The sequence below is a fragment of the Thermobia domestica genome, chromosome 11 (genome assembly GCF_964235325.1).
Source record: "Thermobia domestica chromosome 11, izTheDome1.hap1.1, whole genome shotgun sequence".
NCBI lineage: Eukaryota > Metazoa > Arthropoda > Insecta > Zygentoma > Lepismatidae > Thermobia > Thermobia domestica.
This window is the reverse complement of record NC_137464.1, coordinates 233,359,735-233,423,317: the sequence shown is the minus strand read 5'-3', so window position 1 is coordinate 233,423,317 and position 63,583 is coordinate 233,359,735. Positions and strand designations below refer to the sequence as shown.

The 63,583-nt window shown below is 36.0% G+C and overlaps 1 long non-coding RNA gene across 1 annotated transcript; it reads left to right on the top strand.

Moving 5' to 3' along the window:
• Positions 1-3,065: 3,065 nt before the first annotated feature.
• On the top strand, positions 3,066-62,909 carry LOC145663773 (uncharacterized). Its single transcript, XR_014127266.1, has 3 exons — positions 3,066-3,178; positions 39,098-39,429; positions 62,560-62,909. It is a non-coding gene; the product is annotated as an uncharacterized LOC145663773 (long non-coding RNA).
• Positions 62,910-63,583: the final 674 nt, after the last annotated feature.

The window sequence follows — 63,583 nt, the reverse complement described above, 5'->3', positions numbered from 1 at the left end:
TAATTACAATGTTTCTGCGGCAACAATATAAAAAAGAAGCCACAAATATTAACAGTTATAAATTGCAATAAAAGGTTTAGCTATAGAAAGCTCCCCAGAATTAAAATTTTATCAATTAAATTAAAAATTGAAGAGAAGTTCTAAAAAAACTTGTGAACAATAAAGTTGAGCATATACAACTCTTAACATTATGTTATATAATAAGCCAAAATATAGAAACTACTTAAAATTACAATTAATAACTTTATATCCTAACCTAACCTATATAAAATATATCAATTGTTTTAACTACTTACATTGTGTAGCTTTAAACAGTATCATTTGTCGTTCAAAGGTACACTATGCATTAATGTTCATAGGTACAAGAGGGTCACCATTACGAAAAAAAAGTTCTCCACTAGCTTAAATATTAAACAGAAGTTAAAACTAAAAATATTACTGTATTCACCAATGATTGTACCCCAGGTTTGGACAAATAAATATCACAAGTTGCGAAAACCGAAGAGCACAAAACTCAAAAGGTAACTAAAAAAAATCTTCGTTTTGTGGGTGAAAAAATTAAAAGGAAAATTACTCGACACAACACTCAGTAAACAACAGCGAAACGCATTTGTAGTGCTTTTTTCATTTAATCTTTCAAACGAATTTCAATCACTGGACCTAGATAGCTCTGAATTCGAGAAAAGTACAGGTGTTCAAAGGTACATTGTTTCAAAGGTACAACACCTTCCCCTATAATTTTAATACGGCAGACGTAGACGGATAAAGAAAAACATTCTAGAACCGTTGAATACAGAGGCCGAAACCACAGATATGGATGAACATTTTGCATGTTTCAAGTTTGGTGTACAAAAAAAAAATAAAAATAAAAAAATAAAATAAAATAAAAAATAAAAAAATAAAATAATATAAAATAAAACATTTTGTACAAATTTTGAAATTCTCATCTCAAAGACTTAGCAGGAAATATATACTTCTTAGATATTTCAAATAGAAAATAGTGTTTAAGGTAATCTTATAACGCATTCTAAGGAGAATTTGAAGCTTTAATGCTTAATATCGGTAAGAAGTGAAATATATCAGTAAAATGTAGTTACGCAAAACAGTTTTTATTCAAACAACAACAATTTCGCAGAAAGACGCAGTAAAGTGCATCACTGAACATATCTCAGGTACACGTTACTGTATTTATGCAATAAAATGTGTTAATTGAAATATTTCTCACTGCATAATTTTCTCAATTTGAAGGAGAGAAACGTGTCGTGGAAGCTCTCGAGAATTATGGTCTATTTCGTAGCCTTTATCGCTGATGACCTTATATCTAGAGAGTGAAAATGAATAAGAAAGTGAGAGTACAGGTCTCCATCAATAAAAGTGAAAACAAGAAGGAAGAAAATATATTAGAATTACATTAAATTGTGGACATACAAAGAACTTTTCACTTAATCTTTGTTTCGTTCTCTGTTAATATATAAGTACACAAATTCCCAATAAAGTGGTTAAGATCACAGAACAACCTAAATTAGGTGAAGGTGGTTTTCGAATACTCTTAAAAACGCTGGGTTTCCTCTAATTAAAATTTTTGTTCTTGACGTAAGCACACGGTACCTTATATTTTTACTCTAGATGTGTGCATGTGTGTCTTCGTGTGGGCGGGTGGTACTTTATTCTTAACAGCCAAATCTGAACTAAATTTGGTGGCTAAGTAGCCCATTGTTTAAGAAATAAAGATCGCTGTATTTGGTGGTCGAGCTCGTCCAGGTAGCCACGGCTCAACAACAGAAACTGTGTTCCACAGTTCTGCATGGCTGGGGTTTCTGAGTTTGGTTTCTCTTAGCTTGTTAAAGCTATGACCTTGCTAATCCTCTATATCATAGATCAATTCTTTTTTGCAGGTCTACATTGTAAATAATCCACACAGGTAACTGCTACAGAACACGTAAAGCCAAAATGAATCTCGCGGGACGGATACAAAGAGTCAACGAGACATATTTGATCCATGAGACGTAATTTGGTGACTCCTGCTATAGATCTCCATGTCAAGTACCGAAATACGATAGTTGTCGCCCGGTTCAAGAATTCGCCTTAGCACCCCGTGACCAACCAAAACCAAAAACCCTCTCCCAAATGTTTGCCAAATTTTGCGTCCTCCCAATCCGGCAACCGGGACACAAAAGCCCAGTTTGCCCCAACTAGTTACATCACTGCTTCATATACAGAACTTACGTTATTAAAGAATATAACATATCTTATACTATTATATAATAGTAGAATATGACATAAAATTAAAGAATATGTATTTATATTAAAGAATATTTCAGATGCTGTACGTTGGCGCATTAGTCGATCGTCCACGAAAGTCTTCTTGCACCTGCGTTATTTTGGATTCGTGTTCTGGTAACGTAGCCTACATTAGACTGTATCTATGAATAACCATTCTCTGCGTATAAAAGTAATCCTGTAGTGACACAAGATTCCACTTATTTGTCACAAGATTCAAAATGGGAATGGAAACATATATTTTTTTTTTTTTCATTTAAAATGTCAGCTCTTTGTGTTGTGTTCATACATTATTATCTATGATTTATTTATTTTTATTTTTATTTTTATTTTTATTTTTATTTTATTTTATTTTTTTTTTTTTTTTGCGTCTGACAAACACTGATCAGGGGCGACTTTAGGATTTACATTTTGGATAGACCACCTCTCTCGCTTATGGATACATATAGACATTTGACTGATTAATGACAGTAGGAGATTACTTTTACAGTAATGGTTGATGCTATTTGTTAAAAAATTATCTACCACTAATATAAAAAGTGGAAAATGTATTTGCTTTCTATTGTATCTTTTAGCGTTTATGCATTTTTCAAAATTTTTGGGTAGGCCCGTACCTACCCAGCCTATCCGCTAAAGCCGCCACTGGGCTTGATCTGAAAAGAACGGTAAACAGCAGCGAGAAAACAACATGTATACGCCCATCACATACGCCTCAATGATTCACACTTCCCGTTCGTGTTTATCCGTTCAACTTTCGCGGGTTTTTTGTTGTCCTGATGAGCATAGTGGCTCTAGCGTCGTCTTTTCTTAGTTGAGTTAGAAGTCTTCTTGGAGATAGCGGACTGAGGACGTGGAATCATATTGCAGTCATTTGGTTTTGACGGTGCGAAAGGAGCCGGTAAGTAGAACTATGTTTAATTTTTCATGTTCAGTATATTCTTAGATATTTAGAAAATTTAGTCCATTTCTATATTACTTAAGAGAGTATTCTATTCAATCAGTTAGTTTTATATATGCAAGCCGCTCTGAGAGAGAATAAATAACCTTCAGCATTGGAAAAACAAAACTTCATAGGACTTCTTAAGTGCCGAATTGTTAATTTACTTAATTGCTTAATTGCTTTGTGACGTGGAAAATACTCTGGAAATTACCAGCTATCTTTCAATAGCAAACTATTGGACTTGTACGGTTATGAGCAAAAGCGCCGCGTTTTTATTCGATATATATGTTATATTAATAATTTCGATTCAATATTTTTTAGAATGTTTTTGATGACAAGAGATTTTACTTTGTTTTCATTTACGTAAAATACATTCAACTTGTCTCAGTTATTGATTAAAAATAAACTATTATATAGAAAAGAAGTATTAACTATCTGTGGAGAGTAAATACGACAGATTTCAGATTTATTCAGGCCGCCTGTAAAGATTCAAGATTCAACAGCGATCCTTCCTAGTTAAATTGCATTTCTTTTCTTTTAAATTTTACGTCTCTGTCAACAGAAAGACTGACTGAAGTGAGACAATCTACAGCTCAGCGTTAGATCATACCACACGTAGTCCCTCACACAATCATATCCAATTCTCCCTTACCACAAAAGCTAGTTGAATATAATACAGTTAATACCTCCTACACACACACAACACACACACACACACACACACACACACACACATATATATATATATATATATATATATATATATATATATATATATATATATATATATATATATATATATATATAGTAGCTTGTTATTTTGAACAAAGAGGATTAAGTTAGTTATCGAAATTGAGCGTGTCTTTTGGAAAGGCTATATGAGATATGGATTTACAGTTCAGCCTAGAATTCGAACCACTGTAATGCATTCAATGGTCTCTCACCATCGATTGAGTTGAGTTGATTTTGAGTTTAACGTCCCGTTCAGCAGCGAGGCTATATGAGACGTGGACCTACTGATTAACGTGGAATCCGAACCACATGAGCTCCCGCCGGGAATCAAACCCGGGTCTCCCTCACCATCGATTGAACCGGGGACTCAGGAACCAACGGCACGTGTTCTATTACAACCAATGGAAGACATACGAGGAATAGAATTCCTTATTATTAGAAATTCTGTATCAATAATTTTTACTTTCGCTAGGTCACTAAAACATTTGCCAATCAATATATAAAGTCAATTCTAGCAAATAAAGTTAATGTGTTCAATTAGTTGAGAAATTATTAATCATTATTTATCATGGAGTTAGTGTATGTCTGTAAAGACTTAATATAATTTTATATTTGGTTAACCGAATCAGATTTTATTGATTCGTGTAAATTCGAAAGAAATTATTTACAGGAATACCTTAGTAAATAAAGAAAACGCCAATCGCTTTTTACATCATACTAGTTTGTTTCACTATAACCAGACTTGGTCTCTCTCTACGTATAGGTTTAGCAGCAAATAGAATTGATTGGATTATTAGCATATCTATCAACTTCGAGACTATATGAGACATGCATTTATAGTTTACCACCGTAATGCCCTCCCACTGCGAATAGAACATGGGGTCCCATGAACCAAAGGCGGTGTGAGCCATTAGACTAGCGGGAAGGCATGACAGCAAATAGGAATGTCAGTAGTGATGTAAATAATTAGTCCGGACTTAATGAGGTAAAAAGATTCCATTTTTAAGTTTTCAATTTTTCTAATTCTTAAACAACATCCATCACTGTGATTATAACATTGTTTCTTTCTGAGCACTTACGCATATCATTATTGTAATACGTTAAAATATCTTCCCTTCCGGAAATGATTTATGTGTCGATTTCCGGTGGGTAGGTAGATAGTAACATGTATTAGATCTGTAGTCATAGACGGTTTGTTGGCTTCTTAGGAACAGGCTAGTACACTCCCGTATTATAAAATGCAACATTTTCTTCCAAGAAATCAGCTGATTATATGGTATTTTTATTCTCCTGAATAACTTGCTTATATCATGAAAGACAGAAATTATTTTATGTAGTCAAAACGTAAATGACAAAATGGTATTTACAGAATTTTAAGAAACCTTTTTAGTCTCAAAGTTCACTGGCTTATTTATCACAATATTTTCGACACGATTAGAACTAAAAATCTTAAAATTTTGTATTAGTATTGTCTTAGCACACTAGCGTAGATTAGACGTTATTTTGCGTAATTCGGCCGCTAATGAGTGACAGGACTAATTTTTTATATGGTTTTCCTTTTAGATCTCCAAAACTGTTACGAATGGAAATTTATATATATATAGGGTGTTAATAAACTATACCGACAAACTGTAAGAGGTGATTTCTCACATCAAAATAAGAAAAAAAAATATTCATATGGACCTATGGGTAAAAGTGCATAGTTTCAGAGCTACGACTGTCCAAAATCGCGAAAAAGCTAAATTTCAACAGGCTCTATTTCGAATTCCAGAAACCGTGTATGGTGGCCCTTATCAGCGTAAAATAAGTCACGCTTACACAATCCAAAAATGTATATTTCATCAATTTTCAATGGGTGTGCAGGGTATTCTGTAGAGGGTATCATTCTCCATTTTGTTTTCAATAGAGTTTTCAGATATACCCTGATTTCAAGGAGGGTCCAAAGTAGGCAGGAGGGAAGACCTTGGCAACAACCGACATCCAGTGGTTCGGAGGGAAGTCAAAAGTGTTAGTAACTGGTAGCTCCATGTTCTTTTATGTTCGGTATAACATGTGACGCGATGTATTTCGTCACGGTATATTCACATTTTTCCACTTGTAAGCGTGAAAGAAAACTTCGCAGTATGCTTTTCCCCTCTGGTTGCGCATAGAGAATTGCACGGGCCGGGCTCGGCCCGATGCCCGAAACCCGGCCCGGCCCGCGGGCCGACTCTGTTATCTGTTTAGGCCGGGCCGGGCTTGGGCGAGCCGACACTGATTTCTCTTCAGGTCGGGCCGGGCTGGGGCCGATTAATTGCAATAATTATTGACTTACATTAAACGATAATTAGAATAAAGGCAAACGTTGAAGAAGTGTGCCCGTGAAAAATGTTACAAAATGAAACTTTTAAAATTTATGGGGCCCGGGCCGGGCTTGGGCCAAGAATATTACAAAACCTATCGGGCCGGGCCGGGCTCGGGCCGAAATTCTCCAAAACACTTCGGGCCCGGGCTGGGTCGGACCTAGGCACATTCGGGCTGGATTGGGCTTGGGCCGAAACATTCGGCCCGTACAGGTCTCTAGGTTGCGGGCCTGGTTACTTTCAATGTAGATTGTGCTATTGTTATCAGACATGCACATGTGCTCCTGATCCGTCAACAACACTCTCACCATTGTGACTGTGCGGTAATACCACGTATCCTATTTCCTATTACTATGCACAACGTGACTCACATGGCCAAGAAACCTTTCATATTGGTCATAGCAATGAGCAGGTGTCTTTCCAGAAGTATCCACGGCTTTAATCACGGTTCTCCCATTGTCTAGTATATTTTCACTTCGTCAACTCTTTTCATATTTCTTTAAATTATCGCCTCTTTTAACCTAGAAGGCAACACTATGAAATGTTAATTTGTTTCAAACAAATCAAGGAGGGTAAGTTACCAACACTTCTTGAGAGATTTACCTTTTGAACAAGATTTTTTCCTCTCTTTGCTACATAACCAGTATTGTTGCTTTTATGTGTCATCAGCTCCCATAAGATGTAAACGATCAGTGGCAGAAGGGAACATGGTAACTCGTGGTAGTGTGCACCTCATGGCAAAGGGAACCCACTTCAGATCACCGACAAAGTGAGTGTGTAATGAAGAACATTATATTTATTGCTCTTATCCTCGTTTTCTTTCTTTCTTTCTTTCCTTTTTTGCGAGAATGCTCGCATTTTCTCGCAAATCCTAATTTAATCAATTCTTCCAAAATCATTACATATTATTAATTTATGTCTCCTTTAGCATACAGGTCAAGATTGTGGGTCATGGAAGAAACGGTTTTGTTTAATTTTCTTTTATGCACTACATTCATTCCCTACTATAGTTATGCAACCATGTACAACACACCAAAAATCCTTCGCCATCTTGATTGTGTTCAAAATATTGGTAGTCTGTCAACTACTTTTTGTTACTTGATGGGACGTTGTTTCACTTGTCATGAATCGGACCCATCTATTCTAACAGAATATCCGGGATAACCCACTTCCTGTTGGGAACTCTCTTGTGCCGACACCGAAAGATTCAGAATGATATATTTTTGGATAGAGCTGATCACAAATATAAGATAAATACATGCCTCTGCAGCCTCAGCTTAATAGCTAATAGTTTTGAAAATATTCGCCCCCAAAGTTCATTTTGCCATAGTTTTTGCAGTCCTAGCTCTGAAAGTATACACTTTTGACCACGGGTCCATTTAAACTTTTTTTTTGCCTTATTTTGATGCAAGGAATGAGCTATTTTAGTTTGTCGGTCAATTTCATTATATCATGTACCGAAGGCTGAAGGTAACGTGGAGTTTAACGAAAAGTGACTCCTCAAAGAGGAAATAAGGAAATTGATTTTTTTTTCTTCAGATCTCTGAAACTATTAGATGTGCAACTTTGAAATTTTGTATAAATATTCCCCATGTACCCTAAACTAACGGAAACATTAAGAATATGAGATTTCTAATGGTAAATAAGTGTGAACACCTACATAACTCCAGTGAAATCAATCTTACATCAAAAATATTTTGATGCCAGTAAAAAAAATGTGTAAAGTTTCCGACATAACTTTTATGTTTCCCCCATAACTTTATCTTCCCTTGCGAAAAACGAACATTGTGCTAATATTGAATAAAAGTTTATTTGCTATTTGCATATAGCAAATCTTTAAATAACTTCCCTGCAATAGTACAAGAATTACTCTTTAGGTTCAAATAGAAATTTATAAAGGAATAATAGTTGGAATCCTTGGTCCAATTCCAGGTCATATAAGTTTGTGGTGGACAACACCGCGCCCATGGGTTTTCTAATTATTATTCAGTGTCCTTCCACATTCCCATTCGACCAATTCTTTCAGGATCATTGGCTTTCATTAATTATCCATCTCATTTAGAATAAAGGTTATAAGAGTGGGTCGTAAAATTAGAAATTGCATTTCATTGTTAACCCTTTCCAGCCCGATTTTTTTTTTTTGTGTGTGTGTGTGTGTGTGATGGAAAAACATATGTTCTCAGTATTTCCTGTTGCAATGATGCCACCTCCTAAATCCTCTGTTTCGCTTCACCGCGAGTAAGTAGAGGTACAAACTTATGAGATTGACCCGAATGAAGAGTGTAATGATTACATGGGGAAACTTCATGAATTATTATTAGATTTATGATTATAAAAATTAGTGATTCCAAAATTTATCAACGGGCTGGAAAGGGTTACAGAATTGGGGGAGGAATACTTAATTCACGTAAGATAATATTCATTTAATCTGACATGTGGTTTCGTTGATATTTGAGTTGTCTGAAGCAAGAGTAAACTACTTCCTTTTATTTTTCCTTTCTTTTATTCGTGCTGCGGGAAAGAAGAGCTTATGGAAACGGAGCTGCTTTAACGAACTGCTGTTCTTGGGAAATGGATTCCACATGACCATTGAGTCAATTTCTGCACTTAGCTTCGTTTGGCGTAACGTTGAGTGTAAAACACGCGAAACTCGAATGGTTTCATGCTTAAACTATGAAATCGTTAAATCTAGTTAGTGCACTTTGGCAGCAGACAGTTCAAATAATAATAGTTATCATTGGCTGTAATTATTATTATTATTATGTATTTTGCTGTTTTATGTGTATCTGAAATAACAAAAGCAAACCATTTTTATATACGTTTTCCTTTACACTTTACCATTTTTATTTTTTTCTTGTTTTAATGGGGGGGGGAGAAGTTTTGTCAAGTTGCCACTGTTTCAATAAGGGCTAATTTCCCTCAGCATGGAAATGTAGTTAGTTCGTTCTGGCTTCAGACGGCTCAATGAAGACTATTTTTGTAGTTTAAGTTTATCAAGGAAAAGGGGTTCACTCTACCTCTTTATGTACGAAGAATATTCCGCAGTAAGTATCGTAGAAGGATTTGATTTTCCGTGAAATATTAGTTTTATTTTGTTTAAGCTTACGAATTATATTTATTATTGGTGTTGCCATCGTTCCAAAGGCGGCTCTTGAAGGAAGTCCCACTTGTAAAATTATTTTTTTTTACGGCTTGAAACTAAGGGAATAAAGATTATCTAATATATTAGAGTAGTTGTTGAAGGCAACGATTAGTGCACTAAAAAGTTTTCTTCTTTTAGTTTCACCTTAGAAAAATATTTTTTTACTGTTGTGACATAGCTCACGAGCCGCCTCTGCATTGATCAAAGATAAAGGAATAAATATATTTAGAGCAACTTACGAAATACATATTCGATGGTTTAGTTTTAAAAATGTTTTTGATTTTTAATGAAACTGTGGATTCTTCAAGGCAATTTGCCTCATATGAATTTGTGATCAAGACGATAGTGTTACCTGGTTTGTTGACATTCTCCATCTCTTTAATTTATCTGACTACAATCGTTTTAAATCAGTTTGGTTTACCAAAAACTCCCTTAAATATTTACACTGGTTGTCCATGTTGCCGGGCCAAAAAACCTCAACAAACATTTGATGGATAACCATCAATTTTGGTACGATTAAAAGTTAAGAATCAAATGTGGAGGTAACCCATTCATCGGAAATGGCAGACATCAATCAGTTCCTGTTGAGTTGAGTTGATTTTGAGTTTAACGTCCTTTTCAGGAGCGATGCTATATGAGACGGGACCTACTGATTAACGTGAAATCCGAACCACATAAGCTCCTGCCGGGAATCGAACCCGAGTCTCCCGCGCCAAAGGGGCGTACGCTAACCGCTTAGCCACGAAGGAGCTCTCTATCACTTCTTGCTTTAACATTCATCATTGGAGAGGAAAAAGCGGTAACAGGTAAGGAGAAAGCAGAAAATGAAATCTTTCAGTTTAACGTCCCACGATTATACCCTTTAGGCTAAGGAATACTATGATTAAGGCAAATGAATGATGATATAAGAATTGGTAGAGCGAGAAAGTGGGAGGAAACAGGAGTGTTCCGAGAAAAACCACGGACACTATATTGTTAATCATAAACTTACTTGCACGGGGATCGAGCCAGGGACCTCAGGTACTAGAGATAAACTACTTCACATCATCTAAACATGACACTGCTATTTTTTTGTAATATCCTTCCTAGGCACCTAACATAAGTCTCTTTCGGGGAAATAAACGAAGCACGTTGATAGTTGTAGCGGTTAATTGTTAATAATGGTTATTACTTGGTGCTACTACTATCAAAAAGACCTATTTATACAAAGTTATTCGAGTTATCTCACGATCTGGTTGATGCCAAACACGTTTTAAATAAGTGTAAAATTACACTCCCTCTTGATTCACAGATTTGCATGAACACCTTGGTGGGGAAACAGTGTTCGATTTCCGATGGAAGCTCATTTGGTTCGGATCCTACTTTAAGACGCTGTATCACTGCGAAATTAAAATACCGCTAATTTTACAGTAATTACGTGATATCTTCAAATAGATAAAAGATAATTGAAAAGTGAAACAAGACCTCCCTAGACAATGTCATTTTGCATGAGTTACCGTTATCACGAGTCACCTAATAGCTTTCCGTTTGCAGTTATTTCGAAACGCAAAAATAAATGCCGATTTCTAAATGGTTGGAAATCGAAAGTAGATAAGTGAGTCGTAATAACGGTATCTCACGTAACATAATATTGTCTAGGGACGTCTTGTTCCACTTTTTGATTATCTTTAATCTATTGGAAGATATCACACAATTACTGTAAAATTAGCGGTATTTTAATTTCGCAGTGATAGGGCCTCTTAAGCTACAGATCCACGTCTCATATATCCTCTCTGGTGAAAAACACATTAAACTCGAATCAAATCAAAAACCATTGTAACATATTAGCTATATTTCTAAAGGTTCAACATTGTCTGATGATAACTGTTGAGTTGTGTAATTTTGAGGTATTACAAATTTCACACGTACTGCACTTCTCTCGTAAAATTTAGATGCACTTTTGGCTTCAAGCAAATCCAAACGAAAATGTCTAACAAGTATTAGTACTTCAACGATATTGACTAAATGTATAATCTAGAATATTAATTATTTTCTTACATACTTTTCATGCACGTACCTGAAACTAGGATTCCAAAAAGATGCCCTCAAATTGAAAGATCTTTTCATTAACATTTCTCGAATTTCTCCCTAATTTTGGGAATACATGTTTATTGTATCACTCCAAGGTTTACTTTATTCGAAAAGAATAACTTAACAAACAGTAAATCAAAATAATTACAGCACGAGACTAAGCTTCGTAAATTGTTTCATTTTCAACGTTTTTGATTTTCTTCAAATATCGCAATATGGTTCGGAAATCTTTTTTTTTTAAATTTAGTTTCATACCTATTTACCGCACTTCAATGAAACTTAGCAAATATATAGCCTACTGTACGTATTTTTTAGATATATATCATGAAGGTAGTGATGTGAGGTGGAAACTTTTCCGCTGAAAATTTTCCATTTCGGAAAATTTTTAGCTATATTTTTCCGGAAAATTTTCCGTTCTAAAAAATATCAGTAATCTTAAAATTGATTGAGTTCATGTATAGAGATGTTAAAAAGTGAAAGATCGTTTAAAGAATCTGAAAATTTTCATGGCTCAGACAATTTTCAGTACTATGTAGGAACAAGTGAAACAAGTTTTCTTGAATCGAAAAATTGTCTGTCCTGTATGGAAAAATTGAAAAACTTTTTATGAGTCGGAAAATTTTCATCATTTTGAAGGAAAAAAGTAAAACAACTTTTTGTGAATCGGAAAGTTTTTCCTATGTATTTAACTACAAATTGAGCAACAAAATTGAATTCCTGTAGAGGAAAGTTAGTCAGCAACAAATTATAATTTTCCAATTAACTTTCGGGAACCGGAAATTATTTTAATATTTCAAGTTGGGAAGTAAAAATTTACATAGTCTCTCTCTCTCTCTCTCTCTCTCTCTGCGAGCTCCTTCGTTGCTAAGCGGTTAGCATACGTACCTTTGGCATGGGAGACCTGGCTTCGATTCCCGGCGGGAGCTATCTGGTTCGGATTCCACGTTAATCAGTAGGTCCCGTCTCATAGCTTCGCTGCTGAAAGGGAAGTTAAACTCAAAATTAACTCAATTCAACTCTCTTTCTCTCTTTCTGTCTCTCTTTCTGTCTCTCTTTCTCCGTGTGTGTATGTGTACGTGTGGTTGTATGTGTGTAAAGTCTAGGGAACATATATACAGTTCGTAGAATAGAAATATCCCATTCTATTATTTAAAATTTATATTTATTAAAAGTGATGAATATTTTTCGATTCATAAAAACATTCTCTACTTATTCCTACATCGTTGTTTAGCCGTAAAATTTATTGGTAATAAATATTTTTTAAAAAATTTTCATGAAGTGAAAATCTAACGATTCTTTATTTTTTCAAAAAGGTTTCAAAAACTTCAAAGCGTCAATTTGAATAAAATGTTTTGTGTCTCTTTTAGTAGTGAGGGTATATGAGACTTGAACCTACAGCTCAACGTGGGATCCAAATCATATGAGCTTCTACCGAGACTATAACCTGAATCTCCCGTGCCTAACAATTACGTCCTACGGTTATGCCATTTTGATTTAAATAGAATAATGGTAGAATAAAGAAAACGAGAGGAAACGAAAGAAAACTGAGAAAACCCAGACACACGGTGTTTGTCCACCAAAATTCACTTTGCGCGAGGTAAGGATCGAACCAGGGACCCAGTGAATCAGAGGCAAATGCTCTATGATTGAGCCATCGTGGCCCTTATCTTGTTTAAAATATAGATCTTTCACAGAGGTATTTTACTAACAAGTAAGGTCAATAAGTTCAGCTCTCCTAATTATATATTATTTTTGTCTTGGTCTCAAGTACAAGCTGTTCACGTCTAGCTAGAAAGTTGTAAGAATGGATACATTGACTCTGGGAACAAGGACTTAAAATCTGAAAGTTGAATATTTAAGAGTCTGACACAGATGCAATTTTAACTCTAAATTATTTGATCACACACTTAAGTTCACAAGATTGTCCTGGAAAATTATAGATTACGTTGTTTGTCTAGTGCGATGTTTCACAGCATCTTATGGCAGTGCTTCCCAACCTTAAAGGTCTAAGACCCAGCTTGAGGGATATTAAACTTCACAGGACTCAACAATAAATAGGAAAATCCTCCAAAAACTAAACTCCTTTCATTTTAAGCTTTTTACACCGAAAGAATTGCCCACGATATGACGCGAGACAGAATTGTCACGAAAAGACAACTTTTCCAATAAAAACAGATAGATTTTTCGAGACGAAACATCCATTTTATTATGCACTTTCGACACAAGATAATGTGAACTCTTGTCTTGTAGGCAACTGAAGTGAAAACAAATTAAATCATTTCTTAATAGGGAGAGTGCAACTTGTGAATCTGGCTCCTGGGCTGAATTCGCAGTACATTTCAGTATGAGCCTCTATGGATGGACAGGGAGCCAGAATACATGGTAACGCCATACAGAATGATGTTTGTTAGCACAAGCATGTACGAGTGCCTGATCTAATTAAGACAGTGAGACGAAGCCCTTAGTGAGCTCGAGTCCAATGAAGTTGGTCAGAGTAAGATCGAGGATCAAGGTAGGGTAAGATTCATTGATGACATCATGCCTGGAGTCGAGGGACTGCGAGACTGAGGTAAGGTAAGCCTTACTCACAAGTAACACTTCCCAAATACAACACTCCTATTTTGATAAAATTTGACAGGTAGATACTACGCATAAAATAGACGGATACACGTTTTCTATTTTCTGCGGGAAAAAAAAAGGTATTAAGGGGGACAAAAGCCTCCACCCAAAATTTTGGAAGTTGACGCCCGAAAGGCAAAAACAAATGAACCGAAGTGAACAAAATGGTGCACAGATATTGTAGACGTAAAATGGGGGAATACGTGTTTCGTATTTCTGTGGAAAAAAAAAAAAAAGATTAGATAGGTCACGGATCCCTCCAAACTTTTGATCACGAAACATCAAAAGTGCTAATAACAGTATGTCAAATGTGCGTAAAGAACATGAAGAATTGTAACGAAACTTTGTGTAAGGACAATACTAAAAAATTAACGAACATGTTTTTTTTTTTTATTTTCTACGGAAAAGCCGTGTTAGAGGGCAAAAATTCCCATTCCAAAATTTTGAAAGCTGACGCCTGAAAATCAAGAAGTGCACCGAAGTGAATGAAATCGTGCACAAATATTGTAAACGTAAAATGAGGGAATACGGGTTTTCATTTTTCTGAAAAGAAAGGTTGGGTGGGCACGAACCCCTCCAAAAATTTGTTCATGAAATATCAGAAGTGCTAATAACAGTATAACTGATGTACCTAAAAGACGTGCAAAATTGCAATAAAACTTTGTGTAGTGACAGTACACAAAAAAGTAAATGAATACGGGTTTTATTTTCTGCGGAAAAAACTGTTTTAGGGGCAAAGGTCCCCACCAAACATTTTGAAATTTGACCCCCTTAAGGCCAGAAGAAGTTAACCAAGGTGAATGAAACTGTGTACAAATATTGTGTACGTTATATGAGGGAATATGAATTTCGTATTTTCCTTTTAAAAAAAGATTGGGTGGGTCACAAATCTTCTAAACCGTTGATTACGAAATATCAAATGTGTAAATAACTATACGTCAGAAATTCCTAAAGGGTATGGAGAATTGCAACGAAACTTCGTGTAGGGACAATTTGCAATAAAGTAAACAAAATGTGCTTTACTTTGTGCAGAAAACAGTGGTGGGGCGAAAGCCTTCTCCGAAAAAAAAAAGTAAATATTGCTGTAATAGTGCAGGAAGGAGTTGACCGAAGCAAATGAAATTGTATGTAGATATTGTATATGTAAAATAAGGCATTTCATGTTTCTCGAGTGTCCGTATCCGATTTGCTATAAATTTGACACATCAACAGCAAATAGGAAATAAATCGACACGTGCTTTTCTTTATGCGGGAGGATTAAAGGTGCCTCCTGAGATACTATAAAATACGCTATACTGTTCATGCTTACTGTTGATTTGGCAAATTTGAAGAAATCGGATGGGGACACTTGTGAAACACGGAAGGCCTTATTTTAATACACAATATCTGCACACAATTTCGTTCGCTTCGGTCCACTCCTTTCGCCACCCAACGCCTCGGTCCACCGAACAGTTTTTTTTTTCTCTTTTCAGAAAAATATGGGACACGTATTCCCTTATCATACTTTTACAATATCTGTGCACAATTTCATTCACTTCGTCCACTTCTTCTTGCCATTACATCTGGTGAAGATATATGTGTACAAGATTTGGTGGCTCAAGGTGACTCGTTAATATGCATAGTCTGATGACACACAGACACAGAATATTTTATTATATGAGTATAGATAACTAACTAAATGCTGAAATTTATAAAGTCAAACATTCCGGTACTCATTGAGCACCGAACTTCCTTCTGAAGCCGGCTGTTTTATGCTCAATGACGATTAAGTCATAAATTTGAAAGTGCATCAAATCTGGATTTTCACTTGAATCCAAGAATTTTAACTTGTTTCACCTAAGCTATAGTTAAGAATGATATGGCTTCTGTAATGAATATTCTTAACATATTTAGAACGGTCGTATTTTTAACTGGAGAAGGAGTCTATGCTCGATATATCTAGCCTTTTGTGCTGCAACGAATCAATATTGAAACAGGAAGTATGATGTGAAAACTTTACGATCCAACAACATTCCTAAAAGTTGATAATTGCTTCCTTAGAACCTTCTGATCCCAATAATATACGTATTAGAAGGGAAATAATAAAAATAGTAATGTATCTCTTGTCCAATGTAATTGTAGTGCTTGTGTAAACGACACGATGTCAACACATTAATTAGAAGAAGTTATTGAAAAGGAACAATAGTGAGACAATATGAAGCAATACCTTTAATTATTCATGACATCCGATGCAGGAAATTCATTTCACTCACAATCAATAATAAATGATATTATATAACATACGGTTTGTATTAACACATTCACAATTATATTGTTCTATATTATTGTTTTACTGAGTAACATTATTTTTCTTTTTATCAAGTCAGATATTTAAACTTATTGCATTACATACCCATAGTTTTGTGTAAACATGCAACAAATTATTGTCAAGTGAAGTATCAGATGACATCAAATGTGCAGTTATAGATTAAAGGTCAAAAGTTTTAGAGTACCCCGGATTTGAGTGAGAATCTAGTATGTACTAGGAATGGCTAAAACTTCTCGCATCCTGACCTGAACCTGGATTTGGAATCTAAATCTCGATCCAAACTTTGATCCGAGATCCAGACTTCGGACCTCGATTCTTATCTTGGATCCAGATTTGTACCTATAATTGAATCTTGGAATCAGATTTTTTTAAATATATATATATATATATATATATATATATATATATATATATACATATATATATATATATATATATATATATATATATATATATATATATATGTTTTGGTTTCGAAGTGTGAAATTACGGTAAACTTCCAAACTTTGCGAATTAAACATAAAGTAGTACATCAGTAACTACTAGTTGTAATAGAGCAATACGATCAAAGATAGAATTTATTCTTCAACACTGACTCCATGTAGAAAACACATTACTCGCTAACTGTTACAGTTCCTTCTCTATGCTGATATAGGTTGAAACCGAAAATCGTTAGTATCAACCATTTCCGCTTGGAATGGAGGCTTAAGGAGGGAGACAGTACATATTTGTGAGAAGCTGAATATATTGTAAAACCGCTTCTAGATATATCTTACTATTTTTGTATAGATAGGTGTTAGGAGACGGACGGATGGACAAAGCCTCTGTATAAGACATTCGACACTTATGCATAGCATAGTTTGTAAGTGTGAAAAGCGATTTGTATTCTCTGCTTTAACTATCGTGCTGAAAACTTCTGACCCAAGGTATTTTCTAATTGAGATTTTTTTTTTTTTACTTTCTTCGTGAAAAGATGTGAATATACAGAGGATTGAGAATGAGCGAGGAAAAGATTGACTGGAGTTCTATCGGTAATGAAAGTGACGAAAGTCATGAAAAAATCTCTAAATCAGAAAACGGCCATGAAAGTTAAGAAAAAAGTCACGAAATTTAGCTATTGGGTCATGATTGTTTTTATCTGTACAAATATAATTTCAGAGTGGAAACTTTTGTTCTGTAAAACGTCAAAATTCAACACCAACAACGTACATGTTCGGCTTTAAACGCTACCAAATTGCAACCAAAGCGAATCGCAATCTATCGTACTCTTGAGAATGATACGAAAAGTATGGTTTGGTAAAGAAATGGTCACGAAATTTCATTCTAGAATTTCAGTAGACACCCTGGTTTACAAATTTATCTATATTTATCATTATTTTGTTCTAATTTTCTCGTCGAGTCATTCAAATAGCCGAATGCATGTATGTTATTAACATGTTTTAAAGATACTTTCCTTGAATACAGAAACGCTGGATGTTTTCTAAGCCATTGATCGTACTTTATCTTTACTCACTTTTGCTCTCATAGAAACAATTTAATTTTACTATTACTTACCAAGAAACAGTTGTGACAGTCAGTGGCGGAGCCAAGGGGAGCCAGGCTCCCTTGCTCAAATTCTTGGCGCCCCTAGTGCCCCCCCACATACACACAGAGATGATGCTATTATAGGTCGACAAACGATGATTTGCAAGTGGCTACAAGTGAAACTACTTCCAAAACATCTCTCGACAACAAAGTTACGAACTGCAGAATACCGTTGCGTTCCGAATAAAATAGCTCCACTCGTTTTAGTTTGTAGTACGGGAAGATCTAATTCACGGAAATCTGTGGGATGCTTGCATTGACCTCACCACCTAGACATTCATTTTAACCTCTGTCCATTATCTAGTTATCTCCTTTGTTTTTGACAAACAACCAGAAAAATAGAAAATCAGTTGGCGTTCTCATTCGCTTCAATGTTGAAAGTCATACTAAAATATGATATGCATACTTACAAAATAACATGCACGGCAGTAAAACATTACACTTGTGTTGGACGAAAAAAGTCTTCGTACAGTAAGTAATTGATTTCCATTGATTATGTCGACATAGAACAAAGCATCCATTAAATAATTTGGTGTTATTATTATTGTTATTATTATTATTATTATCATTATTATTATTATAATTATTATTATTATTATGAGTTTATCTACCAAACAACTACTTATTGATTAATAAAAATGATTAATCAATTATATTTAGTTACGTATGGTAGATGACTTCAGATTATATTATTTACTTACCGACAGTATCCCACGCTGTCGTATCTGTGCATAAGAGGTAAGTTCTAATCTTTTCTTTGTAGAAGTTAAGTAAACGAACCTGTTTTACCTCGAAACGCTTAACTACAATTTTATTTACACAAAGACAATTCTAACATACAAGATGATATTAATGATGCTATTTGCATATACGAGTTACTTGTCACAAAAACTAATTACGCTAGGGAACTAAAACTATGCTCAAACTGTCTTTCTTAGCTAACTTTTACAAGTGGTAGCAATTGCAACTCACATGAGTATATGGTAACCTCTCACCCGAAGTCCAAGATTAATCTCTTTGCACATGGCTAAAAAAAAAAGAACAAAAAAAAAACGTCTCTGTTGCCTCCGTTTTCACTCTCCCCCTCTGCCAGCCTGAATCACCATTATATTACCAAATGTTATCAATCTTTAATTTCAAATTAAGTGGTTTATGATTTTTTTGCAATTATAAAGTCTCATTAGTTTCTATCACCGTTGTCCCTTAGCACAAGTTATTATAACAAAGGAAAAACATATTAATGGTTCCTCTACTTTTCAAGGCTTTTTCTTATAATTCACTTAAGCACTATCACTTTTTTTTTCACAAATTATCATATCCATTTATTTCTTTTTTTTTCATAAAATCTGTTTTCAACATATTATATTATCATGTGGTATTAAAACAAATCTGGAACTTCTGATATTTATCTACCTCCATCATTCCATTCGGAAAATTTCCCAGCCCCCGCCAAGTGAACTTTGTGGTGGACAAACACCGTGCTCGTGGGTTTTCTCGGGGTACTCCCGTTTCCTCCCACTTTCTTCATTCCACCATTTCACTCATCTCTCATTATCACCGTCTCCTTTAGCCTAACCGGCATAACCGTGGGACGTAAAACTCAAAGATTTCATTTCATTTTTTCCATTCGGAAAATTAGTGTGATCTGTACACGAGGGAATGTTTTCGGGCTGCTAAAATTAAGATTACTGGTGCCATGCTATAACTTTGAGTTTCGCCTTATCTCAAGTAGATGCAGACATGTCAGAAGGTTTGATACTTGTAGATACACTAGTTCAAACGCTGTCCAAGATGAGGTCTGGTAAATATGAATCTCAACGAACAATATTCCAACAAATTTATCAAGAATGTTTGAAGATGTGCAAAGAAAATGGTCTCGAATTCCAGAGCCGGAAACAAATAGAATATAGGGGTTCCTCGTGGGAACGAACTAGACATCCGCCATCGAAATATCACAAATTCATTTTGGATGAATCTTTTCCTTCATTAGATGCAGAAAACGAATTTTCTAAAGATAATATATATATCAAGAGACATTTTTCTCCCTACTATTGATAGACAATCTCTGATATGGAAAACCGCTGTTGCAAAATCATCAGATCAATCACCACTCTACATCCAAAAAGTAAAAACTTTTTTAAATTACAACATTGTCGAGCCTATAACCCAGCATTATGGAGTGATCTGCAAACATTAAAGTGAGAACTCAAAATCCTCCCAAACACAATTAATAGAGCAACGCAAAAGCATCAAAAGCATATAAAGCATAACAGCAATTTACACATATGGTTGGTACCTTGAACATGATTGTGATTGTCTAAGGGTCCAGAAGAAAATAGTTTTAAATGCATAATTTTAGAAAATAAAGCATAATTTAAAATATATAGCACAATTCTTGGAAAATTTTCTTTAACTGAAAGTTTAACATACTGTGTTAATATTTTTTAAAACCAATATTTACAATGCAAAATCATTGAGAACATAACAATGCATCAATGAACAGCTTATTTTCATTTCTGTAAACTTTTCGGTGTAATCTTTTGGTGTGGAGAAAAGGAAAAAAAGAAATGGAGGAAGGAGTAAAAGAAGAAATTTTTCCGCCAACAATGAATAGTATGCAAGAACTCCATACAATATAATTATGTTGACTTTTTGAACTTAAGCACTTTCTGTACTTTTTGGTGGCATCTTTTACTTTCCCTTTCTGTATATATGTACCTGTAAGGTGCACACAAATGATAGAAAAAATTTATTCGAGCAAAGCACATCTCTTTACAATTAATTAAGTAGAAAGTTCATTAAATATGAGAGAAACTAGTTGCAAAAAATATCAATAAATAGATCAAGATATTTAGAATATTCAATGTATAATAAATATTATACATTATACACAATTAATGTAAAATAATCATTGAAATTAACAATAAAGCATAATTTGAAAAAAAAAGCATAAATAAACAAGAAATAAAGCATAATGGGGGTTGCTCTAACAATTAAGTTGTATGAAGACGAGAAGAAAACCAAAGCTGATTCCTTAACGAATTTCGTTGATCTTCTTTCTGTCTACAAAAACGCATTCCTAGAAACCTACAAGCTAGGTATCATCTCTGTGATTATATCAGTTTCTAATGCTACATGTGAAAGGTCATTCTCTTCTTTGAAAAGATTAAAGACTTGTATATGCAGTTCAATGACTCATGATGGGTTGAAAAATTTAGTGTTACTTTATATTGAAAAGAAAATTGCTAAATCGTTAAATCTTTAACAAGTTGTGGATATGTTTGCTGTTGCCCACACGAATAGAAAGACCCTCTTCAAGTAGAGGCATGAAGCTATAAGTTATTATCTTTACCTGTAAAATTGTGTTTGCTTCCACTTAAGTCAACCAGCTACACATATTTTAAACGCCATGATTAAATAACTATTTACTTATATTAGAAATCAATTCCATTCATGAATCGTAGTTGTTTGAGGTACTAAATTCTTATATTTTCACTGTTTTCCAAAGAGTAAAATCCTGAACAATAAAGATGGAAACATTCACCTTGAATACACACACACATACACACACACACACACACACATATATATATATATATATATATATATATATATATATATATATATATATATATATATATATATATATATATATATATATATATATATATATATATATATTGGAGATGGTAACCTCAAAATCCTCTTGGGACCTTCATTGGCCCCCCCTGAAAAAAACTGTAGCTACGCTACTGGTGACAGTACTTAACGACTGATGTATCGTCAAATTTTTCGGAGACAATTTGACTTCACTGTGAAAGCAACATCAGATAAAATCTTTCTTCCCAGAAAACTATGTCCCATGGGCAAAATATGAGTGGGATATGCATAGGACATTATATACGACACGACTTACCTTACACAAGAGGTACATATAATCGTAACTAAACCTCCTTTAGCTCCGGGAGAACAGTATGCCAATCCAGACGCTTCCATGGAAGTTGTCTGGAAGAAACACTGAAAAGATCTAGTTTATATACACAGGGTGTTTCAAAACAACACCGACAACGTTTGGGAGGTGATTCCTGACACCAAGATAAGAAAAAAGGTATAGTCCAACTTGGGTGCACAAACGCTTCCTTTCGGAGTTATAGACTGCCGGAATCATGAAAAATTGAACTTTAAAGGTAGTTCAAGTTGGTGTCAGGAATCAACCTATAACTCCAAAACTATGGGACCTACCGTAGTCGGGTCAAGACTTCACTTAGGAATTAGTATGTGCCCTATCCAAATATGCATGTTTCAGAGTCCTTCGGTACTTCCGCAACAATTTTTATAGAGGTAGTTGGTGAGTACTTCAAATTATGTGCCCGTAGCCAAACTCCCTCCATAAAAAACTGTTGCGAAAGTACCGCAGGATTTTCAAACATAGATTTTTAGATAGCGCACATATTACTTCGTAAGGGAATTCTTGGCCCAACTTCGGTAGGTCCCATAGTTTTGAAGCTATGGACCTTTAAAGTTCAATTTTTCATATTTTAGGCAGCATATAACTCCGAAAGGAAGCATTTGTGCACCCAAGTTGGTCTGTACATTTTGCCTTATTTTGGTGTCAGCAATCACCTCCCAAACGTTGTCTGCAGGATATTTTCCAAGGGTTGTAAGACATACACACACACAAACCCGCACACACACACACACACAATTGCTAGAATGAAACCCAACAAAACAATACTTCATTGCTATCAGCATCACATCAGCAAAAGAAACAACAAAGAGCAAAATTATCTTTTCAACTCAACTGACTTATACCATCATTCAAAATACTTAGCATTGCATGCAACATCAGGCTAAATATAATTATTACTGAAAAAATATGAAAAATCAGATAGGGAGGACAAGTAGGTTAAAATATTGGGAATGTATTTGACTAAATTTTGTTACTCTAAATCATTAAGTGAATGTTGATTTTAAAAGTATACTATTGTCACCAGAAGAGTCGTTAAATGTTATCCTTTTTCGAAAATACAGGGAGGGCAATTGCCCCCTCTTGCCCCCTCTGCGGGCGCCCATGATATCCTCGGCTGCTTTCAGAAAAGTGGCCTCATAGTTGCCAAATTATCAGTGTTTGGTGGTTATGCCTATTAAGACTTTTTCTCAGGATCACAATATCTACTACATATCACAGATTCAGTCATTTTTACCGAAATACAGAACATCACTATCTTCAGTTGCTTTCAAAAACCTGGCCTCGTAGCGGCCAAACTTCACGGATTTGTAGTTGTGCCAATGAGAATTTTTCTTATTAACACCATATCTACGACATATCATGGTTTGAAAAAATTCTATTGATATCTAATTTCTTGGGGGCGCGGCGGCTGAATGGTAGAGCGTTCACCTCCGGTGCTTGGGGTCCCTGGTTCGATCCCACCTCGCGCCGTGTGGACTTTGTGGTGGACAAACACCGTGCTCGTGGGTTTTCCTGGGGTTATCTCGTTCCCTCCCACTTTCTTCATTCCACCATTTCATTCATCTTTCATTATCACCGTCTGCTTTAGCCTAACCGGCATAATCGTGGGACGTAAAATTTAAAGATTTCATTTCCAATTTCCGTAAGGATTGTGCGGAGTAATTTGTCATTTCGAAGGAGGTCATTGCCCCGTGCAACCCTTTTCTCGTAAAAGCGACAGAACTCCTATTTCCTACTTTGAAATCATATTTGCATCAGCACAGTTTCGTTTCTTTAAAGTGGCCCTTTTAATCACGAGGACCTTTTTTTGAAAAGAGGCATTTTGACCCCTTAACCTATTTTTCGAAAGAAACAAAAAATACGTGTCGATTTATTTTCGGTCTAGTATATATGTGCCAAGTTTGAAGAAAATCAAACGAGAAATCCTTGTGAAGCTATCTCCTTTGCATTTTCACTTTGTGGACTTGACGGGTCCTCCCCCCCCCCCCCCAAGTCTTCAGTTTGACCTTTTAACCTTGAGAGTGACCCTAGATGGCTGGTTCGGTTGTTGGATATCGCTATTGACCTAAAGTACCTATATTCTAAATTTGATTATCCTAACTGTTATAGAAAAAAGTTATCTTGTTTACGGAGAAACGCATTTCACCCCGTTTGCGAATTTGTATAGCTCGTACCTCGCCATATTAGATTCCAGGATAGCATTAACAGTTGAAATCTAAGAAGAAAAGAAATAATAGCCATTAGCATTAACAGATCAACAATGATACGCTTTGCCACTAAGATACCATAGAAGGATGGCCTACTTGATAATTATTACCATACATGATTATCCTTTCTTAGAATTGATCCAACTACTCTGAAACGGATTGTTATTTATGTTAGAGCAGGGCCGCCCACAGGGGGGATGTATGGCGAAAGCTGCGCCATTGAGAAAAATTTGGGGGGGGGGATTTTACTCTACTTTCGAACTAGCAATTTTACTGTCGGAATAGCATTAAAACACGATTTTGAGAAGCTAATTTTCAAACATTTTCCGGGGTAAACCCCCTGCTTCGAAACTCGATGAATGAAGTACCGCGCAAGTAGCCGTATGAAAGGAAAGGTTGGTTCGTTTTAAGAGAGAAGGGCCGCTCACAGGAGGGATGAATGGCTCAAGTTGTGTCATCGAGAAAAAATTGGGGGGAATAAAAAAATTGGGGAAGAATTTTACTCTAATGTCGAATAAGTAATTTTGCTGTCGTCAAAATAACATTGGAACACGATGCGATTTTTTTTCTTTTTTTAATCTCGAGAATGAATCCCAATACCCTCTGCTTAGAAACTCTATGAATGAAGTACCACGCAAGTTGCTATATGAAAGGATGGCGCCAAGTTCTGGTGAACAACAGTTACAAACACTCAAGGAATCACTTTCAAATTTAGCTTTGAAACTTTCCTATGTTGTCTGTTGAAAATTATAAAGTAGTTTGACATAATTGTGAGCTAGTGGTAACCATACAGACAACAGCCAAGTTTCAAATCTAAATTTGAAGTGAGCCAGTGAGTGTTTGTAACTGTTGTCCACCAGAACTTGGCGCCTATTTTTGTGATTTCAATTCTTTTTACGGCCACTCGTACTTGGCTCTTTTACAGGAATGTTTTTTGTTGGATATCACTTCTTTTTGTAGGCTAATTTCGAGAATAACATTTCCTTTTGGTATCAAACTCAATAACTTGTAAGTTGCGTCTTACTTTTCATGTACAAGGGAATTATATCAATATTTTGTAAAGAAAAAATAATACTACTAATTGTAAAAAAAGAATACCTGTGCCATACACAGTGTGTAGAAGTTTTTATTCCCTTCAATATCCTTATAGAACATATTTAGTATTGTACACTACCAAGACTACTAATAAAAGTAATGCCATTTTTATAATTACTACTGCCCCTACTACTACTACAAGCATTCTATAATACTACTACAGGAAATAAAAACAACAAAAATAACAATTACTATGAATGAATTAATATGAATTACTATGACATAAAAACTACTGCTACACTGGGTAATTGTTTTTAGAGGACTTGAGTTTTGAGGAGGGAAGAGATTATTAGTTTTGGGGGGAGTGCGCCATCAGCTTTGGGGGGATGGGCACCTCTGTCTTAGAGATATTACTTATTTTGCAAAATGTAAGGTTTTAATATTTTACTTGCAATATATTTTATTTTATATTAATGATTTTAATTATTGTAAATGAACATCAAAAACCCAGCTCTATATGATTACGGCTCTACACAAAAAATGAAATAAAATCTTTGAGTTTTACGTCCCATGGTTATGCCGGTTAGGCTAAAGGAGAGGGTGATGATGAGTAATGAATGAAATGGGGGAATGAAGAAAGTGGGGGGAAACGGGATAACCCCGAGAAAACCCACGCACACGGTGTTTGTCCACCACAAAATTCACTTGGCGGGGCTGGGATCGAATCCGGGACCCCAAGCACCAGAGGTGAACTCTCTACCACTGAGCCACCGCGGCCCCGGCCCTACACGATGTGGAGATTCTTAAATGTCTATAAAGTAAGCTTTAAAAAATCATATTGCGTACTAGAGGTCCAAAGTAGCTTCTAAATTACAAAGGCAATTGGAATTGAAGCTACAATCAAGAACAAAGAACTGCACCGAAGAAAAGAAAGAGAAAAAGGCATTTTCCAGCAGTCATTAATTTGTGCTTTTTCAAAATTACAGAGAGTTAGAAACGTACCATTGTGCCGGCTAATAATTTTTAATTTTTCTTAAAGAAAACATGGTACTGCGGAGAAAAGGTGACAACTGCATTATTCAAAGTGTGTGCTATCCATAGCTGTATACTTATTACCAATTTTTTTCTTAAAGTGTGGGTTCCCTCCAGGCCCGTAGCCAGCCCAAAAATGTAGGGGGGGCGGTAGAAGATAGTGGGGGCCCGACCCAACCATATAGTTTATCACCATATTATAGTTCATTTGGAAGCCTACCGTGAAAATTTTAGGGAGGCCAGTGAAAATTGAGGGGGCCCGGTCCCTAGCCCCCAATGAATACGTTCCTGGTTCCCTCCCAGAAAATCGTTTACATTTTGAGGTGATCCAGTCAGCAAGCCATATTTAGACGTTTTCATAACTGTTGAAGTGTTGTTTGGAAGTTGCGTGAGACATCGACGAAAACAAGTTGAAGTCCGAAGGATCCGCGTCTGGTAAGTACGTCGGGAGGGAAACGTTCCACACAAACGCAGAATTAATTGTGTATGATGAAGCGTTATCTTGCTGCAAATCCACTTTTCCGTTTCTTGTAGCCCAATCCGAACACTTTTTGTGCAATTCATGGTACAAATTGATCAGTTGTTGACGGTAGTGAACGGTATTCAATGTTTCTCCTGGTTTCAGAAGTAAATGGTACACCATACCCTTCTGTTCTCACGAAATGTACAGCATTCCCGCCCTAAGCGATTCGGTTTTGCAGTCGGTGTGATTAGTTGTTCTGGGTCAACCCATGATTTCTTGCATTGAAATAGTAGTAGTACCACGGTATATATAATTGTTTCTACATGACCGAAAGTCTTTATCATCTAGGCGAAATATTTTAGAGATTGTGTAAGGAAAATATTATGCTGACCACACATTAGTAGGGGTCAATTTCTGAAGAGAACTTGAAAAGGAATGAAGAAATTTTCTCTTTCACTAACTGTTGTAGGATTCCGGATTGCACTCTTAGTTGCTACTCAACCATTTTTCTTTAGTGGTATGAGAATGTCGAAGAACACTATAAAAGGTTCTGCAGGTTTTTCTTCTGTAAATAAACGGTTTTGTTGCCTTTTAACAATTTTGGAAACCAGATAAACACAATTTAATTATGTTTCCATTCGGTAATACAGATGAAGATTTAAGAGGGAAAATTTCCTAACACTACCTTCTCACAAAATACTAGCTGGGGTTTCACTTTGTTCAATTTGGGACTTCTTATAGATTAACCGTTTGCTAAAGGAAAAAAGTTAACATAAGGAATTTGACATAAGGGCTTTCCTGTCAATTCACACATTTACGGAGGTAGGTGAGCTAGTTTCGTTTTAAAGCACTAGAATGGTAAAAAATATTATATATTTCTTTGATTTTAAAAAATTGATCCCTTGTGTGTATTATATTCTTTTCAGGTGGAGAAAAGAAGCTCAGAGAAGGAATTATCACTAATTGATTTCCTTAATTTCTGAAGCAGAGGGCCAAGTACAGTGAATAAAATTATAGGGTTACACTTTTGTGGGGCAAGCTCTCTAATTTTAGTAATCGGTGTAATTTGTGTTGTTTTATTCTCATCGCGGTATCGGTATAAGTGTGTCGTAATTTGATTATTATTGGTCAGTGTTACAATAGCTTATTTAAATCCACGATTTTAAAACGTAAGTTTCATGAATTGATGAATGAACTGCTTCTAGAGATATATCTAATTGTGGAGGATTCGAACTTTGAACCACCAGTAAATGGGTTGCAAGCTTCCAATATTGTAGCGATGCATCGAAGAACAACAATTCTTGTGTGAGGGACTTTTTGAAGACTCAAACTTATGTCATTATGATATAATACCAGTGAGAAGAAAACGTTGTTGGACTTCATATTATTACGAATTCCATGGTGAAAACTCCATCATGAAACTTTTTACAAACTTTAAGCGAATACTCAACATAAGCCTTATACAGTGTCGTTAATCCTAATGTTGCGTTTATGCTCCTAACTTTTAATCATTGCAACATGTAAGGAATATATACCTTTTTCTTTGTTTATGATTTTATTCCTTCTTTTAAAGCATTCGGTAGATGCATCTTTCCACATAACGTGAGAGCTAAGGAAACTTTTTCACCAGTGAAAATCGGATGTTGGATACCACAGCAGTAGGTGCCGCTGGCATTTCTTGTATCTACATGGAAGGTTTGAGGCTCAAAGTTCGGACCTGAGGGACTAAAATCGATGTTGAACATAATGACCAGTTTCAGTCATTTTTCGATGTACCTATATTAGCATATGGTTACGGAGCGTAGTTGGGTCTAGATGGCTCGCGTAGCCACTATACTACTAATTCAAAAAACCTAGATTGGGGTTCGAACCCACTCTGTTCGAATATGTATTTTTCCTTTTTTCGGTTGTTTCATAATTTCGACACCACAAGTCATTTCATGTTGGGGTGTTTTCATAAAACCACTATAAAATAAATAACTTATCGAATATTATTTAAACTAGTACTCTGTTTATGACTAGCATTAATCTTAATCTTTTAGTATTAAGATAACACAGATGTGACAAGCTTCTTGTTTACAATTTGTGGTCAAGAAACTCGATAGTAGTTAAAGAGTCATTGACATTCGTGTAGCAATTCAGATTTAAGAAAGGGCTTTAAGTTTTATTGTTATTGTGTTAATTTTATTTTGTGATATATTTGAGTAGGGGACTTCAACTTGGGCCTATAATTAAAAACGTTCCCATTTTTTGGGTTTTTGCATTTTAAATGAGTAATGTATTATATTTCATGAATATCAGTGGAATATGATATCCGTTCTATATTCCCATACAGAATGTTAATAAGTTAATAAATATTATCGCCGAAGTTCTATTGAAGCCATATTCTAAGGGGTCTAACTTATCAAATTTTAACTAGGGCTGTGCGATATGTCGATATATCGATATCGTTGATATCGATATCATCTTATATCGATAATCGATATCGAAAAATATCGATGTCGATATATCGATATCGTCGATATTCGATATCGATATCCGATATCGTCGATATTCGATATCGATATCCGATATCGTCGATATTCGATATCGATATCCGATATTGTCGATATTCGATATCGATATCCGATATCGTCGATATTCGATATCGATATCCGATATCATCGATATTCGATATCGATATCCGATATCGTCAATATCGATATTCGATATTGGTGTTTCACATTTCCTCGAAAAAATTGCGGCGGGTTTTGCTTTATATATATATATATATAATATATATATATATATATATATATATATATATATATATATATATATATATGTAACGCTTTTTGTCTCGCGATAGTAGCTGCATTTGCATTTCTTAACCGAATGAAACCAAACTGCACGATATGAGGCAGAAAAACACCCCGTTTCATGAGTCAAATTAATGTAGGACTTGGGGACTATGCTTCCCAACATTCCATGTTAATATTTAATTTTCTCTTTTGACTTCATTTCTTAACAGAATGAAGCCAAATTTACAGAGGATTAGTATGGGTTAAAAATTTGGTTCCTTTTGAAGATAGTCCAAATCGGCGGCTGCTGTGGGGTAGGGATGTTTCTACGTCTACTTAATCCACCTAAATATTGTATATTTAACTTATGTTATCGGCTACACTTCTTCACCGAATCAAACCAAATTTTGTGCAAAAATTGTATTGGGCAGAAATGATGTTCCTTTCGAAGATAAATCCAAAACCAGTGCAGAGCCGGGGAGCTATGCCCTCCAAAATATTTCTCATCATTAACATGGCTGCATTCCTTAACCGAGTCAACTTGATATCCTCACTACAATTAATGTTTGTGCTGTATTGCCATTGCGAGTGAAAAATCAAATGCCTGTGCTAAAATTTGCTTAAATCTAACCAGACAGGGAAACAAGAATTTACTAGTTTTTTGTGCAAAGTAGTAATTTTCCGTTTATTTGTATGTGGTTACTAGATGTAAGTTGAGCCACGTAACTCAGCCCACTAAAACAAACAAAAGCCTCCATTCTGTCATTTCACTACACAGACCTACATATTCTGTTTAGTAGTATTAACACTTCCCTATTTCTTTGGATTTGTTTAAGTATTAAAATATGCATTATTAGATGCACTGTTATTAGGAATGACTTAGAACCTTTCTAAATTGATTTCATAAGCAGAACTGAATGATGATATAAGACGTAAGGCTTAGCAGATGTGAGTTTGCACAAACCCAATAACAAGAAACCTCTTAAGTTCATGTGGGAGATGTCACGTCTTTGCGTAAAGCTCTTTAATACAAAAAGATTATCAATTTAATAATAACATGAAAGAGATCTCGATTGATCGCGTGCTTTTTTTTTAATTGGATATTAAAATAGAGTTCAAGTGTTAAATTTGTAAAGCCAACGGATTAACTTAGAAGAACACAAACACACACATCACACATACAGAGAAAAATGAACAATAACTGTCTTGTTTAGAAATATGCCTATTAACACTGAGTATTCAACTAGAAATGTATGATGCATTGAAGTTCATGACACTGTTATTTAGGAACGAGCTCTTTTGTTCATGGAAAGAAAATCAGTTGTTTCGCATGTTTTGCACTAACTATAAGTGAAGTATGATCATCAGTTATGATATTGCATCCACAACTAAATACTCTTTCCGATAGAACTCTGGTACCTACACAAATACTTACAGCAATGGATCAACAAATATTGATAATGGTATGTATGCGTTTCAAATGTAAATAACCCTCACCACTGCACTCATGTGATCCCAGTTTTCATTCCTGATATCTAACCAGCCCATTTGAAATTAAGAAAAAATCGCTTATACCTTATTCTGAGAGATCATATATCTAACCCTGTAGCTGTAAGAATTTCTAAGAACAAAGCTAAACAAACTGAAACTCGTTCTTGGGTATAACTGAATAAAATTTACTGTTATGCCTGGGTATAACAAACGGTTTAGCAAACTCCAAATATATTAACAACCGGTTCTAGCGAACCGGTGTGAACAGCACCACTGTTTATAGATGACACTGAAAGATATGCATCGATTTCCTGTTGCAGTGAGGCATCAAATGATTAGCACAAAAGAGAATCGGGGATTCCCCAATTTCGCTTTTGTTGATCGGGTACGTCATTCGTTCATAACTGAAATGAAATGAAATTTTTGAGTTTTACGTTCAATGATTATGCCGGTTAGGCTAAAGGAGACAGTGATAATGAGAAATGAATGAAAATGGTGAAATGAAAAAAGTGGGAGGAAACGGGAGAACCCCGAAGAAACCCACGCAACGGTGTTTGTCCACCACAAAGTTCACTTGGCAAGAGCAGGGTTTGAACCCGGGACCTGATGCACCAGAGGTGAACGCTCTACCACTGAGCCACCACGGCCTCTATCGTTCATATCTGGATCAAGTATTGTTTGTGCGTCAGCTTAAAATACAACACACGCACGTGTTATGATATAGAAAGAACTCTCTCTCTCTCAAACGCATACCGCCGCACGTGCACATTCACAAATGCATATACATGAAATAATCACCTACACACAAATAAAACACGCATATTCTATGTCACTCTCATTATTCCCGCAATGATGACCAATATGATAACTGAGAAAGACAATTCAATGAATATTTTTATTAACTTTTTCGGAGAAAAGAGTGATGGATTAGAAGAAACACAAGTCTGTTTTCTGTGACTAACAAGTATTCTGAGATATCCCCCATTGAAACGTTTTGAGACCAGATTGTTTGTATCAACATGAATGAAATGAAATGAAATCTTTAAATTTTACGTCCCACGGTTATGCCGGTTAGGCTAAAGGAGACGGTGATTATGAGAAATGAATGAAATGAAGAAAGTGGGGGAAATCGGGAGAACCCCGAGAAAACCCACGCACACGGTGTTTGTCCACCACAAAGTTCACTTGGCCGGGGCTGGGATCGAACCCGGAACCCCAAGCACCAGATGCAAACGCTCTACCACCGAGCCACCGCAGCCCCCATCAACATGAATATTCAAGACCAATCAATATGTTGAATATCCATATTGGATGTTGTCGTTATCGATATTCGATATTGTCGATATCCGATATTGATATCCGATATTGTCGATATTGATATTCGATATCGATATCCGATATTGTCGATATCGATATATCTATTCGATATCGATATCAGAAATATATCGAATGTCGATATCGAAATTTCGATATCGCACAGCCCTAATTTTAACACACTCGAATGAACTATATTTCTTAGCAATTCTTTTTATAGAAGCATTCGTGTCTAATGATGAAGTTCACGGTTACATGTTGTGTTTATTCTTTGCAGATACTCGAAAACTTATTTTAACAAGAAGTTTAGAAATGATCCAAAAAATGGATCAAAAGATTGCGTTCTAATACTGTATATTGGATAATTTTACGTTTATTGCTTAAAACAAAATCTCTTTAGGATGGAGTTTCTTTAAATTTATAAAATCTAGGGAATGAGGGTATTTCCTTAACCAAACAGATAACTGCTAAGTAGTATTTTAACTCCTTAAGTGGGCACCAGAATTTGAATCATATAATACCTATTTTGTACCATATTATTTATTTCATGCATTTCGAGCTCCTTATTGAGCTTCTTGAGTTTTCACTATAACCTTCTCTACTTAGCACAAGAGTAGATTAAGCCTAAATCGTAACTCATTTAGATCTATTGCACTATTTATAAGTCATTTTACCACAAGTCTGTGCAATATTCAACTTTTATTGTTCAGTATTGTAAACTAAGGATGTCATATTATCACAAAGATCCAAAGTTTGGGAGCCTCTAACGCGCACATAGCAGAACAAAAAGGCACAGGAAAATACACATCAGAAGTGCTTTAGCATTGGATACCACGCTCATCGTATGACTTGTTTCGAATGAATTGAAACGAAGTTATCAGGGCTTGAAAATGTTAGTTTGTTTCTGAGGCTTTATTTCGAAAAAAATGCTTAGATAATTATCACATTTAGTTACTTGCATAAAGTATTGGATGCGTAAAGTATTTTTTTTTTTTTTTTTTTTTAGTTTACAGCATTTCGGTATCTCAAACCATTCCGATGATAAACATTGCTAACGTTTGCAACACTGTTTAAGTCATGTAATTGCGAGAACTTGTTGTAATTAGAGATACTAAAAGCTATTGCTTTCATGATATAAAAGAGAAGGAAAACAATAATCATTTGAAATATTTTCCACAAATGCACCATTTTCACTAGTGTTGCGAACTTCATCAAGGTTTATCCTCCGAAACAGTAGTTATCTGTAGACTGAACAGGTTGAACATTCTTGCACTCAGTAGCGTTATCATCATCCGTGACTGCAATTTTTGTTACCTCTGATGGGGCCAAGTCTTCATCGGAAAATATATCAGTATTAAAAGGTAGATGCCAGTTGCTGAGAAGGTATTTTCTGCTTTCTGAACATTCGCCACTCTTGTATACGCAGCGTTGAAAAACCTGGCAACTTGCATTACTGTAGCCACTTTTCCACGATTAGATGTTAGCCACTTGTTAACTTCTTTCTCATAAGCATTCTTGAGTGAGCTGAAAAATCCTTTGTCCAGTGGCTGCTTTTTATGACTCGCGTGAGGTGGAATCGATAAAAGAGTAATATAATGAGCTCGACAAAACAGTACTGCACGAAGAGAACAATAAGATACATGATTATCTAAAATTAGGAGAACTGGGTCGTCTGGCGATGGCTTAATGTAGTTAGTAAAATGTTCGAGCCACGTTATAAACAACTCACTTGTCATTTGCCCTTTATCAGACACCATTTGTAAAGTTCCAGTTGGGGCACCAAAGAATAATTCCGGCTTCATCCTTTTACGGGGAAATATTAACCCAGGAGGGATATATATACCCGAAGCACTAACACAACATACGGATGTCACTAGTTCACCACGCTCTGCAGATGTAACTTTGCTCACATGGTGTCTACCCTTCCCCAAATACACTTTAGGTAATTTGTTAGGAACAGTCGAAATACTCGTCTCATCTACATTAAAAATTCTGTTTGGTGGAAACTTTGAGTCTTTGTAGCATCTCTCTAGATTGACAAAGAACCTTTTGCATTGGACTTCGTTGAATCCGACAGCTTTGGCAGTACTACATTGTTCCGGTGTCCGTAGGGATAGATTTTGCCTCTTACAGAAACTCAGCAGCCAGTCTTTTCCTGCTCTTTTCTTAGTTTGCATTGAATCTGGAATGAATATCATTTCTTTCCGCGAATTCATAAGCTAAATCCATGAGTTGCCTGCAAGTTAAGATATAAAACCTTTCATCCATTTATCGAATATACGTCGCAAATTCTTTCTCCATTTCCATATCAAAAACATTGCGGAATCTTCCCAAGAAATAGTACCCTGAAACGACACAGGACAGAAAATGAATTACGTTTAATGTAAACCTAAACAGAGGAAGAACAACGATGGAAACACAAAATATAAGCCATTAATCTTAATTAACTTCTCTTATACTTTTATCTTATGAAAACCGTACTTCTATAGAAACTGAACATAATTATAATTGGTTCTAAATATTACAATAGTTGAATGATGCCTGATATTCAAAGCTTATTATTCAATTTACCTTTAGTAATTATAACTATTTTTTACAAGATTTATACAACGTATAGGCATGTAACATTGTGAGTGTGCTATTTGAAATTATTAATACTCAGAAGCTTTGAAAGCGTTATTTTGTATCATCTAATATACTTTAAGGTATATTATCCTTACGATTCTTCTCTGTAATATATCACTCGTGTAATAAACTTAAAATACATTCGTGGGCATTTAAAAACTATTGTCAAGGGACGAGTGTTTATGGCGTTTCCGAGACATCTGACTCCGTCTCCAGCGAAACCCTTGTAGCCAACAATTTGGTCACGATTCGCTGTAATGCTTGGATCACAAGAATTACCTTCAGACAGAATCAAATTACTCTTCAAAACATCATAAATACTTGATCAATCATAGCAGTGGTTTGAACATCAATAAATGCGTTACAAGGTACCTTTAGGATATAATTATACACATGCCTAATTATGCACATTTAAAAAACTTGTCAGAGGAACTTTCTTCCCGTTTCGATATGAGATCTGGAATTTCAAACGTTTTTCTCCGAGGTTTGTTGTATGTCTTACCAACGTTTAGTTGAAATACATATTACTGATCATAGAATGTTTAAAATAAGGTCGAGAGTTCGTATTTTATACTATACTTATATAGGTAGATAATAAGGAATTTTAACATTGACATTTACAAGCGTAAAACTAAAAATATCCGAACTTTCGTCATAATTTTCTTTACGTTGGCGACACTGGCTTCTGTGCTCTCATGCTGCAATGTGGTACCCTTGTAGTTATGCTATACGCGTGTAGGAAGTATTGCACCCGCGGATGTGCAACCAATGAGATATGAAAAATTGAGGACCGATGGGAAAAGTGCTATTTTATATTACGTTAAAGAAACGAATGTACGGATAACTTTAGATTTACCCCTGTATATAAGTTACTCTTCAGAGATTTTATCAAGTATTTTCAGGTTCAACTTACAGCTTTCAATCTTTTCCTTAAAGTGCTTTCCTTAGTGCCAATATCTCTCGCGGCTTTTCTCTTCGATTCTCCTTGTTCTATTCTTTGACGCACCTCTTCCAATAGTTCTTGAGTAAATACAAGCTTCCGTTCTGTTTTTCTTTCATACCTCCCCATTCTCTAATACCTGTAACAAAGTTACATAACTTGTTAATTGTCTTAAAGCTCAAAGATGATAACGAACAATTAAATAGCAGCCGAGTTTTAAATGCCAAAAACGCCTCCCCTAATTTAGTAGTAGCGATATCTAGGTCATTCCATGAAAGTTCGAAATGTAGTAAGTCCATGTAGATGCCATCACCATCAAAGAAACATAATTGGGCCATGGGTAGAACCTGGTTCCCCAAAATGGCCTCATAGGCCTTAGAATTAATCATTCCATGCAGGGCTATGATGGAACCTGCAGAAAACCACCATATCACTGTCCATACTGTAACAGAACCACTCCTAGGCTTTACAGTTGGAAGCAGACAGTCTGTATTATAGGCCTGCGACGGTGTTCTCCATACGTAAACACGACCAGTTGTTGGAGACAAGTTGAAGATCGATTCATTAGACCACATTACCTGTTTCCACTGCTCATGAGTCCACACCTTGTGGTCCTTGCACCACTGGATACGCCTCTTCCCATTTACTGCTGTGACCAGGGGTTTGGTGATAGCGGCCCTGCAATGAATTTTCATTTTATGAAGTTCTTGACGCACTGTTTTAGATGAAACCGGGTTTTGTGGTCCGCAATTGAGTTCAGACGTGATTTTCATTGCAGTGGTCTTCGTTTTAGCTGCTACAATCCGTTTTAATGCCCTCCGGTCCCTATCTGACAGGATTGTCTTTTGACCACTGTTGTGCTTTACAGACGTCGTTTGCCCATGAATTGTGTATACCCTCTTGACATTGGACACAGTGCCTTTGGATACTCCACAATGTTCGCCACTGTTGTCACTAAAGCTCCAAACAGACGGGCACCAACGATCATGCCTCTTTGGAAATTTGTCAGGTCGTCTATTTTACCGTACCACTTTCACACCACGACACTCACAGGTGAACTGATTACTGCTGACGGAAGAGGAAGGTCCACATGATACATTGAAAACGAAAGATGTGTTACCTTCGACAATCGTGATCTAATGGTTCCCTCTGGTCTTTTCATCTGAACTTTCCTACTTTCTGAAGGTTGACGACAATTCGGTAGTATAATGCCAATGAATATTTCGTATAATTCTCAACAATTTCAAAGCATAAGGAATTTAAACAGAATACTAGCGAGAAGCTACTCGGAAAAAGCTGGGAAACAAGAGAAATTTCCAACTTTTAACCCAGTTTCACTTTCACTAAATCCAAAATGAGCTTTTAAAACAGGCTTAAAATTGAATCTTTTTCTCGTAACGAGCACATATTCATGAGCCACAGAGCCTTCACTAATTAGAGAGATAACTGCACTCGACATTATAATAACCTCTCTAACAAACACCAGCACCGTACTTCCAACTTCAAACTGACCCACGAGAATAGCCCCGGGATCCGGCTCCAATCTCAATATTAGAGATATTCCCATTTAACATAATTTCACTTTATAAATCTTCGATATTGATAATGAAGAAACTTCCTGCCTTGTAAAGCACTTAATGAATATATTACTTTCGGAGCATTGGCACTAACTTATAAACCGCCCAATATTTCCACTTAAACACACAACTGCGAAGCAATTTAACACCGAACAGAAGACACAAACAAGAGAAGAAGATCTGCTCCGGCGAAGTATTAAGAATACAGTCAGCGAACACACGGAGTTTCGCTGGCTCGGAACCTTCAGCTCGCGATAAGCCACGCCCCCGATACAATTCTTATTTCTTTCTTCCTCCAGCAGCTCAAACTACAGACAGGAAATCTACGATTCTTTTCAAGTATACTTTTCCTTTCTTCTTTTTTTTTTAAAAAAAAATACAAAAGTATTTTATAAGAATAAACAGTCTATTTTAAGTTTAATTTCAAGAATATTTTTAACACAATTCTTTTCTTTTTTATTTTATTTTTTTCTTGTACGAATCCAGTTTTCGAAGGTCCTCAATCTCGGGAAATGTTGGCTCGTTACATATTTTATTATAGTCCTACAGGGTAAGCAAAGTAATTAGACGGTAACGCTCGTAAGAACGTATTTGGATCATAGAGTTGTAGTTCATGTATGCATCATTCTCCTCAGGTATAGTAGTTACTGGCGAGTAACTTGATTTGATAGCTAGCAGCAGGGAGTTTTCAGAATCAGAGTCTAACTCGAGTTCCATGTGTTGGGGATAGCAGGAAGAAGCACACAGTTTACATACAACTCATGTATTTGACGCAGTGTTGCATTGGGCACAAGCTTGGTCGATTCTCTCAGGTGATTAATAGAGGTAAGAAAATATCCATGTCCAGTATCGGCTGGGCAATCCAAGTGCACCATCCTCCAATATGGTACTTCTGTAAACTAATTATATATTATTTGGGACACTTGTCCCGTAACAGAGCAGTCAGAACAGGTCCACAGGTAAACGTGGTGGAGTCAAGTGGAAAATTAGCCGCATTTCTTTTGAGAACTTTGTCCACTGAATGGTGACCTGACGAGCTCATGTAAATCTTTCGTAGTGGTAATGCGCATGTGATTGCTCTCAACTAGTTCTGCTAAAGGAAAAGTAGGACGAAGAAGAAAATGCTCTTTCTTGTAAGCAGGTTTCACGCTGATGTTTCCCCATGTTAAAAAACTCAATTCTCTTGGAATGATCAAGCTTTGATATAAAGACTCTCATTATGGAGACGAAACAAACACGGGAAAGTGAATATAGTTGCTTACTGGTAATTAGTCCCATGAATGTAGAATTAGCTTCAGTACACGAAATACTTATCTTTGAATTCTTATATGCCATTGTTCAATTTTCTAGTGTCTGCGAAAATAACCAATACATAATTGTAAAGGAAGGCTGTTCGTGACAATTACTACAATAAGCAGTATTTTCTTTCCTTTTACTTGTAAATTGAATTTTGTCAATGCTATCAAATAACTGTATACATCTAAAATCACGTAAGTACCATGTAAGATATGATATGCGATGCACTCATCTCATGTAATGTAATTACTTAGAATAACAGGGGAGTATGAACCAGAACATTATGGATGAACATGAAGAAAACAATGTTTTGACCTCTTAATTTGCATACCATTTCCGTTTTGTTTCAGTGTTTGTGAGAAGAGCATGCCATTTGCCAAAGCGCATCGACAGGCGCAATTGAAAAAGTGTAAGAAGTATTGGTATAAAATGTGGTTGTGGGTCCACCGGCAGCCTTACGGGAAATGTACGTTCGCCCCTGGTACGAGAAAAGCATTTCTACGCTCCTGCCGGGCTACGTTCCGTGTGGATCATGGTTTGCTAGTCGTCAAGATTGGGCTGAGAGGCAGCTTTGCAGGCTTAAGACAACTAGTGATGGAGCAGCGACCGCTGCGCAAACGACCACTGGTTGTTATCTATATTGATGAGCAAGGGCGTCGTCCAGTGTGGCAATTGCGATAAGGTAGGTGTTGCTCATACTTCTGCAAAATAGAATGAAGTGTGCCTTTCATGTATTCTTAATATAAGTAAGTTTATCATCGTCTTCACGAATATTCTCTAGTTATAAAGTCGTTATTACTATATTATTGTTGATTATTATTATGTTTCCCCGTAGAGCTACTATAAAATTTGCGTTGTATAAATTACGTACTATTTTCCATGAGTCTTTGTGGAACACGTCAGCTTTGAATGCGGATGAGAGTTTCCGCTTATTACATTTTTGTTCCTGCAGGCTCAACGTCAACAAATGTCGCAAGCTGATATGAAACTTTAGGCAGATGTGGAACAACGTAAATACAAATAAATATGTGGAATATAGCATAAGCTCACTTTTACTGTATAAAATGTAAATGTTGGGTCCTGATCTGTCGAAGACGGTTATAACGTCGTGACTCCTATAGAACTAAATGGAAAATAAAGTACGGAAAGAAACATATTCATTGCTGTCTGGCCGGCCGATAAGTTCCTCTTACTCCACAATTATTTGATATTAGAACTGGTAATTTTAATTTCCTGTACTTATGTCGTCACTTAAATAGATAGCAGGTTGACCACTCTGTGAAAGTGAAATGTTAAGAAAAGGTTTTTTATTTGGAAATTTCAAATGAATTTGTTTTTAATAACAAAGAACGGCGAGCTTTTTATATTGCAACTATATTTTAAGCGTATAAGATTGACCATAATTCTCTTCTGACGTAGAGCTTGGCTTTTCTTTTACAGGACTAAACTAACGAGAATTACTTCCGGAGATAATGGTTTCTACTGCATACAACTGTGTAACTATGTTTAAATGTAATACAAATAATACAAAATTTCAATAGTAGTGCGACATTCCTTTTCTTTCAATGTTACATCATAGATGCTTCTCAAAGTAATATTATATCGGTTGTTATCGACTAAATGAATGAAAAGTAAATTGATTTCCTCTGGTTCTTTCGTTTTTTCTATTCCATTATACAATTTTGCCCGTTTTGTTAATTCAATCGGATATTACTCCTGTTTGAATGTCATCAGGATATGAAGGAAAAAGATTTAACACATCCCGTATAACAGGAATTTCGCAGCTAGCTGTAACATTAAGAAAATTGTAATGTAATTTAGTATTTTATTCAAGAGCACACGCTAATATATGTTTTGTTTAAACAAATTTGCTATTTTTATGTAACCTTTATCAGCCTGGTTTGTACGGACTTTTCATAATGTCCTTTATTGCTTTAATAACACATAGATCATTTTTCTACAAAGGCCCATCGTCTTTATCGTTTAGGGAAATATTGTGCAATTCATGAATTGAAGTACTGAACAAGAACTTCACTTGAGAACGGTATAATTATCAAATCAATCTGGATTAGTTTTACCCTAAAACGTTCTAAGAATTCTTCATCAACGTCGTCATCAGAGAATTGAGGATTGCTCTCGGATTGCGTTTCCCATAGGTTTAAACCAACTACGAACTCGGACGGCCAAGTTGTGATCACAGGATTTTGGATATGAAAAGGATACATTGTGCTTTTGTCCAAGACAGTTGGATCACAGAAATGTTTTACATCTGTGTAAACTAACGGAGGTCTATGCTTTCAGGACCAATTTTCCAAACTAAAGAAACCAGGAAGATTTTCGACCGTGGTTGCGGAATTTAATTCCACAGTGGGAACGAGAATTTTCCCAGCAAACTTTAACAGTGGAAGGGTACACTGACATCACGTTTCCAACGTATAAGCTGGATTTAAGTCCCATAGATATATATATCTTGCCGTATTAGATATTCCTATTTACAGGGTAAGCTGACTCCATGTGGCAATGCACTATCATATCAATGAAGTCAATTGGTCTCTTTCTTTACTGACACCATTACCAACTTTGTATTCGTCTCTTAGTATGTCAGAAATTAGTTTGCGCTTATTTAAGTGCGATTGGAATCTTAAGGAGGTTGTTAGTACTGAATATCCTTAGGTATTTAACCCCTGCTTTAAACTTCTAATGGAAGAAATTCCTTTGGAAAGTTCTCCACAATAGTCATTGAGCCTGGAGCAGTTAGTGTGATAGATGGAGCAGGAGTGTCGGAATTTTTCTTACTAACGTCATTCACAGACGAAGCAGCAGAAAGATTCCTCATTTTCTCTGGTGGATGTACATGATAACTTTTGGAAGCAATTTTCTGCAAATATCTTCCTTGTTCCCAATTCGAAGAAGAGATTACATGTTCATTACAAGTATTAAAATTTGTTTCTCTTTTCGTTTGGGAGGTCGTAACTTTTTCTTTCACCGTATTAGAAGCTTTCTGTTTAGTGTGGCAAGCTCCTTGAGGATTTACTGTCTTTATTGGGACGTACAAACTCCTTCTTAACTTACACCTCGTAAACACTTGACTGTGAATATAGGTGGTCGTCTTTGTGTATTAGATATTTTACGTTTCTGGTTTCTGGCTAATTTAGTTTAGGGTTTTTTGGTGCGAGACACCCAAAACAGCATAAGATGATAAAAGCATACGATTCTATCTACCAGGTTAGTACTCTTCAACATGGATTAGTTTTAAGATTCCGATTGCTCGTCTGGTGAAATTCCTGTCGCGTAGGAATTTCGAACCAGAGATCGTCTAAATGGTTTCCGTCCTTATCGTCTATCGGCTAAATATTCAGGATATAAAAGTAAATTTTTATGTAAGAAATCAGCTCCTAAGATTACGTCACACGAGTAGTCCCTAGCGCTAACAATTACATTTTCCATATATCTCCTAGACGTAGTTTTTAACTGGTCTTTTAAATTATATGCTACTCGCACTACTGGTAGTAATATGTTGGTTGTTTCCTACGACTTTTATTTTCACATAACACTTCAATCAATCGGTTAATGCAAACTGATTCGAGAGATTTCGATTGGAGATGAGCGAGATTTGTGCTCCAGAATGAACTAAACCGAAGTACAGATTATTATGAACTTAATTTTGACCGTGCATCATCAACCACGACTGTCGTCTTTCGAACAAAATCCCATACTAAAAAGTTGGGTCAAGCCTAATCCTGTCGGGGTCAGTGTTCCCTTTTGTTACACCAGGTGAGGACGAGGTCATAGTTCGCTATAGTACAATTCCCGGCTTTCTCGATGCGTTGTACAGCGTTTAACCAACTTTCGGAATAATCTTCGGCTTTAATATTCAATAAGCAATAATTAATATGTTCTGGGAGAAATTCCATGTGTACCCTCTTGTAATGAGTTCACTGCACTAAAATAATACCCTCTCGCGATCGCCATTACTAAGCGCACTTTACACTCTTAATAGCTCGTTATTAATAAATTTGACTATTAGTAGCTTAAAATGTCTCTTTATACTTTATACGAATTCTACGCCATCTTGATCTATCTGCTATCACCTGTTCTCATGATTGAATTTCAGATGAGCCTAAAATTAGGTGCTGTAAAATGATTCCCGCAAACGGTCAGCTAATTCCTTGTAACTATGTTCCCCAATAGATAGTCTTCTACGCAATATCAATCTTGCACTGTACCTTTTAATCATATTGCTAAGTAATTGTTTTTCGAGTCTGTCCATTCATAAATATACCCAACTGTATCAAACACATGTAGGGAAAGTTCTACTGACTCACCCTTATCTCCTGTAAGAGATGATATCCGAACATTCGGATGGACACGTTAATCTTTAGTTAAAATTACACTTCCGGAAAGATTTTTGACTTCATTAGGAGGTGGAGCAACTAGGTGTACCTGTTTTCGAGAAATAGTATTCTCTAGGAATCTTCAATTCAAGTCTGAACAAGGGTTACACATTGAACTAAGTTTTATCTCCTTTTCTTATTTTATCTCAGCTCCTTTCGTTTCATCTTGGCTGTCTTCACATTGATTTTGGTTTTAGTGTAGATCTATCCTTTTGAAAAGGAATATCTTCATTAAGATTTGAGGGTCCTGGGGCGTCTTCTACGACCTAACTAGGTTCGAGTTTCTGGTTCAACTTTAAGAGAAGATAACTCTATTGTAAAACTTTCTGTTTTGTTACACCAGCTATTCTTCTCGAGTTGTTGAGCTTAGATGTTTGGTACGGTTCTATTTAAATGTAAAGCGTGCCTCACTTTACGCATTACGTCCGGCATTACGTCCGGCCTATCGCTGTGTTCTTCCTAAGTTTTACCACTAACTTGTCTTGTCTTGTTAAAATATTACAAGCATCTTTTCGTCTTGATTTGACGTGAAGACGTCCCCAGGATACTCTTCTTCCGACGGAGTAATACACGACAAAACCGGTTCTATACCCGCACAGTTTTTCTTTCCATTGTAGCTGGAAATAATTTATCACTTACCTGCTCGCTATCTCCTCCTGATCACTTTGGCTTCACTAAAAGCTTCTTCAGGTTCTAAGGTTTGTTTCTGGGCGGAGGCGAAAGATGGATTTTCTCCTAAAAATCCCTTCGAGTTGCTGAACCTATCCTCCAAATTCAGTGTATTCAAAAATTCGCAATATGCTCCTGTTTATAGACTCTTCTGTCCAACAGTGATATTTATCATCTTCTTTTTCTTCTTCAGGAAGGCTAACTAGCATCGGCAGACTGGAAGGGGATCGCGACATAACTTCAGTAAAGGTCTGCAGACCTTCGTGGGGTGAAAGTAACAATAGATTTCCATTCCTTAGGGCTAAGTATGTTGACAATTTAGGCAGTTGTGTAGAGGATTGCGATGATATTGTCGAGGTTGGTAGGTTTGTAATTACATGCCATTCATTGGACCTTAAACAATCTTCGGTTAATAACTGCAATGCTTATTCGGACAGTTCCCTACGGGAAATCTTGCTATACTCTGAGTCATCACCGTTAAGCCTAATACCTGATCCAATTATATCTTTATCTTTACTCATTAGAATGTCTATGCTTTCAAGCTGAACCATTTTGTTTTCAAATGGAACTTGTGCATTGAACATAACCCGAGCTGTCTGGGTAGCAAAAGATGTTAATAGTTTTAAAACATTGTCGGTTACTATATGTATTATTTTCAGAAATCTTTAATTAGTTCATATGCTAATATTTTTCTTATTTGCTAAAGTATCTGCTTGAACGTCCGTTTGGGCCATTGAATTAGCCTGAAGCTTGATACCAAGCTCTTCCCGCTCATCATCAATGCTTCGAACAACCGCAGTGTAACTCCCTTAGCGGACATTTCCTATACCAAAGGTTTAACGAACTTAATTATTAAGGGAGAGAGGTCCGTTTTCATTGCTCCCTTGATTGTCGCTAATGTTGCCTCTCTCTTACGGGAGGAGTAATTATTTTCAGTCTACTTGAAATTTCAACATTGAAGGATTGAAGTTTCAGTTCCGTCTGCTGTAAAGAAGGCCGGGAGAGAACTTTAAATACTCGATATTTTATGGGAAGATAATTCGTCATCATACTCACTGAAACAGTCGAATTGTCATCATCCCAGGCAGATTTGGCTAATAAACCTTCAACTGCATACTTTTTATATGATTTTTGCATTCGACTAGCACCTAACGGTATTAAGTTTTTTTTATCAACTCTGTATTAGTAGGAGATTGTACATATATGATTTGAACTTGAGTAGACTCTATTTGAGCAGTCTTATTTCTAGGCGTTGCTGCTAATTCGTCCTGTGAGTTTATTAAATATACGTAAGATCTAATATTTTCTCCAGGAGGAGGCTGTTCTAAATAGGAAGTTTGAACCATGTTCTAGGTGGAGGAATCGTTTTTTCGATTCACTTTACTCCTTCAAATTCAGGGCTCAATTCTTTGTATTGTTCGTTGGAAACCGCTAACGGAGTGTCCTCAGGTCCCGTTAAAGATACATACTCTATACTAGAACTCTAGGATTCGGACTAAGGGTAGGTAGTTCCAGATATTTTACTTGCTTCCAACAATCATACAAATCTCTCGTTTTATTCAATTTCCAACGTCCAAGTTCCGGAGACCCTGCCCCTTAGGCTTTATCCATGTAGCAATGAACAAAATAACAGTTCGTGTACTTGTCTTCCATAATACGACGTTATCCGTTAGGAAAGAGCGAGTGTTGACACTGCTGAAACCCTAAATCACAGAGGGTCTGACTGATATTTTCCAAGTTTTAGAGAAAACCTATTGCTGTATTCTTATGTGTTGCCTGGGCTACAAACTTGTTCATGACAATGCTATTAATAACCTACTGTATCTATTTCTCTATTGTGCAAGAAGCCTGCTTAGCATAGACAAATTTCTAAATCTCAATTTGCTTTTTCTTTAATAAGAGTAAAAACTAATTTTACTCGAGCAGTGGTTCGTGTTCTTAATTTTTCCTAGGGAATACCAGAAAACCATATGTCAAACCTTATCTCGGCCCTGTCGGACTCTTCGTTTGCCTCTTCATCAACTGGGATATCCTCTATCCAAAAGGACAGGTGTAGGCAGGTTAGGAATTATGCAAGAACAAATGTTTCTCTCTACTATATTCCATAATAACCTCACTATTTGTATCATTCCATTCAGTAGGTGTTAATTCTAATCGTGCACATTACATTGTTTTACATTGCCATGAATCAAAACCGTTCTCCGCCGTAAGACACTCTTTAGCTACGCCACTGCACAATCCTTGTAACTAAGATTTTCATAAACACTACCGCTTATATTTATTGCTGAAAAAAACAAATGATTTGCTTCAAAATACATAAATAATACTATAACTAACATATGTCAGCAAAAGATTCAGAAGAAAGGAGGGAAAGGCTAGCGAAACGGTTTGGGGACAGTGAAAATACTTGCTAGTAGCCTCCATCACTTTATAGATTATAAAGGGGTTGTGGTAGTTCATCTTAGGGACATATCGTATATACTTACAGCACTTGACAGGTTGATTGTTGGATTATAATTAGGTGTAGGAGCTGCACCTGTTATTACACGGCGCAACTTCACCACTTGTTAGATTTTGGTTGCTTCATATTTATTATATTCTACCTGGCGCAAGTTCACCAGTTAACAGATTCTTCATTTATGTTTGTTTATACAGGGTGTTTCAAAACAACACCGACAACGTTTGGGAGGTGATTCCTAAACACCAAGACAAGACAAAAAGTATAGACCAACCTGGGTGCACAACTAATTCCTTTCGCAGTTATAGGCTGCCGAGAACATGAAAAAATGAACTTTAAAGAAATATAGCTCCAAAACTATGGGACTTACCGTAGTCGGATCAAGACTTCACTTAGGAAGTAGTATGTGCCCTATCAAAATATCCAAGTTTCAGAATCCTGCGGTTCTTCTGCAACAATTTTTATAGAGATACTTGGTGAGTACTTCAAATTAAATACCCGTAGCCAAAGTACCCCTATAAAAATGGTTACGTGAGTACCTTAAGATTCTGAAACATGGATTTTTCGATAGTGCACATATTAGTTTCTAAGTTAACTCTTCACCCGACTACGGTAGGTCCCACAGTTTTGGAGCTATGAGCCTTTAAAGTCAAGTTTTTCATGTTTTCGGTAGTCTATAACTCCGAAAGGAATCATTTGTGCATCCGGATTGATCTGTACTTTTCTGGTTCGGAGGATAAGTGCATGATTTTAAGAGAATTGTGCACTTTGGTGTACCAACATGAAACTTGACACACATATTGTGTGGGTCAATTTGTTCATTTTGAGATATGGAGGCATTTTGAGAATCGCCTATATTCAAGATGGGGACCAATTTTCAAAATGTCCGAAAGTAAATTCAGGAGAACTAAATGGTAATAATAATTTTCGAGGCTGGAATTTGATTCAGAAAGGTTTCGTATACTTCTTGTCATTTATATTTATATATAGAACCTTCTAGGAATACCCTCCATCGAAAATGGCTGCTAATTTTCAAAATGGTGGACATCTGTTTAAGAAAGTTTTCATTTCTCACATGTGGATTTTCTGGAATTTGGTTGTTACAAAGTAAATGGCTTTTAAATGTTTTAATAAACGTAATTCGTAAATAAACTATCATAGAAATATAATATACAGATTATCTCAAAAGTAAATGGCGTAAAATGAAACCATAGATTCCTGACACCAAACAAGAAAAGTTTACATGACATATAATCCGGAAGTGGGCAGGGGCGGAGGTAGACAGCTTCGAATGTGGGGGAAAACTTCATACTTAGGGAAGGAACTTGTCCATTAATAAAACTACTTTAAAGATACGTGGAAACGGTTACGCAACACACCGGGAGTAATGAAATGCATTCGAAACTCACAATTAGCAAGTTGCATAGGTGTGAGAGGACAGCACTTCGAACATCTTTTGCAGGTACGTTTATTGTTAGCACGTATGACCTAGTATTTGCTAGTGCTATTCTGTGTAAGATACTAAGTTACAAATAAAGTAGGTTATTGAGGATTCTGCCTGTCATTTCATTACATGACACGACTGGTTACTTGTTCATATTTCTACCCTTTCTCTTCAAGTTTCCATCTGGCATATCCCTTTCCATTACCCCCTGAGGTTATGCAAACATGCTCAGTGATCTTTGCTTTGACTCCCATTGTACATGTGGGGCAATCGTACCACGAATAACAACTTTTTTCTCTATTGTTTCCACCTTTACTGCACCATTCCATTGCACCTACCGTGCAGCCATTCGGTGAATCCCTAAATGACGTATAGAGAATCTCTGGCGCAGTTATATAGCATGCGTTTAACATATGAAGCCAATATAACTTTGAGTCTTTCTGAACCCTCTTCCTAGCTCCTTTCATTATACCGCTGGCAGGTGTGAAGTTCCTTTCCCCCATACACGAAACTGTCTAGCTTCGCTCTTGACTATTTTCATACTATATGTCATATAAACATTTTTTCTTGTTTGTGGCCATTTTTCGCCATTACTTTTGAGACCACCTATATGTATTTTTATCTATTCATTTGTTTGTTTCCAAAAATAATTAGCACAAAATTGATTAAAAGTGTTTGAATATTCTCAAGATTTCAACTTCCAAAGCAATACACATTTGTAACATATCTGAAAATAAAACTAAAAGTATATAAACGTTTAAGAAAGGGAAATTCAGGTGGATCATATCTTTCATTTAAAAATAAAAAGTGCAGCATGAAAAAATGCATCTTTTAAAACATGTCCATGACAGTTAACAATTAAAATGTATAATAAAAGTTCATGGTGGTTCGTTTTCATTTTAGTTATCTGTAGAACAAGCTTCGCAGTGGCAGAGTGTTGTGCATGCTATATCAGACTTTACTCATTTGCAAAGAGTACCACATCACTTTAGACAAGTACATTTGAGGATCTGTTTCCAACCTTCTGCAGCTGCAGGCAATCCATCTGAAAGAAACAATTGCACGGGTAAACAATAGCATAAAAGCAAGATTCAGAATTTTGATATCCAAGTCTTTGAATCGCGGACTGCATCCATCCAAAATCACTGGAAGGTGTTGTATTGGTTGAAGAGTTTGTCCCCATACATATCCTGCTTGGTAGGCCACACGAAGAACTTACTGCTGCAAAGAATCGTGCGTTGGCGGAGGGTTTCCAAAGTCTCTATTTTTTTCTTGGCAAACAGTTTTTGTCTTGCGCTGTTGATGTGTTGTTCTTGACTACATCTATCATAAAGCACAACCACAAATCTTTCTAAAACAGGAAATATTTTGGCAATATCTTCATTGCTTGGTAAACGACAAAGTGTTGCTCCAGCGGCGGATCCATGGGGGCGATCGGGACGATTGCCCTCCCCAGAAGAGGAAAGTTTTTTTTTATTTTATATAAAAATAAAACCCGCCTCAGAGTTTGGAGCTCTTAAAAGTAGCTCTAAGTAGCAGTATTACTATCCCCGCCCCCCAGAAGTCCGACCTGGACCCGCCCCTGCTGGAGTTACGGCTTCGAATGAGTACCATATCGACCATACAGATACTTTCCCTTTGCTTAGGTATCCAGAAGTGGTGTCAAAACTGTTCGGGTGTGAAACACTGGTAAACCCTCACAACGTTTGCTGCCTAAAAATGCAGCAATGCTACTAACGTCGATTATTCTAAAATGTGCACTGGTTCCGGAAGATATAGATAGCTGTTCAAACTATAGTTTAGAAGCGATGCAAATACCAAGAACTATAACATCCGTATCAACAGTTCATACCAAGATACGACAACATCCTCTGGAAAGATCACGAGCAGCGTGAAGAAATATCCTATTATCTGCTTCTTCGCGGCTGCAGAACATAAATCCACTTACGTCGATTGAATTCGAGCCCAAAGCAGATTGTCCAGAAGTTAGAACAGCTGTGCTACGGAAGGAAGTTTTTGATATTCTGTCTCCCGAAAGTAGAAAAACTTTTCTTTTTTGCTTCTACGCGAAGACGTTCGTCCCATTTGCTTCGAACTTTCTTCCAAGCACATCTTCACGCTTCACGCGTCTCTGCTTTTAAGCTGCCAGTCCTATGTACGTCCAAAATCACATCACTTCTGAGAATATTTGAATTGCTGACTTTTTGGGTCAAGTAAATGATGAATTTATCTACGTAGTCTTCGAAAGTAACTGCCAGACTTGGCTTCATCATGTTGACTAAAGCTTGGCCATCAATGATGACCATATTCGCAGACTGATCGACCTTTCTCTTCTATGACTTGCTCGTCCTTTCTTAGGTAATTTTCTAAACATTTCAATAGATTAGACTTTCAACCGGATCGCATCAAACCATCTTTCTCTGTCAACGCTGGATGAACCCGTTGATTTTCATGACGGAAGAATTCTGAAAGATTTTCATCACGCGCTTGACAAAAGATGTACACTCATGTCCAAAATGAGTGTTGCCTATCTATAACTGTCTTCTTGTAAGAATATAATTTGATAGTGAATTTGCAGGCTGCTTTTAGTACTGATACTATGTGTATAATCGGGAAATGTATATTTGTGGTAAATTTAATAGGAAAAGAATGATAAATGAGAAAACTAGAAAACTAGAATGAGTAAAACAAAATGTTGCTAAATGGGCGAGAAAGTTTTATTTTCGTTTTATAATTCTTATTTACTGCTCTTTTGACATAAGATTTGCCTATACATGTCTTTGCTGATTATACACATATTAACATTGCAAGAAATACCGGGCGAATTCGTTATCAAATTACATTCCTACAACAACATATTTATAGACATGTGATAATAATTTTGTACATGAGTGTACATGCGTAGAGAAAGATTACGGTCATGGTTCAGAAAACATAGTTGCTGTTTCTGCTCACGGAAAATTTTCTCGTATTAGTAGTATTACTAGGGCATACTAAATGTTCTATGGTCGCAGTAGTATTGGCCCCACTTGGCCTAACTTTGGACTTTGACCCCGACCTTTATGACGTCATAGGTCAAAGGTCAATGACCTTGGCACGGGGTCAATGACCGAGGGGTACCTAGGACCACCCCCTCTAAATTTTGGCAGGGGTACATAGGACCACCCCCCTTAAATTTTGGAAATTGCCAAATCTAAAAATTTGGTATGGTAGCCTAGGACCATAGTATGTACCTCTATCAGTATTGGGGGTCTATGTCGTTCCCTTTCATGGGTAAAAAATAGCCAAAAAGTCAAATTTCGGGGGTTTTTGACCTAATTTATCCCCTTTGATGAGGTGTTATTATCCTATATGGTTATATAGGAGTATACAGGGGTCCATTACCTTTTATAAGACATGGGTACATTAATGCACCCCTTGAAAAATTTGGGAGGGGTACCTTGGCCCACCCCTTAAATTTTGGAAATTGACCAATTTAAACATTAGGTATTATAGTACAGGGCCCTAATATGTATTATGATAAATTTGGGTGGTCCACCTCATTTCCTTCTAGGGGTACAAAATTGCCAAAAATATAAACGTAAGCAGTACGTTATACCACGTGTTTGATTTTTGGTCGATTTTATCCCCTTTGATGAGGTGTTATTATCCTATATAGTTATATGGTCATGTATAGGGGTCCATTCCCTTTCATAAGATATGGGTATATTTGTGCACCCCTTTAAAGATTTGGGAGGGGTTCCTTGGCCCACCCCCTTAAATTTTGGAAATTGCCCAATTTCAACATTTGGTATTATAGTACTGGACCCTAACATGTATTATGATAAATTTGGGTGGTCCACCTCGTTCCTTTTTAGGGGTACAAAATTGCCAAAATTTTAGTACAACCACATGTTTGGTATTTGGTACATTTTATCCCCCTTTGATGAGGTCCTATTACCTTATATGGTTATATGGTCATGTATAGGGGTCCATTATCTATCATAAGACATGGGTACATTGGTGCACCCCGGGAGGGGTACCTTGGCCCACCCCTTAAATTTTGGAAAATGCCCAATTTAAACATTTGGTATTATAGTACAGGACCTCAATATGTATCATGATAAATTTGGATGGTCCACATCGTTCCCTTTTAGGGGTACAAAATTGCCAAAATATAAACGTTGTACCACGTGTTTGGTTTTTGGTCCATTTTATCCCCTTTGATGAGATTCTATGATTACAGGGGTCCATTTCCTATCATAAGACATGGGTATATTGTTGCACCCTTCTTAAATTTTGGCAATGGGGGTCCACTGAAATTGTCCAATTGAAGCATAGTACAGGACTTCAATATGTTTCGGTGGTTCTATTGTCAAATTTTTAAGTACAACCACGTGTACGGTTACTGACTCAATTTATCCTATTTGATAAAGTTATAAGGTATGGACGGGTATCCCCTTTCAATTTGGTAGGACCCTTCGGGTGTAGTACGGTCACGTGATCAATGATTTGGTTTTGATGCGCGACGAGGTCCCTGGTCAATGTTCTCTAGGAATTAGGTGGAAACTTTGCCCAGGGTTCTCGTCTTATATCGCATAGTTTTTTAGGAGAATCTGATAACGTTATATGTGGAATGGACAATAAAAACACATAAATAAGCATAAATTGTATTTTATTCATTTTTCTGGTTTCTTCTTTTTCTTTCTTGTTACACTAAGGTATTGACAATGTTTGTATATTGAGCTGGGTTTCTTCATTAGACCGCCTCCTCTTCTTGATTGTAATGATTTGTTTCCATGTTTTGCAGCATAGCGCCCGTTTGCAAAGCTTCGTATTGTGAATTCTGTAAAAAAGAACGAGGAAAAAGATGATTAGTATAGAAATAGATGATGATAAAACAAATACACTTACAATGATAAATATGATAAAATTACCTGGAATGTATATTGCAGCAGTCTACGATCATTAACCGTGGGTACTGTTGTGAACAAATATTGAATTTCACGCAGAGATTTTCCTTGGGCTTTACAGCACAAATAAAAATAAGCATAATAGCCACATACGGATGAACCAATACTTTGCATTTGGCTATTATTATATTTATAGTACATACAATGAAGTTTTAAGAATGCAACATGTTGTGGTACATAAGGAGGAAGGCCAAAGCTGTCAAAATATTCTCCAACACCGCGATTATCAATATAAATTGCAATCCAATGACTTCCTAGTTTTGTAGATGGATCTGTATTTACAATGATTGCCAGAGGAAGAGAAATCCGTGAGGGCAACTCATCGCTTGCAAATACCCCAGTAAAATGATTTCTGAACAATGGACTACCGTTTAAAGTACTAGCTAATTGTGATGTATTCAACATCGTGAATGGAAATGATACATAACGTATACATACCTTGTAATTTAAAAGTCCAGGATAATGTTGCGCTGGTGGTCTATCTCTAGGAGTGAGGAAAACTCCCCATACACAATACAGTTTGCAGGTGCTGCTAATTTCTCTTGGAAATGAACTTCCAATCGGATGGCTCCATGTCGTTGTAAATTCCAATAGTGACAATCTCCAGCAGAAGAATCGGGAGTTAGGTCAAATACAAACAGTGTATATCCATTCTTGTAGTCGGCTCTTGAAATTGTATTTCCAGTATTGGTAAAATGTATGCCAGAGCTTGAGAACAATGTGTGGTACGATGAAATGTAGAGATTTTCTTCAAAGTTGGGTTGCAATGGTTTTGAAGGTACAGCTTTTCCATCCACGTACAATGTAAAGAAATTAATGTTTAGATGTTGAAATTCAAATGGATTGCTGGTAATAGTTCCACTGGATGCTTCATTCGATGTAAATCCTACAATAATACGATTTGGCAATATTCCCATAAACAGGTTATCAATAGTTTTGGATTGTATATCCTTCGGGATGGTAAATGATTTCATTTGAACCCTTGTCAGAGGATACTTTGCCGGTGTAGATTGTAAAATTTTATTGTGTGCCAATTTGACACTAGGGCTGATGCTGACTTTTTTCACCTGCAACGATGCATCTAGAATATTGATTTTTGCATTGACACCACTTTCACCGGCCATGAGACAAAAGTTTGGTTTTGCAGGAATAAGTTTCACACGTAATTCCACTCCATGAATTAAAAATTTATCTTGATTAAAAATGTCACAATGAAGATGTCCAATCATATCGAATTTCATACTTTGTTTTGTCAGTTCATAGCGTTGTTGAAATCCTTTGTTCTCACTTGTGGTTGCGTTCATATGACCAGTCGTATCTTGAAACGACATTGCTGTTTGTAAATGTGTATTTTTAGCTCCATCACTATAATTGAGCAGTTTTTCCATGTACGAACGATATGGATGATTATGTGACGGAAATGAAATCAGTTTATTGTTCAAGTAGATTTGTACTTCACTAAACATAGCATTTAGAAAATCATTGACAGGTGCAATTGCTTTATCCGTATTGGTGAAGGAGGAACCATCTGGTTTCACAATTTGTGCTTGGATGTATAATAAGGTTTCTGGCAAATCAATGTATTCATCACTGCTACCACTCACTACAAATTCTATTGGTGAATTTTCAGCTATTGAACTAATTGGTTTGTAGCCTATAATACGATTGTCCAGAACACTGGTTTGCGTGGGTAACGTTGAAAAAATGTCCAATTCACTTTTTACACATTCACAGGATTGATGATGTAAGAAAGCCATCGTTGAATTAATCAAAAATATCTGGTGACGATGCCAATGATTTCTTCTTCTTCTTATGTGATAATTTACGTCTCTTCGTAGGATTGATGATGTTGTTGATCGTTGAAAGGTCAACCTCAAACTGAGAGCAGTCATCTCATTTTCGTTTATGATATCCACTTCCCAGCATAGTTTTCAACTTGTTTTTAGCATTTTCTTGTAAATTTGATTTTGCCTCTTGCATACGTTGATGAATCGATTCTTAAAGCGGTTGATTCGAGATCACCACATCATTAATCATATTGGCACCTGATTTTAATAATTCTTTTCCCACAGTTTTAGCGCCTTGCTTCACAAGTGGTAACACTGAACGAAATAAGCCACCAAGGAAACTTCCAATGCCATGTCCTGCTTGATAGGGACTTCCCACATAGACGTTGCCGATACCGGACAACGCTTGTTTTTGGTAGTATTGCAAATACGGATCAGTCATGACGACGACGAAGAAAATGTAGTTTTGTACACACCGTTCCAAAGGTGAATGGCATACGATGACCTGTGCTGTCCCTTATATCGATTTGTATTTGCTCAAAATTAATTTTTTCCACCGGAACATAATGTGCAGGATTAAAGATTTGTACTGCATGACTTCCAAAAGTATGATTCACAGGATCCATGTTGACAATTCGTAGCAAGGGTACCATTGTATCTCCAACAATGACAGATTCAATAATGTCACAATAGACGTACATTTGTGATGGTAAGCCTAATCGTACATCCGGTGTATATTGTCCCTTTTCCATATCTTTTAAGTCACTTTTCGGTTCAAATCCAAGCATTAAACTAGTTAACACTTGGTGAGATTTGTACAGAAGTATGGATTTCCTTTCTGGGATGTCTTATGAGGCATATATTATTAGTTGCGTCATGAGATATAAATAAATTGGTTTCTTTATGATGTATATTAATTGCATGAATAAGATCCCGTATATTGTTATAATAGCGTACAGGGATCGTTACAACCTTCCACGGTTCTTGATCATTACTACTTGATGATTTGTAATATATTTTATTGTTTTTACTGTTAATGTTCAGCAAAGAATGTGGATAATGAATCTCTACAATTGCCACATCCCATTTCTGGCGAAACTCTACACGTCGTTGTAATTTCGTAATATATGAAGTCAATGTATTTTCTGGAAAATAATCCATGGAGCTATTACTGGGAAGTGTAACGTAAAAATCTTGATCAGGTTCCATTCTTCTTCTTCAATGAAGTTGCAGGGATCCACGAATTGAATGAGGAAGGATATCCTTTCCACTGGACGAGATACTCCTTTCTGCGACCTTTTGTTCTTGTACGTAATATTTTATCGATGAGGAACGTCGAAGGGAGCGGTACTGGTTGTAATTCTTCTCTGTAGAAAACACCATCGATGAATTGATGATTTAAATCCTCTAGTCGATACACTGGTGGGTTTCTTGGTACAATGGCTTTTACTCTGAATATTTCCCAAGTGCAGTTCTCGAGGTAACCCTTGTCAAAGATACGTTTTGTTTTACTTATACGAACAGTATCACCAACAGATAAATCCGTATCTTGTTTTGAACGTTGTAGCTTTTTGTCGTATAAGTTATGCCACACCTCCAGTAAATTGTCCTGAGAAACGTTTGCAGGTGTCATTTTAATACTGGAATGCCGACTTTCATTGTACGCTTTTACAAGTAAGGCAATACTTTGATGTAATTGTATGTTTGATATTTGGTAAAGTATTTCCACATACGATGTTTCAATGTCTGATTAAATCTTTCTGCGATGCTGGCTTTAATATCTGGATCCTTTGTTGTAACATGTTGCACGTTGTGTTTCCTGAGAAACTTTTGTACTGTCTTGTTGGTAAATTCAGTTCCTTGATCACTACGTAGCACAATTGGTTTCCTGTCCTGGAAAATCATTTCAAATGCATTCACTATATCCTCGGCACTTTTTGATTTTAGTGGTACAGCCCATCCGTACCGACTAAACACATCAATCACTGTAAGAATATAGCGGTAATTGTCATTATAGTTTTGAAGTGATTGTAAATCATTTAAATCACATTCCCATTGATCATCAATATTGTTAACAAGATAAAAATCTCTACGGAAACGACGACGTACAGGACGATGTAACGTGTAGGTAGGTTGTTTGTTTAACCAAAGTTTTATTTTGGCTAGAGGTATAGATTTTCCTGTGGCTTGCCATAATTTCTTTGCAGTAGAAAATGATGCAGGATGTGCAGGATTGTAATAAATGGACTTCAACTTTTTGTTCATGGTTTGTACGTTGACCATTGTGGAATGATACGTTTTCTTTTTGGTCGGACTTCTAAAACATCATCATCATCAGCTTCTTCTTCTTCTTCTCCGGAAGAAAATAATTAAGGTGCCGGTTTTGGTGGTGCAGATCCTTCAGATGCTGTTGTACTATTATGCTTGATAATATAGTTTAATCTTCGTGGATTACCAATCAATTCTTGAGGTGTGTTTGACGATGCAAGGAAGTTGCAAAACTATTCCCAGCCTTGAGGATTAGAATGTTTCCTCGGTCGAGTCACATCGCACATTAAATCTACAATATTGGATCCATGTAGTTTATTATCATTGATGTACACTGTTCCTTTATGATCCCACGTAATTGCGTCATCTTGTTTTAAACGACGGAATAGTAGTTCGGCTTTCTTACGATACATTTGTGGTATTGCGGCTAAAATTTCTTGTTTCGTGCTATCCTCAACATTCGGGACGCCACTATCAGGTTTCATTGATGTAATTGTAAGTGGTATTGGTTCTTCTTGTTTACGTATCACATAAAGATATTTCTGTAATATTCTATTGTACTGATTCCATTTTTCTTCATCACTTGGATACGATGTATTCAATATAGATTGCATTTCACGATCGAGATTAGATTCTCGATTTTCACTCACACGGGATGATGATGCATGCATTCGTTCAAGCATTTCTGGTGGCACTAAAACCATCTTCTTGCTATGTTCCATGAAGTTTATTGTTTAAACAAAATACTGGATAAAACACTTCCTACAATAGGTGCAAGTAATGCAGGTAAGAATCCTCCTTGTTGTACGGCTAAATGTTTCTTCTTTTTATCCAATGATTTTGTATTGTCTACGAGATAGCGGAGCGTGTTCTTGTAACGCTTTAATCTTGATTTCTGCGCACTTGTCAGTGGAACATCGCCTTTTAAGACATTATAACAACATTCACAAATACTATGAATTAATGAAGCGTCTGCATTGGCAATAATAGCTTTACGCAATCTTGGTTTAGCTTTGTGCAGAGCACGTAGCAGATCAGCGTGTTTCACTGTAGGAGACATCGTGACAGACTAAGTCATTCTTTTCACATGCATAATAATTTAAACATGTTTTGTTGGTACGTAAACATAATGATGCAAATCGTCGGGAAAAATATTTGTACGAAATCGCATTTCATCGGGTGTATCTTGTTTAAGATCCATCAGTAAATAACCATGTGGATTTCTTGTTGCGTCTGCATAACTTTCTTGTAGAAACAGTGGATGCTCAGGCATGATTTGATAACTCATATGCTTGATTTGTGACTTGTCACGTGGATTTTTAAACAACACCAAATACGAACAATTTAAACTCATATTTCTATTTGCTTTACTTTGATGAAATACATTTTGTGTTATAAAAATCACACTAATATTTCGATGATGTGATCCTTTTGTGAACATATCAACAATATCACTATTCACTTCTCGCATATGGTCATCAATAATAATCAAATGTGGTCCATCTTGAGGCTGAAAATCTTTCATTCGTGGAAGTCCTTCGTGAAATTCTACTGGAACCGGCATTGTTGCATACACGTCTTGCCATTCTGCATAATACCAGTATATCTTACGAAATTTTGCATTGATCATGGTTGGGAGATGTGACAGTAATCGCTTCACAAAATACGTTTTTCCACACCCACTAGGCCCTGCGAGAATACAGGTAAATGGATGTTTCCACTGTGTATCCATGATGAACACTAACACCTTGTTTCAAAAATGATGCGTATTTAAAGCGAGTAGAAATTTTTTTTGTTTTATTTTGTAAATTCTTGCACTCACTGGTGTGAAAAGGAAAAAAACATTCATCTGTTTATCGAATAGTTGAAAACCGTTTATTTGTTAATCGAATAGTTGAAAACCGTTTATTTTTAATCGAATAGTTAAAAAACCGGATAAAGTTTAACGGTTAACCGTAAAAGCTGATCACTGATTTAAATTCTATTTGAAAAATTTTTCGTTTCAAATTTGTTTTGAAATTTTTGTTTCAAAAATTTTTTGAAAATTTTTTGTTCCAAATTTTTTTCAAATTTTTTGTTTGAAATTTTTGTTTGTAAATTTATTGTTTCAAAATTTTTTGTTTGAAAACTTTTCGTTTCAAATTTTTTTGTTGAAAATTTTTCGTTTCAAAAATTTTGTTTGAAATTTTTTCGTTTCAAATTTTTGTTTTGAAAATTGTTTAGTTTCAAGATTTTTGTTTAAAAGTTTTCATTTCAATTTTTGTTTTGATTTTTTTAGTTTGAAATTTGAAAAGAAAGTTTTAAATGCCATGAATCTTGTTGAAAGTTTCCACCTAATTCCTAGAGAACATTGACCAGGGACCTCGTCGCGCATCAAAACCAAATCATTGATCACGTGACCGTACTACACCCGAAGGGTCCTACCAAATTGAAAGGGGATACCCGTCCATACCTTATAACTTTATCAAATAGGATAAATTGAGTCAGTAACCGTACACGTGGTTGTACTTAAAAATTTGACAATAGGACCACCGAAACATATTGAGGTCCTGTACCATGCTTCAATTGGACAATTTCAGTGGACCCCCATTGCCAAAATTTAAGAAGGGTGCAACAATATACCCATGTCTTATGATAGGAAATGGACCCCTGTAATCATAGAATCTCATCAAAGGGGATAAAATGGACCAAAAACCAAACACGTGGTACAACGTTTATATTTTGGCAATTTTGTACCCCTAAAAGGGAACGATGTGGACCATCCAAATTTATCATGATACATATTGAGGTCCTGTACTATAATACCAAATGTTTAAATTGGGCATTTTCCAAAATTTAAGGGGTGGGCCAAGGTACCCCTCCCGGGGTGCACCAATGTACCCATGTCTTATGATAGATAATGGACCCCTATACATGACCATATAACCATATAAGGTAATAGGACCTCATCAAAGGGGGATAAAATGTACCAAATACCAAACATGTGGTTGTACTAAAATTTTGGCAATTTTGTACCCCTAGAAAGGAACGAGGTGGACCACCCAAATTTATCATAATACATGTTAGGGTCGAGTACTATAATACCAAATGTTGAAATTGGGCAATTTCCAAAATTTAAGGGGGTGGGCCAAGGTACCCCTCCCAAATTTTTAAAGGGGTGCACAAATATACCCATATCTTATGAAAGGGAATGGACCCCTATACATGACCATATAACTATATAGGATAATAACACCTCATCAAAGGGGATAAAATCGACCAAAAATCAAACACGTGGTATAACGTACTGCTTACGTTTATATTTTTGGCAATTTTGTACCCCTAGAAGGAAATGAGGTGGACCACCCAAATTTATCATAATACATATTAGGGCCCTGTACTATAATACTTAATGTTTAAATTAGTCAATTTCCAAAATTTAAGGGGTGGGCCAAGGTACCCCTCCCAAATTTTTCAAGGGGTGCATTAATGTACCCATGTCTTATAAAAGGTAATGGACCCCTGTATACTCCTATATAACCATATAGGATAATAACACCTCATCAAAGGGGATAAATTAGGTCAAAAACCCCCGAAATTTGACTTTTTGGCTATTTTTTACCCATGAAAGGGAACGACATAGACCCCCAATACTGATAGAGGTACATACTATGGTCCTAGGCTACCACACCAAATTTTTAGATTTGGCAATTTCCAAAATTTAAGGGGGTGGTCCTATGTACCCCTGCCAAAATTTAGAGGGGGTGGTCCTAGGTACCCCTCGGTCATTGACCCCGGGCCAAGGTCATTGACCTTTGACCTATGACGTCATAAAGGTCGGGGTCAAAGTCCAAAGTTAGGCCAAGTGGGGCCAATACTACTGTCGCCTTCTAGCAAAAACATCCGTACAAAAAAAATCTCACACATTGTGCTTCGGTACTTTCATTGACAACTTCTGTTATCATTTATTTTGGCCGAGATAGTGTAAACACTACCCATTGCACCTCAATTGATTCGACCTTATCATCGATGGCCAAGTCAACTAGATATTCATTATTGGGGTGGGTTAGAAAAATTATACTAACGAGTTTGCTAACATCCATGTCTTCCTTTCCGTTCTGCAAAACTGTTCCCTGAACTGAGAACTCTAGATAACTAAATGTTCCTATAAATAAAATAATATTTTCTAACTTGGAAGTTTATTATAATGCTAACTAATTGATTCCGTATTGAAGTTACACACGTGATAGAAAAATGTTTTGAACTTCTCAATCATTCCAATCATGTCAAGGCAAGACATGATTCTTCTATGTATAACAATAATCATTAAAATTCTATTGATTACGCAGTTCAATTTCAAGATTGTACTACTTTATAAGAATTAACCTAGTATTTTGGATAAATCACTCTTTGTGGACCTTGATTTTCACCCACGACTGCCCAAGTTCGTTTATTTAATTTATTTAATTGTAGCTCGCTCTGTCACTTATCTATAGGAATAAGGGAATGTAATACTGGTTTAATACCTGCAAGCATTTCAAACAAGAAAACAAATATAATGTATAAAAATCCTATTCTGCCGATCTAAACTATGTTCCACTCTCCAAACGCAAAGTTTCTTCACATCTTTATTTGACATTTGAAAGTCAGGACAGTGGGGTCTTAAGCCAAAATTCACTGGGGAACCTCATTTTTTTTTACCTAGAATGCTATACTGTATATATGAATCTGTGTCAGAAGCGGGTGGAAATATGCAGCTTGAGAAGGAATTTAAACCAGTCAAGTCGTACTAATTTGATCTGACTTCCATACTCGTGTGTTAAACTTGCGCGTGTGTGTGTATATATATTAAGGCAGCCTCTGATTCGATCCCAGGTCTTGCCAAGTGATCTTTGTGGTGGACAAGCACCATGTGTGTGTGGGGGTTTCCATTGGGGTTTTCTGTTTACTTCATTTTCATTCTTCCATCAATTTCATACACCTCGTTATCACTGTTTCATTTAGTCTCAATATATAATCGTGGGACGTCACACTAGAGAAATTAGATGAGACAAATTAAAACAATTTAATCAAAAATGTGTCGCACAAATCACGAAAATGTTCCTTTGTCGTCCTAAAGTCGTCACTCGTGAAATACAGATATGTCCGCGGTTATTCCATTTCTTCAGTGGACAACCCGTACAATATCCTGTGCAAATCTACATATCCAGTCATAATTGCAAAAAGTTATTCAAAGCGGATTCCTGTGGAACATTTGTTATCATTTTGCGAGATAACAACACTTTGTTTTTGGGTGAGACATGTTCTGTATTGTGAAGCTCAAATCCCATAAAAATCCAACAGATATCTCCATATACATTTTCATCATCCTTATAAGTTCTATTCTGACAGGACTATCCAATTGAAATAAAAAAGCCTAGACACTTCCATTATATATAAAGTTGCTTATGAAAGAGGCACACCAGTTTTAAAATCCAAGTGATATCTCATCGGTGTTTCAGTGGCGGCCTGTGATTAAACTCATGTGAACCGTGCGAAGAACAATATTACACTGGTTATATATATTGAGGGTCCGAAGAATATGATTTGTTTTTATGAACTGCATAGCTAATAGGATATCTCCATGTATTATATTTTTGCAAAATTAAAGCAGGATTACGAATCTCTTAGAAACGTCAGTTTGGAACTTTCTTACTATATAAAACATATTTTACTATTTTAACAAAAAGATAATTTATTATTTAATAAGAGCCTAGAATATTTAGAAGTTGTCGACCTATTTGTATAAAATTTTGTATCTTGTTTTGTATTACATAAGAAGCATATTTTGAAACTGTTTTATGTTTCTCTTTTCTTTCCAGCACGTATTCAGTGGAGCATTCAGGAGTTCTAATACCTAACTGTGAAATCGAATTCTACAAACGAGGCAGAAATAAAGAAACTAATAACATGGAAATATTTACTAAAAATATAAAATATTCATTATTAAATATATCGTCCGTGCGTCAACTGAAAGAAATATAAATATGTGAAGCTATGATATTGTGGAATAAATAGCCTCACCTCGTCTTAAACCTCAGTTTTTATACTGTTTATAATATTTCTTTTGAGAAACTTATGGAGTAGATGTCTTTGTTAGCATGAGTTCCGTATGCTATACTTTCTTTAATTTAATGTCTTACATGTGATTAATGTGATTAATAAAGACTGGTCAGCCAAAAATCTAAGCAAATAAATCATTCAATAAACTTGAAGTTTTTAACCGCTCTTCTCGAACACAAAATGGATCAAACAACACACTAATAACATTAAGTAACCATTTTTTCACGTAAACTTGCCTCTTATATCTGACTCCATGAATACAGTTGATTTGGATAAAGTAAAAATAAACAAAAAATAAAAATTGTATGAGTGAATAAATAAGAACAACTCAGAAAGCTGTTACTCTGGTTGCAGTTGAGAAATACTTTTCTATCTTGTTCCATAAAAAAAAATCTGTTCCTTGAACGTTGAATCCATTATTAAAATTCATTAATGCCTATCTATTACAGTTTTTGCTCTACTGTCATCAACGGTGAAACCGGAATTGGTTAGTTTTTTACCAGTACCGTTTGAATAGAGAATTAGCGGAGCAGATAAAATGCATTCTAAGGACACTGAATTGTTCAAAGTGATCTCTATCGCTATCTATTATAATTTTAGATCTATGGATATCAATGTTTAAATCACAAGTAGTAATAAATTCCTACTTGTTCTGGTTTTGTTAGGGATGTGGGCGCAGACGATACTCTTTCTTCAGACGTTGAGTCGATTCCAGAAAATCATTTATTCCTATCTGTCACTGTTCTTGCTCTGTACTGAATAATGCTGAAACCGAAAAATATA